We start from the raw sequence: 71,780 nt of genomic DNA on the forward strand, positions 1-71,780 counted from the left end.
TCCACCACCTCCCGCTAACACCATCAGTGACACTTTTGCCACAAGCTCTCTGCCCCGTGAAAAGCTGGGAGGATAACCCTGGACCACAGTTAGGGAAGTCAAAGGCAGGGACAAAAGGTTTGGGGACAGCAAGGAGGCATAGAAGACCCTCACAGGGCAGAAATGGAGAGGGAAGGAAGCTGCGGGTCAGATGTGAGGGACCTGGGGGTCTAGGGCTGGGATTATAGACTGAACTGCCTCTTCATGGAGCCAGGGAGATGGCATGATTGATTGATTGATTGATTGGTTGGCAAAGCACTTGCCTTACAAATGTCAGTACCCAGAACCCACGTAGAAAAGCAAGCTGGGCACAGGAATACATGTCTGCCATCCCAGACATGGTGGCAGTTTGGTTGGATGGTGTGGTAGTTTGAACGTAATCGGATCACATAAGCTCACAGGGAGCGGCACCATTAGGAGGTGTGTCCTTGTTGGAGTAGGTGTGGCCTCCTTGAAGGAAGTGTGTCACTCTGGAGGTGGGCTTTGAGGTCTCATATAAGCTCAAGCCACGCCCCATGCCTCAGTTCACTTCCTGTTGCCTGCACAAGATGCGGAACCCTCAGCTTCCTCTCCAGCACCATGTCTGCCTGCACGCTGCCGAATGGACTGAACCTCTGAAACTGTAAGCCAGCCAATTAAATGTTTTCCTCTATGAGAGTTGTCATGGCCATGGTGTCTCTTCCCAGTAAAAGAAACCCTACTAAGACTTATGGGAATCAGGCAAGCAGTGCCCCAGAGACAGCCGGCCAGCTTGCCTATCTTATTTGGTAGACTTCCGGGTAGAAGGAGGTGACGAGTAAGACCCAAGACTGCCCTCTGACCCCTGCATGTGTGAACAATGTATGCATGTGCACACCTGTTCACACATGTGCCACACACATACAAGAAAGATGCAATTAAAGTTGTATCCCTAGTGCCCATAAATATGACCTTATTGATTTAGAAATGGGCTCTTTTCTGGGTGTGGTGGCAACACACCTTTAGTCCCAGCTCTCTGGGGGCAAAGGCAGATGGATCTCAGTGAGTTTGAGGCCAGCCTGGTCTACATGACAGGCTCCAGGCCAGACAGGCTACATAGTGAAACCCCATAAAAATAAATAAATGGGGGATTGCTATATAGTGAGATCCCATAAAAATAAATAAGTAAACTGGGGGATGTTGTGGATATACTTAAGTAGATATCTTTATGAGGTTTGGAGGACTTCTAGGCCTGTGACACCTTGACCTTTGACCTCTGTGAAGAAGTATGATCTTACTGTATTAAAGGCCAGTTGTCAGCAGGGCAGTGGTGACCTTTAATACCAGCACTCAGGAGGCAGAGTAAGGCAGATCTCTGTGAATTCAAAGTCAGCCTGCTCTACAGAGTGAGTTCCAGGACAGCCAGAGCTGTCACACAGAGAAACTCTGTCTCAGAAAAAGAAAAGAAAAGGAAAGAAAAAAGACCTCATTCCTTCAGCCTCAAGTGGTGGGGAACTGGTAAGAAACTCCACAGGCATCACGGCGAAGCGAGGGCCAGCGCTGCATCAGAAAACACATGAAAGGGGGGGTCTAGCTCCAAGCAGAGCAGTCACCTAGCATGCAGGAGCCACGCCAGTCATGGCAGTGCCCGGGAGTAAAGACCGGAAGGCTGCGAGTTCAAGACCATCCTCGGCTACAAAGTGATGTGAAGCCAGACACAGATCACATCAGAGACAGACTGAGTGACTCCGGCAGGGCACATCCCTCTGCCCCAGTCTCTAGGACAGCCTCCTGGAGCAGCGGGGAGACAGGGGCTGGCAGCTGAGGTGGAGTGGCCGCCGTCTCAGGAGAGGGCTTTCTCACGAGGCAGAAGCACATTGTGGAAACGACACTCAGCCTGGTTGTGTGTGGGTACGTGGCTGTGGTGTGCCGGCTGGAGCTACGCCTCCCGGCTGGCTGAGGACCAGGGAAAGACTGTGACAAAGCAGGACTAACAACAAAAGCCAGCCTGGGAGGGTAAGCATTGTATGACTCCCTCGTGTGAGGGGACATTGCAGGGGGGAGGCTCTCTCAACTCAGAGTTCAAAGGGTAGACAACCTAGATCATTGCCCCCTTCAGACACTGTGGGAGGGACAGGGTGGGGTGGGTCCACTCTGCGGGGCTCCTGGGGTGACTTTCATCGGGGAGGGGGAGGGACCCACACAAGACACAGGACACCACAACTGGTCTTCAATAGAGGAAGAATGCACTTCCTCACAGTTCTAAAGGACGGAGGGCAGAGGTCAAGGAGTCAGCAGGCCTAGGATCCCTCAAAGCCTCATAAATCTTATGAGCTGTGTCCCAGAAGAGGGTGACTTCACTCTCTCCCACACCCCATTGGTGAGAGCTGAGTCATGTGCGGCTCTCCCCGCAGGGAAGGCTGGGAAATGTAGTCCATCTGTTTGCAAGACTGCCAGAGACAGATCTAACGATGGGCAGCTCCACCTGCCATAACAGGCCGGCTGGCAGGAATTTCTCTTTGGGCAGAGGATTCACAAGCATCAAGGACTTTTCATAGTTACATTTCTTTGAATTTTCCAAATGTTTTAAAATAACCACCAGTCCTTTACACGGAGAAAAAAGAAGCAGGATTTTAAAAATTAACAAAATAGCCTTCAAGTGTGTGTGTGTGTGTGTGTGTGTGTGTGTGTGTGTGTGTGTGTGTATGCGCTCATACGTGACCACATGTATGCATGTGTCACAAAGGCCAGAGGTTGAAGCTGAGTGTCTTTGTTTCTTGTCTCTCGTCCTATTTTTTGAGACAAGGTCTCTCACTGAGCCTAGGTCTCACAGATGGCTGGCCAGTGACCCTCTAGGCCCCGTCTGTTTCTGTCCACAAACGGTGGGGTTGCGGGCCTGTACCGTCACACCCTGCTTTTTATGTGGCTGCTGCGAATCCAAATTCCGGTCCTCACACTTGCACAGCAGGGACTTTACCAGCAGGGCCATCTCCCTGGAGTCTAGACAGGGTTCTTAATAGCCTTGCTCTGGGGTCAGACCTGCAGGTCCCATGATGGACAGCAGAAGCTCCTTCCACATCAGTGTGTCCTGGTGACTTCCACAAATGCCGTCGATCACTGAGTTTATAAACAGCCAGAGCAAGACTGGGACTGCAGCTCAGTGGCAAAGTGCTCGCTAGCATGTGGGAGGTTCCAAGTTCAGTTCCTAGCACCAACACAAATGGGGAAAGAAAAAGCACTGAGACTCGCCTCTCGTAGCTGTCCAGACTCCGTGCAGGAGTGGTGAGTTCCACGCCTAGACGGTGTCTTCTCGCTGCGTTCTTGTGGTGATGGAGGGACATGTAAGCTCCAGGCCTCTTTTGGAAGGCCTTTAGGTAAGGCTGGGGTGGAGCTCAGGGCAGAGTACTTGTCTAGCATGGGCAAGGCCCTGGGTACCACCCCCAGCATCGTCAATAAGGACGATAAGGCCATTTGCGGGGCCCCGCCCTCTTCCTTCATCATCTTCCACAGGCTCTGCTTATCAGCAGCATCCTTTAGGGCAGTGGTTCTCAACCTTCCTGATGCCGTGGCCCTTCAATGCAGTTCCTCATGTTGTGGTGACCCCCAACCATGACTGTTTTCATTGCTACTTCATAACTGTAACTTTGCTTCTGTTATAGTCCTGATGTAAATATTGATGCTTTCCGATGGTCTTAGGCCCTGTGAAAGGGCCATTTAACTCCCAAAGGGGTCTCAACACATGTGTTGAGAGTCATTGCTCTAGAGGGAGTAGTTCAGCACTGGGGTGGGGCACACAAGCTTTCAGATTATTGTCATTGTCATTTCATCATCAAGATGAAAACCAGGACCAAGGATGCCGTTGGCAGAGTGTTTGACCAGAGCATGTGAAGCCCTACGTGTAGGAGGCAGGAGGATCAGCAATTCCAGGCCATCTTCAGCTACATAGCAAGTCTGAGGCCAGCCCAGGCCTTATGGGACTGTCTCAAAAATAAATTCAACAAATAAGCAAATAAAATGAAAAATAACAATAAAGCATGGCAAGATGACTCAGTGAATAAAAGCACAGACACAGACACCTCATGACCTGAGTTTGATTCCTCTGTTCCACAGCAGAGGGAGAGAATCAACTTCCCCAAGTCATCTTCTGGCCTCCACACGAATACTGCCCACACACATGCATGTACACACACACACACACAGAGAGAGAGAGACAGACAGACAGACAGACAGAGACAGAGAGACAGAATAAACAAAATAAAAATAAAAGACATCACAGAACCTCCAGAGAACTGAAGAAGAGTAGGTGCTCTCCTGGCCCCGGCTCAGAGCGAGCCTGCTGCCTTGGCCACCCCACTCTTCCTGCCCTGGTCAGCTCCGTCCTGTGCTCTCCCTGGGTGGCCCTTCTGTGCCTCCTCCCAGATCCTCAGACCGGGCCCCACTCCCTCTCCTGAGGTTCCTGCTTCCTGGTTCAGGAGACAAGACAATAAGGAGAACTGCCTCCCATCCCGTTGCTCATGGACCCTTCCTGCCTCTCAGATAGCATCGAGTCACTTCCTCAGAGGTCCAGCTTCCTCCCATCAGCCCAGGTCAGCTTTCTCCTCCAACTGAGCATCATCACGGATGAGAGTGTGTCACAGCTGCCCCCAGTGCCACCATCTTCCAAGCTCTCCTCTCTGTCTCTCTCTGTCTCTGTCTCTCTCTCTCTCTGTCTCTCTGTCTCTCTCTCTCTGTGTCTCTCTCTGTCTCTCTGTCTCTCTCTGTCTCTCTCTGTCTCTCTCTGTCTCTGTCTCTCTCTGTCTCTCTCTCTCTCTGTCTCTCTCTGTCTCTCTGTCTGTCTCTCTCTGTCTCTCTCTGTCTGTCTCTCTCTCTGTCTCTCTCTGTCTCTCTCTTTCTCTCTCTCTGTCTGTCTCTCTCTCTGTCTCTCTCTGTATCTCTGTATCTCTTTCTCTGTCTCTCTCTCTGTATCTCTTTCTCTGTCTCTCTGTATCTCTTTCTCTGTCTCTCTGTATCTCTTTCTCTGTCTCTCTGTCTCTCTGTCTCTGCTCCCTGCATCTCGTTGCACAGCAGTGTTGAGTGTTGGCCACCTGCTGCCTCCGCAGCTTTTCCTCTGACTGTCCAGACACACCACTCCACACAGGCTTCCCCCCTGCCCTCGCCCATGTCACTCATGCCAAGGTCAACAGTGACCCATCAGTTGGGGCCCCAAAATCAGACTCCATCCTCCATGGCCCAGCACCTTGGCAAAGGCCAACACTCCTTTCTCACATCCATAAATGCTCGCCCACTTCACCAACCTCACCCCCTCTTCCACAACCCCCTTCCTCAGCTGCTCCCAGCATCTGTGACCTTACTGCTGGAGTCACCATGGCTTATCCTCAGGCCTTGCTCTGCACTGAATTGTGTCCGTAAAAGAAATAGACTCAGCCTCTATAAAGGACCTTTCATCCCACGCGACATCGTGAATGGACCCTAAGGACATTATGCAAGTAAAATAAGCTAGAGGCACTGAAGGACAGATGTCATGCATGCTTCACAGGGCCAACAGATTCAGACAAAAGCAGACTGGGGGCTTCCAAGAAGTTGGGGAGAATGGGGAGGCCATGTTTAGCAGGTCTTGGGAAAATGACGGCCATGGCTGCTCGCTGCCTCTGACCTACAAGATGAAGAGCTGCTACTCCAGGGAATTCTATTCATTCCTTGGTGTCTTCGTTTATTTTCCTGTTGTTGTGATGAAACACTCTGACATGCCTAAGCATGGTGGCGCACGCCTTCAATCCCAGCATTCAGGAGAGGCAGAGGCAGTGGATCTTTGAATTCCAGGCCAGCCTGGGCTACGCAGTGAGGTCTTGTCTCAAGCAAGCAAACAAAAAATAACTGCCACAGAAGCAACTCAAAGGATCAAGGGTTTATTTTGGCTCACAATTTGGTGTACAGTCCATCATGGCGGGCGGGGGGGGGGGGGGGCAGGGCAGCAGGGGCTCGAAGCAGCTGGTCACATGGAATCTGTAATCAGGAAACACCAGAGATAAACGTATGCGAGTGCTCTCTCCGTTTTATACAGTCGGGATCTCCTGACCTAGAGAGCAGTCCCACCCGCAATCAAGATGGGGCTCAGTTAACATGATCAAGACCATCCCCAGGGGCCAGGCCACAGGCCCGTCTCCCTGGTGAGTCTAGGCTGTCAAGGAGACAGTGCCAACTGTCACAGATGACCTAAGCCCTGGCTGTCAGGGCCTGTCTCACCCCCCCGGGCACCACTGGCTAAGCACTCATGCTGTCCCCATCACTGCCAAGTGAGATTTGACCCTCTGTGCCCAGCAGTAGCCACGTATAAGCAGATTGTTTCTTGCAGGTCCTCCCTCCCTACAGCCATAGCTAGTGGAAGGCCCATCGGGTATAGAAATATCATTATTTATGGGTCACAGTGGCAACACCATCGCCCAGTTTCTGCTTGTGAGGTATCCGAGTGTCTCACACAGCCTCCCGAGAGCTCTTCCTCCAGAACCCAGAGCTTTCATTTCTTCCTTGCTTCCAGTGGCAGCCAAACCTCACCCTAGGATCCCGGGTTCCTGGGAAGTCTGGGCCCAGTCCTGTGGAGACCACAGGAGACATGAGAACATAAGAAGCCTGTTTCTGAGATCCTACAATCTGCATGGCGGGGTGAGCGGCGCAAGTCCAACCACCTGCAGGGGTGAGAAGAGGCCAGAGTGGGGCCTGCCAGAGACCGAGAAAGCTCCAAAGGTTCAGACCCTGGGCGCCAAGAGCTCTACTGGCTTCGTCGTCCTCTGCTTCTTCCTCTTCCGTAGGCACTGGATGACTCTGAGATGAGGAGAAGGTGAGGGTGGACGGTAAGTCACAGACACCGCCCCTCGGCTAGAGACAAGCAGACAGTCCTCACACTGTTCCACCGCCAACTTTACAGAGAAGGGTCTGGGTGCAGCAAGGAGAGCCGGCATCCCTCAGGACACGGGGAAAGTCAGTAGCTGCACCCTTATGGACTCTCCCGGCCTCACATCCAGCCCTTTGTCCACTGAGTACTGTGGGGAGGTAAGAACGGAATGCAGGAGGCTGCAGTGATGACTCAGGGGCGAAGAGCATTTGCTGCGTTTGCAGAGGACCTGGGTTTGGTTCTCAGCACCCACCTGGCAGCTCATAACCACCTGAAACTCCAGAGAATCTAACCCCCTCCCCTGTTCTCCGAGGGCACCAGTTATCTGTGTGGCACACAGACAGAGATGCAGGCACACACTCATAAAATGGAAACAAAACCGTCTCTCGTGACGGAGAGGACATCACTACCAACCCTGGTTGCTTGAAGAGAAAAGTGGGCAATGGGAAGCAACCCATGACTCTCCAGGCTGCGAGCAGTGAGGAGGGACGGCCATCTGAGGCCCAGACTCATAACGTCTCCCCGCCACGTCTCCCTAAAGCCAGGGGGCCCCTGTTCGTCATCTCTCCCTGTGTTGTCTGTTCCGGGGATAAAATGCGATGAGGAGCATGGGAAAATAGTGAATGTTTCATGGTGATGCAGTTTCACAGTGAGTGAATAGAATCGCTTTTCCTTCTTTCTAGAGTTTCCATTTTAAAATGTAGCAATCACTAACGTATTTGGAGGGAGCTCGTGTGCACATCACCGACCCTTTGTGGAGGCAAGAGAACCATGTGAACGGTGGCTCCTCTCCTTCCTCCATGGGATGCGCGTCCCAGAGGCTGAGCTCAGGCCCCCAACTTTGGCAGCAGTCACCTTTAGCCAGCGAAGCATCTCATCGGCCCTCCAACTCTTCTTATTTTGGTAAACTACACATAACACGAAAGCTACTGTTTTAACCTCGTTGAGCCTGCGGTTCAAGGTGTTTAATCCACACTCGACTTTGAAAACTGAGCCTCCTGCCTGCACATCCTGCCTGGGCAGGCCCAGGGAGGGGTGAGGATGAAAACCTCCCGGCTGAACAATGAAGAAAAGGAAACAGGAAGGGTCAGGAAGGAAGCGGTACTGGGGAAGAGCACGCAGGAACCGGCTTCCCAGTGGCCTGCCCAGCCCCACCCAGCGCTGACCCGCCCCAGCCTCCTCCAGGAAGGGCCGCCTTGCCTTACCTCAACAGCAGCCGCGGCCAGCTCCCACCACCCCTCCCTCCAACCAGGAGCCATGAGGAACTTCCCTGGCCTTCAGTTTACTCGAAAGCTGGATGTGCCCAACCTGAAGAGCCCAGGATCCTCATCTGCAAAGGGGGATGAGTGAGAGTTGGACTCCTGAGGCCATTGTGCCAACACTTGGCACCAGGCAGCTTCCGGTGTCAGCGGCTGCCTGGTGCTGTCACCCTTGTTATTCTGACACCGCGTCCTGTCAAGGGGCAGGCTGTCACACCTACACCCTGCAGGCCTGGTGTGTCCCCTCAGCATCCCTAGGCCAAGTCCTTGAGCTTCAGTCCATGTCCACAGGTTTCCGACGGATCTGGGACCAGCTCACGGTGGGCTGAGGCCCAAAAAGCAAGACACCGGCCAGTCCGCAGGACTCTCAAGGACAAGAGGAGACAGGGAAGGCCTCTGTCCAGATCAATAAATAATAAGCACATTATTTATTGGGAAGGACGGTGAAAGAGGGCGAGGTCAGAGCCAGGGAAGGCCCCTGGCTTCCTAGGGGAGAGGAATGAAGGAGGGCCCAGGGCAGAACTGTCAGGCAAGGGCCAGGAGGTGACAAACGTCCTGGGGTGGACAGAAAACAGGAAGTGATTTCGAATTCAGGGGGCAAAGGGTACAAAGTAGAGGAGGGGAGGATCTTGGGGCGCTAAATGGGTGGGACAGATCAAGGTCTGTGTGTGCCCAATGGCACCCTGGCTCTCCTTGCAGGTGACTGGAGTGACCAGAGCTGGGGAAGAGGCTCAATCTATACGATCAAGTGCTGGCCCTGGGGTCTACGGTCAGGGGAGACACCCCACAGGCATCTTGGTAGGAAGGCATAGAGTAGGAAGAGGCTGGGGGATTGGGGGGGCTGCAGAGGGGAATGGTCAGCAGAGCGATGTCCCCGATCTAACTAACTCCTAGAGAACAGAGGGGGCTCCAGAGGCAGCTCCACCCATGAGGTGGAGATCATTCTGGATTATCTGAGCGAGCCAGTGTAATTGGAGGTCTCTAAAATGCGGAAGCAGGCAACAGAAGAGGCAGCACCAGAGTAAGGCTACTGCAGGGCCTGAAGCTGCAAGGGGCCAGTGGGTGGGCTCTCTGCTTAGAAAAAGGCAAGAAAGCTGACCCTTCCAACAAACACACACACACACAGAGAGCAAGAGAGCCTGCAGAAGGAACTCAGTGCTCTCTCTCACACAGTCTGCAGAAAGAGTCCTCTCTCTCTCTCTCTCTCTCACATACACACACACACACACACACATACACACAAAGTCTGCAGAAAGAATCCTCTCTCTCTCTCTCTCTCTCTCTCATACACACACACACATACACACAAAGTCTGCAGAAAGAATCCTCTCTCTCTCACACACACACATACACACACACAGTCTGCCAGTGCTCACACACACAGTCTGCAGAAAGAATCCTCTCTCTCTCTCTCTCTCTCTCACACACACACACACACACACACATACACACAAAGTCTGCAGAAAGAATCCTCTCTCTCTCTCTGTCTCTCTCTCTTTCTCTCTCTCCCCCTCCCTCCCTCCCCCCCCCACAGATTCTGCCAGTGCTCACACACAGAGAGCCTGCAGAAGGAGCTCAGTGCTCACACACACACACACACAAAGTGTGCAAAAGGACCACACACACAGAATCTGCAAAAGAAACACAGTGCTCACACACACACACACACACACACACACACACACGCACGCACGCACGCTTGTGTGCACACACAGCCTGCAGAAGGAACCCAGTGCTGCTGTATAACTTGAATTCAGCCAGGTTTGACCTCTGACCTGCAGAACTCTTTTATGACTCTAAATCTGGGATGATTTGTTGTGGTAGCAATAAGGAACCCATACCACAGCTGAAGAAAGGGAGTCTCTAAGTTGGGGAAAGACATGCCACTAACCATGAGGGGCTGGCAAGAGCCGGAATGGGATCGTAAGAGGACACAAGTTCATGCCCCACAGCGCTGGGGCCGGAGCCCCGGAGCGGGCGTGGGAGAGGACGCTGGCAGGCAGTAAGAGCACAGAGAATGGATGGACCATGGAGGTCTTGGTGAGAGGTTCTCCACAACTGCTTAGATCTCATTTTTCAAGTATCGAAACAACCACACCGGTAAAGCTTTCCTTGCTTAGAACTAGCCAGGCAGAAACAACAGAATTTGAACCTCAAGAGTTGAAGTCAAGATGCTCAGGGCCAGGAGATGCAAGTCGTGATACTGAGTGTTCCCAGATGCTCGCCTATGGGTTTTTACCGGAGGAGACACAGTGGGTGGAGCTGATTCTGATCCTTTTCCACCTCACTCTCCCACTAACTCTTCTTTTTTGTTTAATCCCCCCTTCAACATAAAAAGAGGGAAGTGGGGAGGTGTCCAGCAGGCGGGACGTGTGCGGCTCCCAGCCTCTGCCTGGCTTCGTTTCTTCTCCGAGCTTCGTCCCCCACCGTCTCCCCGGCCTTTGTCTGGCTCCCGCGCTGCCGCGCACATGGTCCCCTGTCAAATTCCGGGCGGCTCCGTGGGACACGTGTCAGGAAGCCAGCAGCGCTGCAGGCCCCGTGTAACCATGGAAACGGAGGCCAATGGGAGGCCCGTGCTGCCCGCGGGGGCGGAGCCTATAGCGGGGTGGGGGCGTGCCTAGGAACTAACGGGCGGGGTTTGGGTGTGGTTTGTGCCTGTGACAGTCCGCAGTGCAGAGGACGCCCACCAGGCTGAGTCCTGTACCACGTGGTTTTGATGACATCTTTTTTTGGTACTGGGAATTGCTTTGCCTATAAACTCTAAGGTTAAGATTCAAGAATTCTTCAGAACCAGGTTCCGTGCCACCAGCCATCCTGGGCCATGGGCATGCGACCAGACCCTCTGGTTCTTCATCTCGGCTGTCTGTAAACCGGCTTGGTGTGAGGTTCCGAAGATCCCCAGCCTAGCACCAGAGGCGACCCATGGCAGGTGCTCTTATGACCGAGGTCCTCTTTCCCCCAGGAAGTAGCTACTCATTCTGGGTCGGGGAACCTATCTCCTCTGGAGGGGGGAAGTCCTGGGACTCTGACTTCTGACTCCATTGCCCAAGAAGGAATCCAGAGCTGGGCTCAGTGTGCCTGTCCACGAAGTGGGAAGAGGAGGACCTGCCAGTCAATCTGTTCCTGTTTCAATGGGCTGGAGGCCTGGAGGTGAACACACAGCTACGTCTCCCAGTGCGTGGGGTGGAAGTCCCAGTGCTCAGAGCTGGGGGACAGGACAGGAGTGTAGGTATCACTGCTCAGCAGAGATCTATGGCAGCATTTTTGCCTCTGGGTCAAAAATGAAACTGGGTCTGAAACAAGGTAATACAGATTCTTTACCGCCAAGATGCCCAGTGGCAGCTGGAGCAGACAACAGACTATACACAAGAGGGAACTGGAGTCTGGAAAGCTAGACCCCCAGAGTCCAGCACAGGACAAACATCCTCTAGGCAGGGACTTCTGATAGCTGGAAGCTGTCACTTCCATGAAGAAGTGGGACGTTCCAGCCGCCCATCCATCCATCCATCCATCCATCCATCCATCCATCCATCCATCCACCGCCCATCCATCCATCCACCCGCCCATCCATCCATCCACCCGCCCATCCATCATCCAGCCAGCCAAGTTTTCTGCAGGTCAGCTGTATGCTGGACTCACTGCTAAGAACTGGGCTGCAGAGGTGGCCAAAGAAATTGCTGTCTGCAAGAGGCCACTCTCTGGCTGGGGAGACAGACCTTAACGAAATAAACATGCAAACAAGTGCACAGACTCAGACATCTATGGACACCCTCGAAGGAAAGAACAGCATCTATTAACAATCAGTAAATAAGACGGAGGCCAGGGAGGGAGGGAGGGAGGCGGGGGGGGGAGGCAGGGAGGGCCTCTCCTGGGAGGCGGAGGAGGTGACACCCATGAAGGGGCACCTACGAAAGGCAGGAGGCTGCAGTGGGGAGGGAGGGTGAAAAGGCTGGAATCTGAAGCCCAGAGCCGTGCATGGTGGGAGAGACTCTGTAGCCCAGAGGCCAGCAAGGACATGAATCAGCAGGCAACAGCCAGCAATCTGGAGTCCAGAAAATGGCCCCGGATTGGCCTGCAGAGAGCTAGGCTAAAATGCTCACCCACAGCCACTTTCTCCCTGCCTTCCCCGGGCTGGGGCAGGTAACTCGGAGTGATCTTACCATCTCCCACCCCTTTCCTTGAAGAGACACAGAATGCCCTGGAATCAGAAATGAGCCTCAGGGCCGGGGAGATGGCTCGGTTGGTAAAGTGCTTGCCTTGCAAGCTTGAAGACGTGAGTTCTCCAGAGCCCATATGTTAGAACGCTAGGCGTGATGGTGCGGGCTCGTAATCCCAGCCCTGGGAAGACAGAGACAGGAGGAAACCTGGAGCTCACTAGCCGTCCTGCCTAGCTGAATCAGCAAGCCCAGGTCAGCGAGAGAGCTGCCTCCAAAACCAAGGTAGACAGCTCCCGAAGAGCAGCACCTGAGTAAGCCCCTTGGACTCCACATGGACCCACACACACTTAAACATGTGTACACATACAAAGACATTTCTCCCCATAAAGGTGTATGGAGTCTAGGGAACAGCACTCAGTGTTGTCCTCTAATCTCCATACATGTACATGTGCATGCACACACACACACACACACACACACACGTGTATTTCACACACAAACCCACAATGAATTTTAGTCATCTCCACTGAGAAAGGTCCAAGATTCACGCACAGATACAGTGCTACCACAGGCTTTTAGAGTTAGTTTGGGAGGCTGGATTAGTTGGTGGTTGCTTTGGTGTTGTTAAGATTGGGGTTCAGGGTCAGAACTGTGCATTTGGATTTTGTTGAATATATCTGTATCCCCAGGACCCCACAGAATATCAGACATGCTATAGGTGTCGATGATTTTTGCCTGCTGCTTTGAGATAGGGTCTTACTATGCAGACTAGGTTGCCTTCAAGCTCTTGGATCCTCCTGCCTCATTCCAAGTGCTACGGTTACAGATGTCTGTACTGCCAACCCAGATTGCTGTGGTTGGTTGGTTGGTTTGGTTTGGTTGGTTTGGTTTTTCAAGACAGGGTTTCTCTGTGTGTAGCTCTGGCTGCCCTGGAAGACCAGGTTGGCCTCGAACTCACAAAGATCTTCCTGACTCTGCCTCCCGAGTGCTGGGATTAAAGCCGTTCGCAGCCACCATCTGGTGATAGTTCTTTTTTCTTTTTTGATTAATGAATTACTATCTCATTGTGTCCCCAACAAGACAAGATGGCCAGTAACCTCAATTCCCTGGGTTTTGTGACTATTTGTATTTTGTTTTCAGAATAAACAAGCTGGTAAAAACTTCCCCATGTACTCATTTTATAGTCTTCTAAGATGAATCTAAAATCAAGGGAGAAAACAAAAATTGGAGGCTGGGGAAATGGGGAGACAGCTTTGGTTGGCAAAGTGCTTGCTGTATAGACACAAGGACCTGGATTTGATCCACAGCACTTGTGACAAAGAAAAAAAAAAACAAGCACAGGGCCATACACCTATAATCTATAATTGCAGCACTAGAGAGGCAGAAACACACATACCCCAGACATATACACCACATACACACAGCACACACAAACACACCACCCCCGCATACACACTATACACACACATATTCACACCATACCACACCACACATACATACCACACATGCACAACCCCCGCATACACACTATACACACATATATTCACACCATACCACAAACATAAACACACCACATACAAATATATCACACTTACCACACACACATACCACATACAAGCATACCACACATACACCACACACACAACCCCCACATACACACCACACATACAACCCCACATATGCACAGCACATACATCACATACCACACATACGCCACACACCACACACATACCACATTACACACACCACAAACAAACATACCACACACACACCACACATGCACAGCCCCCACATACACACTATACACACCATACGCACACCACACCATACACACAACACACACAAACACACCACATACAAATATATCGCACATACCATGTACAAACATACCACACATACACCACACACACAACTCCCATATACACACCACACACATACAATGCCCACATACATACCACACACTACACACACGTAACCCCACATACACACAACACACACATGCACCATATGCACACATCATACACATGTATACAATACACATACACGCCACATACATGATCCCACGTACATATGACACACAAACACCACACACGACATACAGACATACTAGACATACCACACACTTCATACCCCATGCACAAGCAGGAGTAAGCCAGGTGACAAGGACAAAGAGCTGGGAGCTCAGGGAACAAAGCACCTTGGGGACAGCCATCAGGACAGGACAGCAGAGGAGCTGGGACGGGAGATGCAGACGGAAGAACTGAAGACCTCAGGTCAGGACACCCTTGACCATGAACTGGAACCCAGTAAGTCTTGCCTTCCACCAGCTGCCGCTGCAGGGAAGCAGCAGCCAAGAACTCACTATAGAAATTTCCGGTATTTTGTCTTTGTGTCCCTCAAACAGTATTAAGGGGAATCTCTCAAACAGTATTAAGGGGAATCTGAGTTATGTACCCTGGGCAGTCATCTTCAACCCAGGGCTCTGCCCTAGATCACACACATACACACACGCGCACGCACGCATGCACACACACGCACGCATGCGCGCGCACACACACCAGCTTGCTGCCTCTGCACACACGCGCATGCACACACACATACACGCACACCAGCTTGCTGCCTTGCACACACGCACACACGCGCATGCACACACACACACGCACACACACCAGCTTGCTGCCTTGCACACCCCCCCTTTCTGGCCACTCTTTCTACATTCAGTTCCAGGACCTCTGCCACTCTAGCTCATTGCTGCCTTTGTTTCCCCAGAGATACCAGCAGAGCAGAACCTGGAGCTGACCCACCCTGCTTGGGATCCTTCCTCCCTCGGATCCACCCTCAGCAACTGGAAGGTGCTGGCCAGGCAGAGAATAGGCAGACCAAGAAGGCGGCACTGAGATTTGTTGTCTAGAGAAGCTGGGAATGTGTGTCTCCGCTGGGCAGTGGGGAACCATGGGGGGATTTTGAGACAGAACATGAGTGTGTGTGCCTGGAACACAGGGGTCTGTTTTGTTTTGTTTTGTTTTTTGTTGTTTTGGTTTTTTGAGACAGGGTTTCTCTGTAACTTTGGAGCCTATCCTGGAACTTGCTGTGTAGACCAGGCTGGCCTTGAACTCACAGAGATCGGCCTGCCTCTGCCTGACTCTAGGGCTCTGTTTCATAGGTGACTCTCATCCTGGACCTAGACCTGGCAGAGCCCAGCAAGCCCTGGGCCGCTGGACAATACTGTCCTGACTCCAGCCCTTGCCTCCTGGTCCCTGGGAGAGTTCCTTCTTAAATGCCAAGGAGGCTAGGTGCTGGGGCTCCCAAGAGGGCTCGCTGGGTAAAGGTGCTTGCCACCAAGCCTGGCAACCTGAGTTTGATTCTTAGGACCCACGTGGTGGGAGGAAGGAACCAGTTCCTGCCAGTTGTCACCTGACTTTCACACGTGTGCACTGTCAAGTCACCCCCCACACACACACACACACAAAATAGAGAAACACAACTTTTAAAAGGAGGCCTTTAATCCAAGCACTCTGGAAGCAGGAGACAAACTGATCTCTGTAAATTTGAGGCCAGCCTGCTCTGCATAGAGTTTCCAGAGCCACATAGTGAGATGCTGTATAAAAAAATAGGAAAGAAAAAAAAAGGAGGCCAAAGGTGATTGACTGACTGACTGAATGTCCTAGGCACCACGGCCTCCCTGAATCACTGTTTCTCACCTGTGTGCCAATCAGGGGCCTGCCACTGATGCCCTCCCCCACTGACTAGAGCCCCACACTCCCCACCTGCACTGTGGATTCCTGACCTACCTCCGCCTATCATCCCATAAAGGCCCTTGCTCCCCGAGGCAAGACCCAGAGCGCCGTGGAAACCTGTTAGTGCCTCAGCTCTGGCTGTAATTCTGGTTTCCAGCAACATATAAAAATAGCTTCAAGGACATCCAGGGGACAGGAAGGGGAGACCTGGTCCCTTAGCTCCCATCTCTCCCTCTCCTAGGCCCCCCTGCCATTGGTATGTTTCCAGGCTTTAACCAGGTCTGTGTCTCCCTGTAGACTGCAGGCAGAACCACAGACTTAGTCAGCAGCCCATCTCCCTGCTCCAGGCAAAGGGAGGCAGAAGCAGAAGTCCTCGGAGAGACTCCTCCCACCACCAGCACAAGTTCTGGGACCACTGCAGGGCCCTGGTGCAAGGCTGGGGTCCGGAACCATCTGAGGAACTCTCCCAGGGACCAGGGAGCAGACCATGGGCTGGAGCTCGCTGGGCTTTCCAGATCTCCTTTCCCAGATAGTGGTGAGACCTGTGCCTGCTACAGATGGCCTTCCGAGATGAGCTCGTGTGTGTGTGTGTGTGTGTGTGTGTGTGTGTGTGTGTGTGTGTCTGTGTCTGTGTGTGTGTGTGTGTCTGTGTCTGTGTGTGTGTGTGTGAGAGAGACAGAGAGACAGACAGACAGACAGAGAAAGAAGAGACAGAGAGAGACAGACAGACAGACAGACAGAAAGACAGAGAGACAGAGAGAGAGAGCCAGCCTTCAGCAGGAGAGGAAGAGAAGACAGCAGGCACCACATTTGTGTCTAGTGCTGAGAGCTTTGTCTCGGGGTCCCCATTGTACAGATGAGCAGACACAGCTGCCTGGCCCCATGACCCCCTGGGCTCACGGCTAGCATGGGGACTGCAGAGCTGGGTAAAGAGTGAGGTGTGTCGGGTACACACTTCTAACACTTGGAAGACAGAGGTAGCTCTCTGTGATTTCAAAACCAACCTGGTCCACAGAGCAACGCCTAGGACAGCCATGACTACACAAAGAAACCCTGTTTAAAAACAAACAAACAAAAATCAAAAGAGCCGGGTAAAGGCACGGGCTAAGGGTGGAAGATGAAAGCTGGGATTCATTTTCTTCCCTGCCCCCCCTCCCCCCCGGGCCTCAAAACAAGCCTGCCCTCCTGAATCTCTCCTCTCAGCTCCTCAGAAACGCTGTGCCCAGGCTGAGCCCAGGGCGGGGTCCTGGGGAGCTGACCCGAGCAGAGCCTTGCTCTAGCCCCTGCAGGCCCCGCACAAGCAGCCTTCTGGGGCGGCCTCTACCATAGCCTGCAGCTGAGCGGACCCAGCCTGGCCTCCCAGAGTTCCACCGTCAGCTCCCCAAGCCTGGACATCCAATGTGGGGACAGAGGGTGACCTGGGGCACAGGTAGAGAACTGAGTGTGGGCTGTGTGAGGCTGTGGCTGACGCAAGGACAGTGTCCTCCTCTGTGGTCACGAAAGGAGAAGAGACCGCACCTTGGCATGGTATGCTGGGGGGGGGGCTGAGAGCAGGCAGACTCACCCCGGTGCATGCATTGTGCGTGTGCGCGCTCTCTCTCTCTCTCTGTCTCTCTGTCTCTCTCTATCTCTCTCTCTGTCTGTCTCTCTGTCTCTCTGTCTCTCTGTCTCTCTCTGTCTCTCTCTGTCTCTCTGTCTCTCTGTCTCTCTCTGTCTCTCTGTCTCTCTGTCTCTGTCTCTGTCTCTCTCTCACTCTCTCTCTCACACACACACACACACACACTACAGATAAAATAAATGCTATCCCATCCATAGTCATGTTGATTTGCCTTTCCCTAGTGACTAAGGGGCTGGGCAACTCATAGAAATTTATTGTAGAAACTTCCAGTCAAATTCTTGGCCCATTTTTGCATTGTCTTACCCATCTTATAAACATTTCCAAACTTTTACATTTTATTTAGAGGAGAAACACTCACATGCATAGACACTCGCGGCCATCAGAGGACAGGAGTCCCATGCAGGGGTCAGTTATCTCCATCCCTCATGTGGGTCCCGGAAATGAATTCAGGTCTTCAGGCTTGGCACCAGGCGCCTTAACCAGCATGCCCGTCTCTCCAGCCCCTCTCCCAAGAGTGCAATAGTCATGGCCTCTTACGTTTACTACCGTGACCCATTTCACATTTTCAAAGCAACGTCGTCATTTCGCCAGTGTACCCAGGCAGAGATTTAATCCAAATCTAATAGACGCCTAAACCCTATTTTCCTAGCCCTGGGAAGCAAGGGCAGTGTCCTGGTCAGGGGGCTGTGCAGGGAGAAGGTACAGAGAAGCGTCACTCTGGCAATCTAGGGGAGGGATGGAGGTGGCCACGCTAAAGTCTGTAGTGTCACAGCCCGTATCAGGTGCCTTGCCTGTACAGGTTGGTGGAATTCTTTTATTTTTGTTCCCAAGAATCCACTGGATCCCTCCACTACTAGATAGCTTCATGCCACCCTAACAAGGAAAGGCCAGGAAGGGTTTTTTGATGACCGAAAGAATCGGAGGGAAGAAAAAAGAGTTGGTTTCATGCATCTGTCAGCAATTAAAGGATAAAAACAATACAGACGGAGGTAGTGGGTGCTGAGAGACATCTCAGTTGGTAAAGTGCTTGCCACACAAGCATGGAGATTTGGGGACCCTCTGAACCCATGTAAGACAGCCAGAAACCGGTGCGTGCACTTGTAATGTCAGTACCAGGTAGACACAAGAGGCAGGTCCCTGGGCTCAGTGGCCAGCCAGCCTCGCCTACTTGGTGAATTTCAGCTCAGTGAGAGACCTTGTCTCAAAAAAAAATTAAATACACACAGTGCCTGAGGACTATTTGAGTCCACACACACACACACACACACACACACACACACGCTCATGCACACACACACACATGCTCATGCACACACACACATGTTCATGCACACACATGCTCATGCACACACATGCTCATGCACACACACATGCTCATGCACACACACACAAACACACACACATGCTCATGCACACACACATGCTCATGCACACACACACATGCTCATGCACACACACATGCTCATGCACACACATGCTCATGCACACACACATGCTCATGCACACACACACAAACACACACACATGCTCATGCACACACACATGCTCATGCACACACACACATATGCTCATGCACACACACACATGCTCATGCACACACACACATGCTCATGCACACACACACATGCTCATGCACACACACACAAACACACACACATGCTCATGCACACACACACAAACACACACACATGCTCATGCACACACACACATGCTCATGCACACACACACACATGCTCATGCACACACACACTTGCCAAGGCTGAGTCTTGGGTGGTCAGGAAGATCAGGGATAGCATGGATCAACTGAAGGTACCAGAAAAGAGGAGATGCTGGGGACCTCTCCAGATGGGCCAGGAAGCCAGACTAGAAAGGAGACAGCTATAGAGGAATCAGCCCCAAGTTCAAGCACAGAAAACACCCTGGCACCTAAATAAAAGTTTCTGCACACTGAACCACCAGCACTCAGGCAGTAGAGGCAGGAGAATGAGCAGTTCAAGGATAACCTTGGCTATGTAGTGAGTTTGAAGACAGCCTGAGAGAGAAAGAAACAGTAAATGACCCTTTCGAAGCTTTCTTTGTTATGGAATATTTTGTCAGACTCCAGAACAGCCTCGTGTGGGGACAGAGGAATCTCCCACTGCTTGGAAAAGCTACCATGTCTTTCTGAGGCCCAGAAACCACCTCAGCTCCCATGTCCGGAGTCTTGGTTGACCCTCTGGGTCCCAACCACAATGGTCTGTACGCAACAGTAAAGGCGTGTCACATAAAAGTGACAGCCTCGCCTCTTAAGTCACACAGCGAGGGTCAGGCAGCTGAGCTAAGCTAGAATCCCTGGATGCTAGTTGTCCCTGCCACCCCGAGGCCACGGAAGCTTTTTAAAGGAGAAGGGACATGAGGGCCTCCACTCCATGCTCCAAAGGGACAATGAGGACTGAAAGGAAGCAGGAGGTGGGGCATAGCCTGCCACTGCCCTACAGGAGCCACAGGGTGACCTTACAGTTCACCTCCCTGCCACGAGCTTCCCCACCTGTGAAACAGATGGGACAGGGTCACCCCTAGGACCTGTCAAGCATGGCAGGGTGTGTCTGTGTGAAGTGTTCAGTGTGACATAGTGTCCGATTCCCCCTCTCCCTCCTTCCTCTGTCTCTATGAGTGGTGTCGTACTGTGTAGCCCTGGCTGTCCTGGGACTCACTCTGTAGACCAGGCCAGCCTCTCTGTGCCTGGTGACATCTGAGACCTGATGCTGGCTGTATACTTACCCTGGCTTGCTGGGAGGGGAGCCATCTCTGCCAAGGCCAGAACCTTCTCCCAGTGAGGGCTCAGGAGAAGGAGCCATACAGGCCACTCCAGCCTACAAACAAAAGAAAATCTGCTATCCAGCCCACTTTACAGAGGACTTACCGCATGTATTATATGTCCCGCTGACGCTTCTGTGTTAAATAAAATTTCCCGGTGTTTTATTCCTGTTGGTGTTAATGGAATAGAATTTACGTAGTTTTTCTCTTCCTTTTTTTCCCCCTGGTGTCGTAATTTGGTTTCTTTGCTGTGATAAACACCATGACCAAAGACAACTTGGGGAGGGGAGGTTTATTTCATCTTACACATCCCTACTACAGCTCATCATCCAGGGAAGTCAGGGCAGGAGCCTGGGGGCAGGAGCAGATACAGAGCCATGGAGGGTGCTGCTTACTGGCTTGCTCCTCCTGGCTTGCTCAGCCTGCTTCCTTATAGCCCCCAGGACCACCTGCCCAGGGGTGGCCCCACGCTCAGGGAGCTGGGCCCTCCCACATCAAGTATTAATCAAGAAATGCACCATAGGCTGCCTTATGGGCAGACCAATGGGAGGTGGGGCATTTTCTCAGTTGAGGTTGCCTCTTCCCAGATGACCCCAGTTTGTGTCAGGTTGACAAAAACCTCACCAGGACAGCATGCTAAGGCTTGAACCCAGTGCCTCTGAGCACTACAGGCACTCTGACACACCCCTTACCCTCCTTTAAATTTTTAAAATTACATTTTTTTAAAAATGTGTGTGCCAGCACTTGGGAGGCAGAAGCATGCGGATCTCTGTGAGTTCAAGGCCAGCCTGGTCTACAGAGCAAGTCCCAGAACAGGCTCCAAAGATGTACATGGAAACCCTGTCTCAAAAAACAAAAAATAAATAGAAATAAATAAATATATGTGTGTGGATGTATTTGAGAGAGAAAGACAGAGACACAGAGAGAGGATTTGTGCAAGTGAATGCAATTACTCAGAGTTCATAGGCTTTGGATCTCCAAGAGCTGGAGTCACGGTGTCTGGTGGGTTGTGAGCCGCTCAACTTGGGTACTGGGAACTGAATTCAGGTCCTCTACAAAAACTTAAATCTCTTAACTGCTGAAGCACCTTGCCCTGCCAGCCCCTCATTTTGTGAACTACGTTTTATTGTTGTTTTTAACCGGGAGAGGGAGCATGCATGCAATGGTGAATATGGATTTCAGAGGGCAGCTGAAGGTTCTTTCCTTCCACCATGGGGGCCCCTGGGGTGGGTCACCAGGATGGCAGGACCAGGAGTGACTGACGTACCATAGTGGACTCTCAGGGTCCATAGTGCAAACTTGTAATCATCCTGGGACTCCTGTTTTGCACAGCCCTGCGACTAAGGGCTACCTGAGCGGCCCCTCAGCTGCTTCCTACGCTGTGGCTAACGTGGATCCCTGGAAACCACCAGGTGCTCCCAAGTCCTGTGTTTTGCACTTTTGTGGCTTTGGGGCCAAACGGTAGAAAGTAGGGCCTTGTTACTGTGGACTCCTGTAAGTAGTGATTCTCAGAGAAGACTGCCTTAATTCTACCCAGCTGGGGAGCCTAGATGTCCTCCACCTGGGTTGCAGAACCCTGAGAGGCCGGCCTGGTCCCTGCAGAACCTCGTCAGCAGTTACCTCAGAGGACAGGGGCCCCAAGGGACCTGAGACAGGGCTGAGGAGAGCAGTGAACTATTTCTGGGCTTGCAAATACTTGTTAATACCGTGTGCTGCCAAATGGTTTCCAGCACAACACAAACCTGAGTCCTGGGTCCTGCGGTGGGAACTGAGGGGACTAAGATTTCTGTGCCTCTACTTTGTGGCGGGAGCTGGTGCTGGTGACTCAGGCGCCTCCGTGGAGAGAGCCCAAATGGCTTCGTGAGCAAACAATTCAGCCTCCAAGCTTACCCCAAACATCTGAGAAGCACCAGGGCAGACATCACCTCCCCACTCCCTGCCCTTTGGGAAATGAGAGGCATAGAGAGGCAGAAAGCAGAAAGACAGGAGAGACAAAGGGGTTTTTGAGTGCTTGGCATGGGATGAAAATACCAGACAGAGGACTCGACCACAAACAGGCCTGTCCTCTTTAAGGAGGTGACATCTAAAGCGCAGCTTGGGAGACAGTCATCGTGACCCCGCTCAGGATTCTACAATTAAATGTGGGGGGATCACACACACACACACACACACACACACACACACACACCTCGGACACAGTAGACATTTCGGGATGCAGAATGACCAAAAAGGAGCACAAAATTAACAAGTCATGAACTCTAGGGAGGTGTTGGCAGTCGTGGGGCATTGTGTGACGTCACTGCAGCCCAGTTCTGGGCACACAACAGGCACACGGCCTGTGTTTCACTACAGTGGGCCAGTGATCACCGCTTGAAACACCTAAACCCAGATTCAGTAAACTCTGAAGCCGTCAGCCTCGGCCCTTACTATTCTTACCGCGTTTACTGTTCTTACAGGAACATGGTTAATTACAGAAAACAAAAACTTATAGTATTTCTCCTGCCGTCATTTCTCAGCATGCATCAGCATACCTGCATATTGGATTATGTTAGAATGCCTGGTTTTAAGAACAAAACAAAACACCGAGTTGCTGACTTGACTTTCATTTTACAAACCGGTTAAATGAATTTTGACTTGAGATTAGGACCGAATTTCCAGCAGTTTCTGAAATGGCTCCAAGGACACCTCTGCCATTCTGTGCTATGTGTTCACACACTGATTTGCAATGTTCTCCGCACTGAAAGATACAAATTTAAAATGTTGGTCAATGGGAACTAGAGAGATGGCTCAGAAGCGAAGAGCATGCACTGCTCTTCCTGGGGGGGCGGGCAGGGTTCCGTTCCCAGCATGCATGTGTCGTTAGTGGTTTGAATGAGAACATCCCCCATGGGCTCACATGTTTGAATACTTGGCTCCTTGGTACTGTTTGGGATGTCTAGGGGGGTGTGACCTTGTTAGGGAAAGTGTGCCACTGTAGACCGGCTTTGACGTGTCAAATGCTCTCAGTGAACATTCTTAGTTTGCTTCCTCTGTTTCCCTCTGTAACTTGCTTGTTTTATCACAGCAACAGAAAATTACTCAGGCCGGGTGTGGTGGCACACTCAGGAGCCAGAGGCAGGTAGATCTCTGTGGGTCTGAGGCCAGTCTGGTCTACATAGTGAGTTCCAAGACAGCCAGGGCTACACAGAGAAACCCTGTCTCAAAAAAAAAAAAAAAAAAAAGGAAGGAAGGAAGGAAGGAAAATTAGCTAACACAGAAGGATGGCTCACAACTACCTATAACTTCAGCTCCAAGAGAATCTGACACCCTCTTCTGGCCTCCACGGGAATCTGCACTCACATGTGCAGATACACACCCTGCCCGCCCCCACACATATATGCATATAATTAAAAAAATAAATCTATTTAAAATATTGATCAATTCTGAAAAAACGTTAAGGGTACTTTCTGTCCTGCAGTGTCAGTTAGGGAACATTTAACTCTGTGTGAAACAAGCATGCACCATTATCTCATCAAGCAGGACAGGCAGAGAGACTAAGGCAGGTCCTGGCCCCTCACCGCCATGATTGCCTCGTGGAGTGGTCAGCATGAGAATGTGCTGCTTATGACCAGACAGGCAATAGCCACGCCACTATTTTTTCACCTCATGGTGGAAAGTGAAAGAGATAAACGGATGAGGCTATGACCAGTGTCTCTCTAAGTCCCTCCAAGAGGAGAGTCCCCCAAACCCACAGAAGCTGGAGGCTGGGGCGTGTTAGTGGCTACGCGCACCATCACTAGCCTCTAAATCCCAGCCACCTTCATGAAAGCTGAATATATCCACTTGGTTGACCCAGAGACCTTGGCCCAAACTGGAGCTCTGGATGCCAAGCCCTCCGGCACCCCACCAGGCTGGTTTCCCCCCCCCAGACCTCCTTCATCTACAAGAATGCCTTTTCATCCCCTGAGGTGAAGGCAGAGACTCAGCTCCTCCCTGCTCAGCCCCACAGATAAGCCATTGCAATTCTGTCCATCAGCTTCCGACTCACTCCAAAATCTTCCCCCCTACCCCCCACCCCCACCCCGTCTCTGTGTCTACAGCCTCCTCCTGGGCCCAGCCTCACCGCTGTGCCCCACACCAGCTCCCCAGCCTCTCCTCTCCCCAGACTCCACCTCTTCTTCCTGAGCCTCTGCCAGAGGACAGGCCCAGCTGCTCTGGGCTGTGCACTCCCCTTTGCCTCCCCTGAGGTTTGTGATGGAAACTTCTTCCAGGGGGGGCTTCCTGGAGGAGGTGGCTGCCACACCAAGGAGGCGAACAGACCTCAGCCAGGCCGTCTTCTCAGTGCCTGCTTACACCCAGAAACAAGAGCACCTCAGGGGTAAGATGGCTGAGTGTGAAGAACGGTGTTGGGCCTGCAGAGAAGCAGTGAGGCCAGACCTGGAGAGACACTGTGAAGATGTCTTCCTAGACTCACGCGGATGAGGGGCAGCCACACGTCCTGTTCAGGTCACTGCGAGTTCTTGTTACAATTCTGACCAGCCCCGAAGCTCAAGAGTGCCTTACAAGTGGAAACATTGGCCGGGCAGTGGTGGCGCATGCCTTTAATCTCAGCACCCTGGAGGCAGAGGCAGGTGGATCTCTGTGAGTTCGAAGCCAGCCTGGTCTACAAAGGGAGCTCTAGGACTGTCGGGGCTACACAGAGAAACCCTGGTTTTTAAAATATATATTTATTTATTTATTTATTTATTTATTATGTGTATAGTATTCTGCATGTCTGCCTGCAGACCAGATCTTTTTACAGATGGTTGTGAACCACCATGTGGTTGCTGGGAACTGAACTCAAGACCTCTGGAAGAGCAGCCAAAGCTCTTAACCACTGAGCCATCTCTCCAACCCCTGAGCAACCCTGTTTTGAAAAAACAAAAAACAAACAAACTAAGAAAAGAAGAGACTCAGAGGCCAAGGATACAACTCAACGGTAGAGCACTAGTCTAGCACATCTGAGTGGCTGCACTTGACCCCAGAATACAATAATATGTAAATAAACAATCACACTGAGATTGTATTTCTGACCCACTGGTCATGGTGCTGGACACATTTGGATTTTGGTGTTTAATCATTAAACGGTGAATCAGTATGCTTACAATATTCATTCTTTGTAGATGCGTTCATGGGCCTGTGTCTCACCTGCCTTCCAGGATCCCACATCCAGAACCACACACATGGCCACTTTAGTTCTCAGGGACCTCCTGTCAGGATGGAGAGCCCGCAGGGCTCCCTGCAGTCTGCGAAATTGGAGAACCAAAGCTTTGGGAACCACCTGCTCAGCTGCACCAGCGCATCTGTGGGCTGATGCTCCAAATGACTCACATGTCCCTCCCTCCTCTCTCTGAGTAATAGAGATTAAAAGCAAGGGATGGCTGGAGAACGGATTCGATTCAGCCAAAGAAAGAATTAGGTTAAAAGAAGATGGGTGAAAGGGAAATTTGAGGGTCCAGCGAGATGGCCCATACCATAAAGGTGCTTGCCACCAAGCTTGGAGACCTGAGTTCAATCCCTGAAACTCACACAGCGAGAAGAGAGAACTGACCCCCACGATGCCCTCTGACCTCCACGTGCACAGTAAGCATGGCCCCCCTAAAATGTTTTAAAATTTTTATGAGCTGGGGAGTTGTCTCATCTGTTAAGAGCAATTGCTGCTCGTGCAGAAGACCCAGGTTCAGTTCCCAGCACCTATACGGAAGCTCAAAACCATCTATAATTCCAGCTCTAAGTGATCTGATGCCCTCTTCCGATCTCTGTGCGCACCAGGCACACATAGGGTAGACACATATACATGCATTCAGACATAAATCTTCCAAAATAAAATGTAAGGCCTGTGAAACGGAGCCACCGCCACCGCCGCTGCCACTGCAGGGGAGGAAAGCATGACAGGCCACCACACACAGGTCCTGGCCCTGGACACACTGCTCCCTGTGACTCTGGGCAACAGCAGGATATCTGAGATGAGTTTCAGTGATATTCCAGTATTTGTGGTGCTTCAGAAACCTTGAACCAGATCAGTGATTTGTTGCAATAAATATTTGCATGTAAAGCTGTTTGGGAAAAATAATACACTGTGTGACACGCAACAGATTGCAGTGCCACCTTAATAAATGAATGTGCGATGGAGAAATGGGAAAGATGGTGGAATGGAGGGCATGTGTAGTGGCGAGAAGCAGAAGTAGAGGCATGGTGGAGGACCAAGGAGCACGCTGTGGCTGGGCTGCAGACTCACGCCCGAGGACACTCGCAGGGCGGCCAGTGAAGAGGGCAGGGTAGTGTACAGCAGCCTGGAGTTTGCATCGGTCCTGCCCATCACCACCACCCGAGACACGATCCCAACCAACGCCCAACCTCACAATCATCCTGACTCTGAGCAACAACTTAAGAGGAAGAGTGGTCCGCTTTCTGGATTAAATCTCCACAAAAGGCTTCCATGGTCCATGCTGCCACTGGAGACCATGTTGATGGCCATGGTCAGTGCTGATGTCTGTGGTCCGTGCTGCCACCGGAAACCATGTAGAAGTCCATGATCCGTGCTGCCGCTGGCCGTTATGGGCAAGGGAGCTTCTTTTGCAGTGGTATCGATGACTGAGGACATTACTGAGAATGAGAGACATTGAACACTTCTGTGACAACCTCCCCTCTAAAAAACAGAAGAGAAAAGAAGCAGTCCACAGGGGGAACCATCCAAAGGAGTCCTTAAAAACTGTGATAAAGATGCTGAAGTGTAGCTCTTCACAGTTGATGGTTTCTGGGGGCGGGGTGAGGACTGTTTTCTCTAGGGGGCTGGCCACTGGGAGTTTGACCATGCTCCAGTGATTATATGGGCAGCACAGACTGGACTTGGAGTTTTGTTTTGGGGCGGGGGGGGGGGGGGGAGTCACAAAGGTGGGAGGCTGGGCCTGGGAAGAATGGGAAGCAAGTCTTATCAGGATGCATTGTCTGTAACTCCCCCCAAAAATTAAAAAAAAATATTATTAAGCTGGGGGGAAAATAAAACTTAAAACAAAATATCCAAAATGCATCTCAGAGAAGCATAAAATGGAGAGGTTGCATAGGAGACAGGCTAGAAAAGATGGAGTTTAATTGGACCTCAGAGAGAAGGGAAGCAGACAGGAACGTTTAAGAGATGATTCTGTGGCTGTGGGTGTAACTCTCAGGGACAGCACTTGCTTACCATGTATGAGGTCCTGGGTTCTAGCCCCTGCCCCCACAAAAAGAGAGAGGCCCTAGAACAACAAACTGTGGGCTTAAGAGAAATGAAAATAATCCAGACCTGTTTGTCACACACACAGACTCTGTGCAGAGCACCATGGGTAAGCAGAGACAGGCCCCAAAAACAGACAGCAGCCACACCAGCTCCAAAGGAAGCAGGTTGGATGGGCAGCAGACTTCACAGAAATCCAGAAGCCTAGAGCTACCAAAAGAACTGTCCTTTCTCCTGGACAGTCATCACCAAGATGGTCCTCTGGCCTCTGAGCAGAGAACAGAATCTATAGAGGCCAAGAGCACAGCCTGGGTACAGTGACAGGAGCCTGGCGCTGGGCAGGGGCCACAGGAGAGAACAAGGCTGGGGTGTAAGATGCTGAAGGGCACAGCCAGGCACGCTCAGTGTGGACTACTCTTGGAGAGGCTGCATGAGGGAGGGGCTGGGAAAGGCCAGGCTCTAGTGTCACAGGCTCTGAGACTGGTAGCACAGAGACTATGAGATCAGATGAAGGTTTGGGGGGATTGGATGTGTTTAGTGTTGGATTGTGAAAACTGAAAAGCAAACAAACAAAAGTGGCCTCTGTTACCCAGAAGAAGTCTCCCTAGGGGAGTCAGGACAGCCAATCCTAAGAAAGGGGTAAGCTGCAGCCTGGCAGCCAGGAGAGACGCACCCCAGGCAGGAAGAACAAAAGCCACGAGGAGGAACCAGGCTGGACAGGAGCAGACTTGGTGGCCACTCTTGGTGAGTGCATGGAGAGGACTTCCTCGGCTGTGGCAGGTGACCAAAATTAAGGGTAGCAAGGGGTGCTACCCCGAGTTTCCAGAGAACAAGGCCTACTGACTGTGGCCTTCACCTGGGTCTGCAGGTCCCCTGGTGTCACCATGCCTCCTGCAGATGCTAATGCAAGCGCACTAAGCAGGGAAACAGGAGCAGAAATGGTTGAGCAGGGGTTTTTGGAGGAGGAAGGAAGAGCCCCATCCCACCTGCCTGTCTCCCCTTCAGCTCACTTCCTCTCACTTACAAGGTGATCTGAGATTAAAAGAAAAAAATTAGAGAAGGGGAGGGAGGGAGAGGGAGATGAAGGAAGGGAAGGAAGGAAAGGACAGGGGGAGGGAGAAGGGGAGCGAGTAGGAGGGGAAGACTCAGTCCCGCACTAAATGCCATCGGCTCTGTCCCACCCTCATCCAGGGCTCCCACCCCCAAAGCCATAAAAAGACCCAGTGACCCCTGGTGTGGAGCACCCCCAGGACTCCCTGGGCTCCGCTAAACCAGATCAGAGGCTTGCTGGTTCCCCCTGCCCTCCTCCCTGCCTCTCTCCACCGCTCAGCTCCTTCTGCAGAACCTGTGGGCTGAGGCTCCTCCGCTCTGTGACTCACCTCCTCCCTCCCCCCCCTCTGAGTAAATGTCAAGTCGCATCAGTTACCCCCACCTCCCTCAGCACCCCCCCCAATTTTGGCAGTGCTGTTTACCTCGCCTAGATCAATCGGTATTCTGGGAGAAAATAGAAACCCTCATAGACCCAATTAATGAAAACCAGGCAACTGCATCCCTGCTTCAAATCCCCAGGCAGGCAAGAGCAGCACTGCCCTTGCTTTGGGAAGGGTGTGTGTGTGTGTGTGTGTGTGTGTGTGTGTGTGTGTGCGCGCGCGCGCGCGCCCCCCCCAGCCTGGGCCCAAGTCAAGCTGTCCGTGGGAACCTGCAGGCATGAAACTGGTCCCCCGGGATGGGGGTCCATGATGGGGCAATGAAGGATTGGAGATGAGTCAGGACGGATGAGTGGAAGCCAGGAAATCAGAGAGAGGCACCTTCCCCAGTGAGACTCAAGGTCCAGCCACCACTTAAATGACTCATGGTATGCACAGGGGTGCTGGACAGGTCCCTGATCCCAGTGAGGGACTGCTCTGTTCACCAGGAACCAAGCTGGGACCAGGGTACTCACTTTGAGGAGAGATTCATAGCTCCGCCTGCCATTGACAGTCAAGAGTAGGCAGATCTGACTGTCACCCCGGTAGGACTTAGACTATCTATGTGACCAAGTGGCTGACCCTACTGTTTATCTGTAATGGGACCGCCACATGTGTGCCTGGTCAGACACAAATGGATGGGCTGAGAGAGATGCAGGAGCCTGGGGCGGTCTGCCCTTGCCACTGGCAGTCTTGGGTCTCAGCAATGGGATATTCACCTACAGGCACATGACTCCACTGGCACACCTGCTGGGAAGCCCCTTGCTCAGCTTGAAGAGTCTGTGCTCTGCCTCCTGGGACCATGCCTGACAGGTCTGGGTGGTGAGGGCCATGGCTTCCCCTTTATGAAAGGGACCTGACTCAGCAAGGCAAAAGGCTCCCACAGTGGCCACCCCATGCCAGGATGGGACCTGGTCCTGCCTGACCCTTTCATCTGGAACTGTGGCCTTGGTGTTGTGAGCATTCAACAGACCAAGGCAGGCACAGGATTTTAAAAAGAAGAAAGCATTTGTTCCCAGTCTTGAAAATGTCTGCAAAGCAACCTATCAAACCTATCATATTCTGAGTGTGTGTGGTGAGCTTGTGTGTGTGTATGTGTTCTGTCTCTCTGTCTCTGTTTCTCTACATGTCTCTGTCCCTGTCTCTATCTCTCTCTGTCTCTGTCATCTCTCTCTGTCTGTCTCTGTCTCTCTCTGTCTCTGTCTCTCTGTCTCTTTCTGTGTCTATCTCTCTGTCTCTCTGTCTCTCTGTCTCTTTCTGTGTCTATCTCTCTGTCTCTCTGTCTCTGTCTCTCTGTGTCTGTCTCTATCTCTCTGTGTCTGTCTCTGTCTCTCTGTGTCTCTGTCTCTCTGTGTCTGTGTCTGTCTCCATCTCTCTGTGTCTGTCTCTGTCTCTCTCTGTGTCTGTCTCTCTGTCTCTCTGTGTATCTCTGTCTCTCTGTGTCTGTCTCTCTCTGTCTATCTCTCTCTGTCTCTCTGTCTCTGTCTCTTTCTGTGTCCATCTCTCTGTCTCTCTGTCTCTGTCTCTCTGTGTCTGTCTCTGTCTCTCTGTCTCTGTCTCTCTGTCTCTGTCTCTTTCTGTGTCCATCTCTCTGTCTCTCTGTGTCTATCTCTCTCTGTCTCTCTGTCTCTGTCTCTCTATCTCTGTCTCTCTGTCCCCCCAGGAGGACTGTGCGCATGCTGGGAAAGCATTCTCCCCCCCCCCAGCTCCATCCCCAGCTGTTGACTGACCTCTGGGCTTAGGGCTTCCGCTTGCTTCTTTGTCAAATGGGAGCCTGCTGGATACTTCCCTATTTGCCTCCAGGAAGGGGACTGTGCCGGCTAATGTTTTATCAACTTGACACAAGCTAGGGTCATCTGGGAAGAGAGAACCTCAACTGAGAAAATGCCTCTATCAGACTGTCGTCCTGTGGGCAAATGTGGGGTACCTTTTCTTGGTTAATGAACGTTGTGGGGGAGCCAAGCCCACGGTAGACGCTGGGCAGGTTGTATAAGAAGTCAGGCTGAGCAAGCCATAAGGGGAAGGCTGGTCAGCTCAGCGGCTCCCTCCATGGCCTCTGCTTCAGTTCCTGCCTCCGGGTTCCTGCCGTTCGAGGTCTTGCTGTGACTTCCCTTGATGATGGACTGTGATTAGCACACGCAAACCAAATAAACCTTTTCCTCCCCAAGCTGCTTTTGGTCATGCTCCTTATCACAGTGGGAAGCAAACTAGGGCAGGGACACACCCAAGCCGGCTCCTCCTCCGAGTGTGGCCCCAAACAACAAGGAGCCTTTCCCAGTGGCTGGCTTTCCCAGTGGACTTTCTCCTGGCCACCGTAGAGGTTGGGGTAATAGAAGGGGTGGGGCTTGAATGGTCTCTGGCTGCCCTTGAGGAACTCCCAGCTTGGATGGAGCCCCGTCACCCACTGACAGCCTCTTGCCCAGGTTTCTCTCCCTTCTTGCTCCCTCAAAACACACACACACACACACACACACACACACGCAACCCCACAGAGTCTTCCCAGCCATCCACCCAGACCTCATTTCCAGCTCTAAGTGTGTGTGATGTCCATGTGAGCTCAGGATGGCCTCAGAGGAGCCTGAGCATAGCAGGTGTGTGGCGGGTCCAGGACAGAGGGGGAGCAGACAGACAGTTTCAGAAGAATGGGCCCCGCTGAGCCCATGCACCAACCAGAAAGCAGCCCTCTTGTGCTAAGCCAGGTCCTGGCTCCATCCTTGTCCATGAAGGCTGCATTTTTACAGGAGAAGTTAACCATGGGATACACAAGCAAGTGGCCAGGGTCATGCTAAGGTGGCAGAATGTGCAGGGATATAGCACAGGTGTGGCTTGCTTTCCTAGTGTGGCAGCTGCTACTAATTGTCATTCAGACAGCACCCCAAGTCACCCAGGAGACAAGCTTCTGGATGAGTTGGTGGGGGAGCTTCTAGATTGGTTAACCGAGGCGGAAAGACCCCCCATAAAGTGAATAGCACCATCCCATGGGCTGGGACCAAACGGAATGAAAGGGAGCTAGAGAGCTCATCCCAGCATCCAACTCTCCATGGATGCTGTGTGACCAGCCACCTCCAGGTCCTGTCATCAATCTTCCTCATCATGATGGACTGCACCCTAAAACTGTGAGCCAGAGTAAGTCCTCCCTTCCCCTCAGCAACAGGATGCAACTGATATGTCTAGCGTGTGTGAGGGCCAGTCCCCAGCAGCGTAAGAAAGAAAAGAAAGGGCAAAAAAAGAAAAGGAGGGAGTTGGGGAGAGACGGAGGAGGAGGTGGAAGAGGAAACCCTAAGCCAGGCACGATGGCTCACGCCTGAATTCCCGGCGCTTGGAAGGATTGCCAAGAGTTCCTTGCCTGGTCTATATACTGAGTTCTGGCCTAGCCTGGGCTGCACAATGAAACCCTGCTTCAAGAACAGAATGCTAAATATACACACACTCACACAGACACACACACACACACACACACACACGACAGAATCCAACAGGAAAAAGGAAGAGGGTGATTGAAGACGTACCTCAAGCCCCTGCGGATGTAGTCAGATGTGAGGATGCAGACAGCATTCACTGGGTAGGTGGGCAGGAAGGCACTCCAGCTGGAGCTGGCACCGAGACAGAATGAAATCTGGTGGGAGAAGACAAGCATGGGCGGGGAGGCCCAGAGCCGTGAGTGCCCACACACCAAGTTGCAGCTAGCCAGACCTTCCTTGGCCCAAGGGCGTCACCTGGCCTCTGAGCTGGCAGAAACACCTGAGAGAGAAGCACAGATGTCCCTCCATCCTGCCAGCAGCAGCTGGGCTCCTGTGGCTGTGACTAGCTCCAGAGGGTGCTCACTCGGAGGACCTCAGCTGTGCCCAGGCTCCATGTGGCTCTGCCAGGCTTAGAAAACCTCCACAGGGAAGCGGGCTGCCCCACATCAGCCCAGAGCTCAGACACAGCCAAAGACCAGGCTTGGACGAGACGTGTCGTCTCTGAGGCACCGTGTTGCTGCAGCTGTGCAGCTCAGCATGCGTAACTCAAGCCGTTCCAGAAGGAAGCAAAGCAGTCAGGGGCTCCCCACAGGTTGTTATTGCTTACCCAACTTTCCATGCAAGGGTGGTGCCCTGACAATGGGAGAAAGTGGGGCTAGCTGTTAGGCTGGCCTCTGCTGTGGGGCCAGAGAGCCCCCAACCTCGGGAGCTCAGCACAGGAGAAGTGAGTCACTCACTAAAGCCGTGTGGCCATTGCTCAATGCCACACAGCCACTTGGGACCCAAGCCAGGACAGACTGCAGGTCCTCATTGGAACAGACGCACAGGCAAAGGGGCTTTCAGGGAAGCTATCCCTGGCTCCTTTCTGCTTCAGTCAAGAAGACACACCTCTGGGGTCACCAGGCTCTGACGGCCCCTTTGGTGAACGTAAGTCCAACAGGAACATGGGGTATCCCCAGACCTGGTAGCCTTGGCCAAGGGATTTAACCTCTTAGAGTCTCAGTAAGGGAGGGAATGAAAAGGCGCTTCCCGCCTTGCAGGCCCTGGAGCAGTTGGCCTTTAGAGCTCCCTCAGCCTCTTTGGTCCTTGACTGCACCGCTGTTGTCAGGGGAACAGCTTTCCTCTTACCCATCAAATAAGGAAGAGGCAGGGCTGCTGAAGCAGCTGAGGTGGGAGAGTGTCTGCCTGGTGTGAGCGCCAGACAGGAGTCAACTGAGAGACAAACATCTGGACAGCTCAGTGGGGAAGTCTAGGCTGAGCCGAGACAGGAAGTCTCCCACTTAACAAGGGAGGTACCATTCCGTGGGCGGAGGTCCCCGTCTGAATAAAAAGAAGCGAGCTAAGCCCAAGCGTTCAGCTGTCCACTTCCCGTGACAGATGCCTCAAGCTCTGGCGGCTGGGCCTTCCCTTCCATGACAGACTGTATCAAATAAAGCCTTCCTCGAGTCGCCTTTGTTGGAGATTCAGTCATGGCAACAGGACAAGTAACTGATACACCCACACATGACCAAAGCACCGCAGGAAACCAATGGCTAGGTGTGGTAGTGTGCACCTGTAATTCCAGCACTTTGGAGGTGGAGGCAGTAGGGCCATGAAGGGCCGCGTTCGAGGTCAACCTTGGCTACATAGCACGTTCAAAGCCAGATGGTGCTATAGGAGATCCTGTACTAAAAACAAACTCACAGAAGGAATGGGAGAGGGAGGGAGGGGCAAAAGAAGATGGAAGAAATGGAAGAGCTTGGAGATTGCTGGGTTGGGAAGATGTTTACCACACAAGCATGAGGGCTTGAGTTCAAATCTCCAGCACCCATGTAAAAGCTGTGCCCGTCTGCAGTCTATCTGATAGGAGAAACACAGAGACCCTGACCCAAACAAGGGGAAAGATAAACGCCAACACTCAAGGCTGCCTTCTGACTTCACATGCACGCACGTGAGAGGGGGTGGGGGTGGAGAAGTGATTAAACGAGGTGTAAGGCCTTGACCCTGGCCTCTGTGTGCGTGTGTACACAAGTGCACATGCACACACACATGCAAGCGCACACACATGCACGCACACACGCACGCACACACATGCACACACACGCACACACAGGCACACACGTGTGCGCACACGCACACATACACAGGATGAAGAGGAGGCGGAACTGTGGTGACAGGGCCCATGGAGCTCCTTGATGCAATGTGACCAAGGGTGGCCATCACAGGCCCTACCAAGGGCTGGCAGCAGACCCTCCCGGACCCTGGCTTGGGAGCAGTAAAGTGAGACAGCAGATACTGGCTGTGTACACTGAGAGAGACACCATGAGAAAGACCCAGATATAACACTTATCGGGGAGGCAGAGACTCAGCAACGCCCCTCACAACCCAAAGCTGTGGGCAGGTGTAACGTCTGCCATTTTCCTCTACCCTGCACTCCCAGCCCAGTGGACAGGGCCCCCCCCACCCCCAGCCCAGTGGACAGGGCCCTCCCCCCGTCCCTCAAGCAGCCTAGTCACCATCAGCGCTTCCACAGATGACTCTTCCACTAGACTGAGCGGCTGGAGGGGGGATCAGGATTGGCTCATAACTGTATACCCCACTTCCAGTTCATGACTCAGCATAGAGAAGACCTCAACAGCCCTTAGTTAAAGAAAAAGAGACAGATGAAGGGATGACTGAATGGGCGGATGGGTGGACGGACGGACAGGTGGACTGATGGGTAGATGGGTAGATAGATGGCTGTGTAGGTGAGTGAGTAGAAATGGGAGCAGATGGACGCATGGGTTTATGGATAGGTAAACAGATGATACATGGGTAGACGGAGGGTGCGTGGATGAGGGAAGGATGGTGGATGAATTAGTGGATAGATAATGAATCAACAAGTGGGTGCGTGAATAAATGGGCAGATACATGAAGAGTTAAATAAGATAGGGAAGTACAATGATGGGTATGCGTGGTTAGATGGTAGAGAGACGAACAGTTGGACAGGACAGGGATGTAAATGGATGGATCGGTGGGTGGGTGTACGGGTAGACAGATGGATAATTGAGTTGACTAGGGGAATAGATGAGTGCATGGATGATTGACGCATATATACATGCACACATACATAGATGGACAGATAGGTAAGTGAATAGAGAGGGGGTCTGAATGAGAAATGTCCTCCACAGGCCCAGGTATTTCAATACTTTGTCCCCATTGGTGATGCCTTTTGCAGAGATGACACAGTCTTATTGGAGGAAGTACGTCACTGAGGGGGTTGAGAGTTCATAACCCCGTCTCACGTCTAGTCTGCCCTCTGACTCATGTTTGTGGTAGGAGATATGATCTCTCCGCTTCCTGCTCCTGCCACCACGCCTGCTGTTTGCTGCCTTGCCTCCCTGCCAAGGACTCTTAGTCTGGAACCGTAAGCTGAAATAAACGTCTCTTCCATAAGTTGCTATGACGGGTGGGGGAGCAGACCCATGCACAGCTGGGTGGATAAATGGGTGAATGTCAGACACATGAATGTGTGGATGGAAGCAAAGATGGCTGAGTGGGCAGAGGTGGATGAGTGCACGTGTGTTTGCATGAAAGTGTGCATGCATGCATGGGTATACAGATGCGTGGATGGATGAGCAGATGAGAAATCAGAAGCCAGATGTGTTAATAGATGGGTGTCTGATCGGAGTGGGTAAAAAGATCAAAGGTGAGTCAGAGGACAGGTAGTTAGGTGTGCCATTGGATGGCATGGTGGACAGATGGATGCGTATGCGCATGCTGGATGAGGAGGTGGCTGGGTGGATAACGGATGGATGACTGGATGATTGGTGGGTGATGAATGGGGACAGGTGGGTAGCAGGATGGTAGGTATCACTGACTCTACACCAAGTTTGAGGGAGGCAAACACGGGCCACCGGCCTTTTGTGATACGACGCAGGTTGTCCCTCCCTCTGGTGGTGCTCTGTCATGTGGGCAGGGAAGGGCAGAACACGGAGGAATTCCGTCTACTCTTTGCACCTTCCTCGGCCCATTCTCATCTAACTCACTGACTACCCACACACTCCACATTGTATAGAACCATCTGGAAGCTCCTAAGAGCTGAGACACTGCGGCCCTCCTGAGATCAGTCCAGTTGGAACTTTTGAGGAGCCCAGGCACTCGGGAGTGCCAGTGAGCAGCCAGGACCTACTAGGCTTGATCATGCCAAGGAGGCAAGGTGAGGCAGGGACAGAGCAGGGCGGGGCGTCCACGCTGGATCCTCTGCCAGCCCAGGCTGCCTCACATGAAGGAAGGAGGTCAGTCCTAAACATCCCCCACAAGACAGGACCGCCAGGACCTCCGACAGGCTCTGCCTCACTTGCTGGGGCCGACCATGTGTCCCTCTGTCTTAACCCTGGGCTTTGGTCTCTGTAAAGCGGAAGAACCTTGTGACATAACAAAGTCAGGGTAGGAATACAGCAAGTCACAAGGTGAAGTCCTAACTCGTGGTGTCAACTTGACTACCTCTGGGATTAAATAAAATCCAAAAATGGAGGACACGGCTCTGGGGGATGTTCGCTTTTGAAGTAGAAAGATCTACTTCTAATCCAGATCTTGAGGCAGGAAGACAACCTTTAATCTGTGTGGTGGTATCTTGTTATACTCTAACAAATAAAGCTTGCCTGAATGAAGATCAGAGGGTGGAGATAGCCACTCGCCAACCATAGAGGTCTGGAGGTCTGTACAGACAGACAGGAAGTGAGTGATTAGGTGGGAGGAGACAGGAGCTCAGTCTCTTGTGGGCTGGGAAGTAGAGTAAGTAAGGGGGCTGTGGTTTTGTCCTTCATCTCTCTGATCTCTCAGCATTTCCCCCTGACTCTGGGCTTTTATTATTAAGACCAATTAGAACTTGTTCTACAAATCTGGGCCACACCCTCTGCTGGAAGAAGGAAGCTGTACTCTACACCTTGCTAGTGTGTACATTCCTTCCCGGGTCCTAGAGCCTACTTCTCTGGGGTTCCAGTGTCTACTGAAGAACAGCTGAGGCATCCAACCCCATGGACTGAGAAACTTCTGAGTTCTTGGACTTTCTATCCATGGGCAGCCATTGTCAGACTAGCTGAACCACAGCCTGTAAGTTGCGGCGCCCGTGCCATAAGCTAGTCCAAGGTATCAGGAAAAGAAAGACCATACGTACAAACTGTTTGTACTAAGAAAATGCATGTGCTGCCTTTATTGCCAGGAGAATGTGTGTGAATGCATCTTCATTACAAATGCTAAGAGGTCTCTCTTGTAGGAGGGAGGAGCTTTATATACAGGTTTACAGCACAGTGGAAAAACCCCAGGTAGAAGAGAGCATGTTTTCCTCCTGCGGAATATTGATGTCAGAGGGTCAAGGCTGGGGCAGTAAGCCAGGACTAGAAAACAGGAAGCACTTGGACTGGAAAACAAGTTGCCCTTGTAGGCTGACCAGCAACTCACAGAGACCCCGTGGAGTTGGGGCCCAACATCTCCCCCCTTCTTTATATATAAATTAGCACCTATCTCAGGTGACTAGGACGTTAATGCCAATCTTAGTATACAAACATTTATAAACAATATTTGGGAATGTGGGCATCGTTCTTTCCAAACTACTTCCTGCTGTTAAGGGGCGCTGAAATACCATGGGGATTATGACAAAAGAAAAAACCCAGAAACCTGTTGAAGTTCTTGTTTTTGTGGTCTGTAAGGCTGCATCATCTCAGCTATTTTAGATGTTGGATCACCTGGGCCACTGCTTCAGGTGGTCTTGCTTCATCAAACCATACTAGTCTGGAAGGAACCCACAGCTTTTTATGTTCTGTGGAAACAAAAGCAGAAATTCTTTTCCCAAGTAACCTGTCCTTATATTTAAATTTAGAAGTCAAAGCATTTTCAAAATTGGATTAATTTTGCAGCTTTAATAATCAAATGTCTTTTAGCAGTTTTTGTTCCTAAGAAATTAAACAATTTAAAGACAACACAACTGTACACAGTATCCAGACTCTATGTGTATTTTCCATTCCATATACTTTTATCTTTTCCTTTTCTTTTACTTAATACCAGTACCTCATTTACTAACTGTTACCAATTTTCAATTCACCCACTTTTAATCCATCCTCCAGCTGAGGGTGATTTCTCGGGCAAAAGCCTGAAGATTTACTCAATCTACCCTCCAACTGAGGGCGATCTCTCAGGTTCCCCTTACTTTCCCAAACTCAGTGGATCGGGCGAAGGCTGGAGATTAATTCAATATACCTTCTCCTTAGAATGTGATCTCTCAGGCAAAAGCCTGGAGATTTGACCATTCAATTTTACTGTTAGAAGTTGAGGTACCTGATTTTAAATCTTTTCTTTTTCCAGTCTCTCCTCTTCTGAGTCTCCTTTTTAGCCAATCTTTCCCAGTCTTTCCAAGTCTCTCTGGATTTTGGTGGAACCTCCAATTGTGGAGCCTGCGCCACAAGCAGGTCCGAGGTATCCGGAAAAGAGAGACAAGACGTCCAGCTGTTTGTACTAAGAAAATGCATGTGCTGCCTTTATTGCCAGGAGAGAGAGAGAGAGAGAGAGAGAGAGAGAGAGAGAGAGAGAGAGAGAGAGAGAGAGAGAGAGAGAGAGAGAGAGAGAGAGAGAGAGAGAGAGTGTGTCTTCATTGAAAGTGCCAAGAGGTCTCTCTCTTGTAGGAGGGAGGAGCTTTATATACAGGTTTACAGCACAGTAGAAAACCCCAGGTAGAAGCAAGAATGTTTTCCTCCTGTTGAATGTTGATGTCAGAGGATCAAGGCCAGGGCAGTAGCCAGGACTAGAAAACAGGAAGCACTTGGACTGGAAAACAGGTTGCACTTGTAGGCTGACCAGTAACTCACAGAGACCCCGTGGGATTGGGGCCCAACAGTAAGTCATTCTAATAAATTATTCACACACACACACACACACACACACACACACAGAGAAAGAGAGGGGGAGGGAGAGAGAGTCATTCTATAAGCTCTGTTACTCTGGAGAACCCTGACTAATCCAAGACTAGACCCACACATGGTATTCATAGGACTACACCATGAATGTATCTTCCAAAAGAGAGGGAGCTCTGCCTGCCGATGACGGCCTTTGGAGAATCTACCTTTACTGATGTGTGTCCAGCTGCTGGGATTGGGAAGGAGGCAGAATTGGCCCTACAGAGAGCCCTTCTCAATTTCTCCCTCCATGAAGCCCATTTTGGAGGACAGGCTATGGGGAGGTAAAGGCCCCCAAGCCAGGGAAGAAATGCTGTGAGGAGACCTTCCCTACAACTGCGCTGGAGGATTACTGGGTGCTCAGCAATCATTTAGGGTTTGCAGAAGTCGGCTCCGGGGAGATGCTCGGTGGCAGGAGCACTTGCCCTGAGTTCGAATCCCAAGCACTCACTAGGAAGCTGTCGTGACTGTGCATGTCCATAATGCCAGCACTGAGCAGAGGAGGAGAGTGGATCCCCGGAGCCCTCTGGACAGCAGCCGAAACTCTCAAGGAGGAGAACAACAAACAGGGTCCTCACTTTATGTCCTGTTCAAACCTCCTTGCACACATGCAACTCCCACACTTCTGTGAATACACCCACAGGCATATACCACAAACCATACACACTTATACACATATACACAGCACACACCATACACATGCGTAATACACATACACCCATGCCATATACACGCTGCACACAAGCCATACCACACACATAAACACACATACACATACACCACATACACACACACATATATATACATACACATACACACCACACACACATACACTCACCTCACACCATACACATACATAACATATACATAGCACACACGTACACAGGACACATATATACCACACCACACATATGCACACTACACATACCATGCACTTTCCATACCACATATGCATATACACACAAACACCACATACATACAGACCACTTACTACATATCTACACACACACACACACCACACATATACAAACCACACATGTCAAACACTATACACACATGACAAATAAATATAAAAAATTGCTGGGCAGTAGTGGCGCACGCCTTTAATCCCAGCATTTGGAAGGCAGAGGCAGGTGGATCTCTGTGAGTTTGAGACCAGCCTGGTCTACAAGAGCTAGTTCCAGGACAGCCTTCAAAGCCACAGAGAAACCCTGTCTTGAAAAAAAAATTAAGATTAATCATAACAGACACCTAGTCACATTTGAAATTGGGATAAACATCAAACCAATTTTAGTGCAATACTAAAATATTTCATATATGTGAAAAGCATTTATTCACTGTTTAGCTGAGACCGCAGTTTAACTGTGTGTCTTGTGTTTTATGTGGCAAGCCTAATCCCATTGCAAGAAAAGGAATTCCTTATGTCATATCCTCCTCTAAGATCCATCTATAGCTCCCAGTGCTATAGCCAAAGCCTAGGACTCCATGGTGTGGGTCCTGCCTCTAGGCCCTCTTCAGGAAGATGGATGAGACTACACTGAGGGACTTGTGCTGTGTTCTGGTGGCAGTACGGAGCCATGAAGAGTAAATTTCCAGCTTGGACCCTCTGCTCTCCAGTGAGTGTGTGCGTGCCTGTGTGTGTGTGTGCGCGCGTGTGCATGCATGTGTGTGCGTGCGTGCATGCCTGCGTGTGTGCGTTCCTGCCTTGTGTGCGCGCGCGTGTGTGCGTGTGTGTGCGCGCGCATGCGTGCATGCATGCATGCGTGTGTGCGTCCATGCCTGTGTGCACGTGTGTGTGTGCGTGTCAGGGGTTGGTGCGCACACCCTGCCACAGTGCATGTGTGGAGGTCAGATCGTAATTTGCAAGGGTTGGCTCTCTCCTTCCATTGTGTGGGTCCCAAGACCAGGTCATGCCTTTCCCGATGGCGCTTGCCTCTGCCTCCTCCCTCCCCCTCCTCTCTGCAAGTGGGAAACCTTTGACTTCCGATCAAAAGTACCTCTACATCTACAGGGTGCTTCTAGTTGAACTGTCACCAAGCTCTAGAGTTTGCTGGGACCCACCTTTGGCTCCCAGGACAAATGACAAAGGGAAGAGACCTCTCTCTGGCTGCAGGCTGACGTGGACTCTGCTGTCTGTGTGCCCACGCTCACTATCAGTGACTCAAAGCTTGCCTCAAAGGAGTGGGGCTCAGCTGGCGGTGGACTAGCTTAGCCTGCTCCAAGTCCTGGGTTCTCGCTCCAGTGTCTCAAAGACTGGGTGCAGAGGCATCCAACAGTGAGGAGGTAGAGGCTCTGAAGCCAGGCTGGCACACGTGAGGTGCTGAAGAGAGGTGGGTGGAGACTGATGGCTAAGACTCCCTCACCCATATCTGAGGACACAGCAGGTCCCCAAAGTGACAATGTCCATGGCAGTTACTTATCTTCAAAGCTATGCACTCAAGTCACCTTCCCCCATGGACTGGGGTCTGGCATTGAGGGAAAGCCAATTCTACGTGAGAACTTCATCGTGCCCGGCTCCCAGAGACCAGCGCCTGGCACCTTGCCTGGCACAGAGTGGCCATTCTCGTGGAGAGAGGAAGAAGACGGTGAACTCCCAGGCGCAGAGCCCTGGCCTGCACGACTTGGCCGCATCTCTGGGCAGGGCGCACCCAGGATGCCGGTGGTGTTGCTGCGGAAGGAAGGATGAAAGTTCTCACCAGCCCTGAGAGAGAACCTCAGAACCTTCCCTATCGCTCCCTCTCCTGCCCTCAACCTCTCGCTCGGGCTGGGGGAGGAGCTCCGCTCCGGCACCTGCACCTTTCTCAGCTGATTGAGTAGAGAGGGACGGAAGTGAACAAGACTCCGGCTCATTCCTGTCTCACCTTACAGGTGCCAGAGCACTAAGGTCGCTCAGGTGACGCTCTGCAGCACACGCCCCTCCGAGAGCCAGCAACTGAGCATCCTTGCCCCGTAGGACCAGAGATGAAGGAAGCAGCTGCTTCTCCGTGAAGTTGAAGCACTGAGAGCCAGATCCCCGAGTTGGAACCCCAGCTCTGCTACCCTCCAGCTGTAAGCATGAGCTGAGCGGGTCTGCGGAGCTCGCTGCGCCTCCGTTTTACCAACTAAAATGGGAGGAGTGTTGATGGCGCTGGAGAGATGACTCAGCAGTTAAGAGCGTGTACTGCTCTTGCCGAGGACTGGAGTTCAGGTCCCAGCACCCATGGCAAACAACTCACAGTCATATGTAACTCTAGCTCCAGGGGATCCGATGCTCTGGCCTCCACAGACATCTGTACTCATGTGTAGCTGTCCCCACCACACACACACACACACACACACACACACACACACACACACACACACACTTAAAATAATAAAAGTAAAAAATTTTAGTACAGGAACAATGGATCAGCAGGTATGCCGCCAAGCCTGGCAGCCTGAGCTCGATCCCCAGAGCTCGTGTGGTGCTAAGAGAGAATCCACTGTCACATGCTGTCCTCTGATCTCCCCAGGTGCACTGTGGCATGTGGACCCACCCCACACAAATCTGAGCTATTGGCCGAGCATTTAAAATTAACATTAAGCCTCTATGTGGTTACTTGAAAGTGGCTTGCTGGACAGAGACTTTGCCATCATCTGTCTGTGCCCCAGAGACACTCTCCCTATAAAACCCACACTGACCCCCATGCCCTACTGGAATGACACCCCACCCCAATCGGGACACACTGTGGGAGTGATATTCTGTCTACTTTTCTTCTTCTTCTTCCTCTTCCTCTTCCTCCTCTTCCTCTTCCTCTTCTTCTTCTTCTTCTTCTTCTTCTTCTTCTTCTTCTTCTTCGGTTTTTTTGTTTGTGTGTTTGCTTGTTTGTTTGTTTTTTTTAAGACAGGGTTTCTCTGTGTAAGAGACCTGGCTATCTTGGAACTCGCTCTGTAGACCAGGCTGGCCTCTAATTCACAGAGACTCACCTGCCTCTGCCTCCCAAGTGCTGGGATTTAAGGCGTGCGCCACCACCAGGCTCTATCTGCTTTTCCACGGGTCTGCAGGAGAGAAATTACCAGCATGAAGCCAAAGTGAGGCTCCAGTCAGCCTCCATCACAGCCTAAGCTGCAAGGCCTTGCAAGCTGGAGCCATGTGATCCTCCCTGACTGACTCAGCAGGGTCCAGGGGTGGCTGCTATGGCTATGACACACAGTGCCACTTGTCCAAAGCAGACACCCTGTCTCTAACCAAGACAGCCACCCCCAGCTCCCGCTCTGCCGCCAGGATGGGTCTAGCTGCCTGTCAAATATCACAAGCCCCTCGGCCACTGTGACAGCCTACCTGAGACCCCATGGCCACAAGCAACAAGCCAAGGAAGATTGTTCCAAGACAGGAACGGCATAGCCAATGGCCCTGGGCCAGTCGCGAGCCTGATCTATTACAGATGTAATAATCCCTTGAGGAAGAGAAGGGAGATAGGCAGTGAGATTCTCAGATAAGATCTTCAGGGGCACAGGAGCACAAAAGCTGGTGGCTCTGTGAGGACATCAGGCCCGACTCCTCCCTTCTGTAAGCACCTCCTAGGAGGCTGGCTAACACCCCTTCACCCCACTTTGTTCTCTGAACAGAGCTCTGTCTCCTTGTCTTTCTTCCTGTCTCTCCTCGGTCACACAAACGCCTCACCAGAGGAGGCCATCAGAGCTCTGTGCTCATGCGTGTGCACACGCACACATACACCATACCCCACACACATACACAACACACATGCACACACCTCACACACACACTACACCATACACAGACACATACCCCACACACACACAACACATCACACACAACACATCACCCACACACACACCACATCACACACACCACACACATACCACACACACACACCACATCACACACACACATACCACACACACACACCCCACACACACACAACACATCACACACAACACATCACACACAACACATCACCCACACACACACCACATCACACACACCACACACATACCACACACACACCACATCACACACACACATACCACACACACACACACACACACACACACCACACACACACACACACACACACACACACACACACACACACACTGGCTGACAGAGCAGAACCTGCCACTGGCAGAACCAGCAGCCTAGAAGCTTCTTTCACAGAGTTCCCACCACCACATCCCTCTTCCCAGAACATCCCAGAGGCCTGAGACTTCCTGCGATGGTCTAGGGCTATGAGCAGAGTGGACAGGCCTGGCTTTTGTCACACACTGCCCAGCCTGAGACCACAAACTGTGGAGGAAGGGAGGAGGAGGAGGAGGAAGATGCCAGAGGGATGGAATTCTCCAGATGTTCTCCCCTGACCCATGAAAAGTCCTCTGGAGATATTACATAATACCCCCTCCTTTTTTGGGGGGAGTCTGAGACAGGGTTTCTCTGTGGCTTTGGAGGTTGTCCTGGAACTCGCTCTTGTAGACCAGGCTGGCCTCGAACTCACAGAGATCCTCCTATCTCTGCCTCCCCAGTGCTGGGATTAAAGGCGTGCGCCACCAGGGCCCGTCTAAGACCCCCTTTTTGAATGTAGAAAGAGTCCAGGAGTGGTGGTTGGTGTAGTTGAGACCAACCTGGGCTATGTGAGACCCTGCCTCACAAGAGGAAGGAAGGAAGGAAGGAAGGAAGGAAGGAAGGAAGGAAGGGAAAGAAGAAAAAATAATGTAAAAAGGTCTTTTGCAAATATGAACTATTGAGAAGTCACACCCAGAAGGGTTTAGGGGTGCACACCTTTAACCCCCCACTTGGGATGCGGATCTCTGTGAGTTACATAGCAAGGTCCAGGCTAGCCAGGGCTACATAGTGAGCTACGGAATCTAAAAGAAAAAGAAAAAGAAAACAAAGAAGTTGTACCCAGAGGGGCAGATAGCTCTGAGGTTAAATACTTGCCACTCCAACATGAGGACCAAGTTCTGAGTCAGATACTCAGAGGCCCTGCAAGTGCCAGGTGGGCATAACAGCCCACCTCTAATTCCAGCTTCGGAAGATGGCATGGGGCACCCCGTCTCCTAGGAGCAGGCCGGCCAGCCAGACAGGCCATATCAGTGAGCTCTGGTTTGACTGACAGAGCCTGTAGGTCTATGGCCATAGCACCCTGATCTGGCAGATCTAAACAGGGCCAGGCCTCCTTAGTGGCTAGGAGAGACCCTGCCAAGTGGCTAAGGTGGAAGAATTATCTAGAATGACTCCTGACGTCAACCTCAGGCTTCCTCTTGGCAAGTGCAGACATGTGCACCCCACACACACACACACACACACACGCACACACACGCACACACATGCACAACTCTACTACACACATACAAAACCTGAGTAAACAAGAGAGCAGGGGCATGAGGGGTCCTGACTGGGACATCTCACCGCCGTGTCCCCAAGCCAAGTTCACGAGTTCCGGCAGGATGAAGCTCCCAGCAAATATGTGCAGATTTAATGAATGAAATTAAGAAGGAGGCTGGATGGAGGCAAAGCGGTCGGGTCAGGGTGAGGGGCCGCCCACTGCAAAGGACGCAGAGGCTGGCGGCTGGCGGACACCGCTCCAGCTTGGAGGGCAGAAGTACTGAGCCAACCCTGCTCAGAAAGAGCCCGGTTACCCAGTAAGTCCTCATCTCAGCCATTCCGGTTTAAGCAGATACGGATATTTGAAATGAGCCCTTTATCCCGGTGAAGAGAACCTGATTTGGATTCTGCCTCATTTGTTTGGGGATTTAGGGGAGCACCAGGAGGGGAGCTGTTGGCCCTCAGGCACCCCGAACTTTTCCTACGCTACACTCTGGGTGTCTACCCAAGTTCCACAGCCAGGGAGGGGAGCGTAGCCTGGGTCCCAGGCAGACATAGGCATGCTTGGCCCTAAGGCAGAAGGCTCCCCTCTATCCCCTCTTACCCCACTGTCCCTACCAGCACCAGGGGGCCACAGGTCCTCACCAACTCTGGCCTCTCCACCACTCTGATCCGCACCAACCCTGCCTGATCCCTCCCTCCTCACACAGCTTCCGTGACTCCCTAGGGCTCTCAGACATATCCTGAACCCCTCCGTTTACTCCCTGCCTCACCTCCTCCAGAGATTCCTCCTCCACTCGCCCAAACCAGCACAGCCCAGGCCCAGGCACCTTTACGAAGCAAATGCCAGGCACCGGGTCACCCTGTCCTTGCTGCCAGGCTTGAATCCAATGTCATCTCCTCTACAAAGAAAGGTGAGGGACACTGGGGCTACCCGACCCAGCTGTGGCCCTGTCCTGTCTGGCCACTGCTTTGCCTAACCAGCTTTGAGACCAGGGCTCTCTCCAGAGCATTGTTTTCGTGCTCAGTGTGGGCCCTGCACATGAGGTCGGGGACATTGGGATGGGAACTTGTAACACAACAGCAGGAGTGATAACTGACACTTAAGGCAGTCACAGGTTAACTTGGAGCTCCCTGAAAAGACCGAGGCTCCGCCTCTACCTGACCCCACCCCCACCTGGGCATAGGCAACCCTGGGCAGGAGAGGGTGACCTCCCTCTATTTCCTATACCTGTGACTGACACCACATCTGTGATTCCACAGGTGAGACACAAAAGGGCAGAGAGGAGACGTGTTCAACTAATGAATTCAAGAAGAGAACACCGGGGCGTGAGTGTCCTGAACTACCAGGAAGATCCAACCTTGGGGATACTCCAGCCCCAAGGACTGCCTGAGACCAACCACACCCCATCTGTGACATTCCTGCAGAGTTGGGGAGAAGGAGGGCTCAGGAGAGCAGCCCCTGACAGTGGACAGGAGTGGATTTGGAGACCTAGAGACAGGACAGAGACCCCAGCATGTGCGAGAGTGTGTGTGCTTTTTAGAGCTGGAACAAGAAGCTAGGCTGAGGTGACAGGGTGTCCTGTGGCACCTGCTGTGCTTACCAGACACAGAAAGGAAAGGGGTATGTGGTAGGTGACAATGGCTGAGACAGCTCCTGGTGACACACAGTGCAGTGCACTTCTACAGAGGCCAGGGAGGCTGGGCTCCTGCAGGGGACACCGGCCCACCCTCCAGAGCCCTGTGCTGGGAAGAGAAAGCCCATCCAAACAATTCACACCTTAAGGGTCTTCCAAGACCTCAGCAAGGCAGAGCTGGGCCTCAGCACCAAGGGAGATTACACCAGTGAGTAGGTGGCTCTCATTCCTGTCATCTTGGAATCCCATGTTCCAGGGTGGGAGGCAGTAGGGTTAGTATGTGGATCTCTTGGTTTAAATATGGGTCCCCAGGCCCCTCCTACAGAGGCTCTGCCTGGGTCTAGGAATCTGCATTTGTTTGAATGACCTCACACCTGGTGTGAGACATACTTCTGGGTGGGTAACTCCAGCTTGGAGTGTACAACTATAGTGACAGGTCCTGCTCCACCCCTTCCCTGCTGTGTGGCCTAGGAAATGCCTGCCTGCCTTCCATCCTTCCTTCCTTTCTTTTGTTCTTTGTTGTTGTTGTTGTTGTTGTTTTGTTTTGTACTTTGTTTTCTGAAATGGAGTTTCTCTATGTAGTTCTGGCTGTCCTGGAACTCACTCTGTAGACCAGGCTGGCCTCAAACTCATAAAGATCCGCCTGCCTCTGCCTCTCCAGTGCTGAGAGACTAAAGGTGTGTGCCACCAACACCCAGCTTCAGCCTGCTTTCTTAAAGTACCCAGGACCACCAGCCCCAGGGGACACCGCCCACAGTGGGCCGGGCCCTCCCAGATCATCCTCAATCAAGAAAAAGCACTAAAGGCTGCCCACTGTCCAGTCTGGTGTGGGCACCTTCTCAGCTGAGACTCCCTCTTCCCAAATGACGCTGGCTTGTTTCAAGTTGACATTAAACTAGCCAGCACAGGCCCCAAACTAAAGCCCCCAGGCAGGCCCCTGAAATTCTCTCCCACCTCTGCAGCTGCTGCCTGTGCGAACTTTTGTGCTTAACATATGTGCTGGTTCCTGCACCACACCTGGGGCCACCCAATGGTGTTGCAAGGACACGGTAACCGCCTGATCCTGCCCCACTTCAGCAGCCAAGCGGACCCTGTGACAGTCTGGTCTCTGTCTCATCAGTCCATCTGACCCCTGCTCACCTGGCTCTCAGCCCTGCCCATCCCGAGTGCCGGGCCCACCCACACTCTGTCTCACTACCTGGCGTGTTTCCCCCTCCCCTGCCAGGCCTCGGTGCACAGGTGAGCACCTAGTGTGTGCCACCCTCCTATAAGTGGAACATTTACAGTTGGCGTGTCCATACCAAGAAAGGTTCCAGAAGCTTCTAGAACAGTGATGACAGTATCGGGGGCTTGCATAAGAGACTGCAGAAGAGGCACTGCTGCATGGCATCACGTGAATGCACCAAAAATGCAGAGATAAATAAATGTCGCTGGGCATGGCAGTGCACACCTGGAATCCCAGCTCTCAGAAAGCCAACACAGGAGCATTGCGAGTTTCAGGGAAGCCTGGGCCACCTCCACCTGCTGCATAAGTCTGGGGATCTGAGTTCAAATTCCAGTACCAAATAGCATGCCTGGTGTGACGTCACACACCCCCAGAGCCCCATCGCTGCGGCAGCAGAGGCAGGGAGATCCCTGGAGGCTACTGAGCAGCGGACCTAAATGAATGGAGTCAGATGAGTTTCAGGGTTAGCCAGAGACCCTGTCTGAAGAGATAGGGTAGAGAGTGACTGAAGACACCTCTGACCTCCGCATGCACATGTAAGCATGTGCACACACAAACGCATGTGTGTACACAAGAACACACAGGAAAGAGAAATAAAGGAAAAAAGTAAAAATAAAGGAAAGGAGATGAAGAGGGGGAGGGGGGAAGAGAGGAGTCATTTTTGAAGCTACCTCCAAGGAGAGCCCTGGGTGCCAAGCCTAGTGATTCAGCGTTGTTCTCTCGTCTAGTCCCGCCCCACCTGCCCTCGCAGGAAGCGAGCTTAACCCAGCCGAGTGTGCTCCCACCATCACAAGACTGCGCTGAGCACTGCATCCTGCCAGAGCCTGGACCCTGAGGGAAGAGAGGAATCCAGCACCTTCTGTCCACCTGGCCTCTCTGGTGCTGGACTCCCTAAGTGTCTGCCGGGTGAACAAAGAAATGGTGTTAAGACCTTTGACCCCATGGATGAGCTCCTCTGAGGAGCCAAAGCCCCCAGCCAGGAACAACCAGCAGACAGTAGGTGCTCAGTGTCAGTAGCCAGCCAAGCAGTCACATCACTGAGGACAATGTCCCTGGACCCCATGGACGTGTGTGTGTGTGTGTGTGTGTGTGTGTGTGTGCATACATGTGAAGTCTAGAGGTGTCTTCCTCTATCACTCTCCACATTTGTTTCTGTTCGAGGGTCCCTCACTAAGCCTGAAGTTTATTAATTCAAGACTCACGGTTCGGCGAGCCCATGGATTGTACCTACCTCGGTCTTACCAGTGCTAGGATTTCAGTTTTTTTGTCTTACATGTATGAGTGTACACACAAATATAGCAGTTCCCTCAGAAGCCAAAAGAGGGAATCTGATCTCCTGGGGTTACAAACAGTTGTGAGCCACCATGTGGTGCTGGGAACTGAATCAGTGTCTGAGCCATCTCTCCAGACCTCCTGTGCCCAGCTTTTACACGGTGCTGGGTCGGGTCACAGGTCCTAGCAGTTTATGGACTGAGCCGTGCCCCCAGGCCACGTGCTTACTGTCTCAGACGCCACGCATAGGATGAAGTCTGCCTTTGCACCCTGAGCTGTCACTGGCGGGTCTGAGCGGCCAACACTGCCCTGGTACTGCGGGGCATCAGGAAGTCAAATAAGGGGCACTTGAACTCAAGTACGGGGACGCTGAAGCAGAGGAGCTACTGTTGGAGAGTCCCAGGGGCCAGCAGAGAGGCCACACACACAGCCTGGAGAGACTAGGCACTGGGTGACTCCAGTCCTGGGAGATAGGAGGAGGAGATCGAATCCCGCAGAGGGCTTGGCAAGTTCAAATTCACAGATTGTTTCCTGGACTTTTCAACTTGTATTTCCAGACCAAATTTAACCAGGTAGGGTGGGAATTGCTGGATATTATTACTCAAGTGTAGATGACTTTTCAGGGCCTCTTTCTACAAAAGCAAAGAAAGCAATGGGGCCCAAGAGAAGAGAAGGAGCAAATTTTGGGGGTTGTTTTTTTATTATTATTTGTTTTGTTTTTAGAAAAGTTCTCACTGTGTAGCCCTGTCTGATCTAGACCAGATCAGCCTCTGACTTGCAGCAATCCTCCTGCCTCTGCCTCTTAAATGCTTGGATTGCAGGCATGAGCCACCACACCTGGCTGCACGTGATTCTAGAGACACCGAATCCCTCCTTGTGACTCCTGCATTGATTACATAACTGCCTTCTTCATTTCCAGAAGACTGTCCGTGTGTGTGTGTGTGTGTGTGTGTGTGTGTCCGTGTGTGTGTCCCCGTGTGTGTGTGTCCGTGTGTGTGTGTCCGTGTGTGTGTCCGTGTGTCCGTGTGTGTGTGAGTGTGTCCGTGTGTGTGTGAGTGTGTCCGTGTGTGTGTCCGTGTGTGTGTCCGTGAGTGTGTGTGAGTGTGAGTGTGTGTGTGTGTGTGTGTGTGTGTTCTTGCCTGCCCTCCAAATCTGAAAAGTTCCCAACAGTTCGGGGCCAGGAAGCCCACATCCCCCAGGGGTCCCACTCACCAACAGCTTGGCTGGGGTGGGGGCGGGGAGAGCGGGCCCCTCCTCTCCCTTCCCCGGAGTTCTCCAGAGCCCGCTCCCTGCCACCCTGAGAAGCCTGTGAGCCTGGCAAGCTCAGTTCTCCCCTAGCTCTGGGCTTTCTAGCACATTTTCCCGTTCCCTTCCCGTCTGCTTCCTGTGCCTGGGGCTGGGTCATGCTGGCTCCTCAGGGCATCCTGTGACTGACCATTTCCCAGCCCAGGAAGGCGAGGCTGAAATCACCTGCTCCCAGAGTCAGTGAGTGTGAGGCATCAGGCTTGGCACTCCTTCTGTTTAGGCCACCCCGCCCCCACTATCAGCCACAGTTTCCCTGTCTGTGAGGTGAGGGTGGGGAGCCCTCCTTTAAACTGGTTTTCCCCATGATGCCTTCCTGCCCAGGAGGCCCTGTGTCCACCCCTGACTGGGAAAGCAGCCTGAATCTGAGACCAGGGAAATCCCCTCCTCTGGTCCCCCCAGAAGAGGGGGCGTAGAGTTGGGAGGCAGAGGCCAGCAGGGTTACTGGGTGCTGTTCTGCCCACCACAGGGCCCAGCAGCCACCGCTAAAGGAAGAAGGCAGCTCCCTCCCTCTTCAGGCTCGGTTTCCTTTCCAGTCCTGTCATGTGCTCGTGCATGTGTGTGTGTGAGTGTGTGCACCTATGTGTGTGTGCGCACCTGTGGTGTACACCTGTGTGTCAGTGTGTGTGTCCGTGTGTGTGTCTGTGTGTGTGAGTGCATCTGTGTATGTTTCTGTATATGTGTGCACCTGTGGTATGTGCCTGTGTGTGTATGTCTGTGTGTGTGCCTGTGTGTGCATGTGTATCTGTGTGTGTCTGTGTGTGCCTATGTGTGTGTGTTCATGTGTATCTGTGTGTGTCTCTGTGTGTGTGCCTGTGTGTGTGAATGTGTGTCTGTGTGTGTGCATGTGTATCTGTGTGTGTCTGTGTGTATTTGTATGTGTGCCTGTGTGTGTGTCTGTGTGTGTGTCTGTGTGTGCGCTTGTGTCCATTTCTGTCTGTGTGTCTGTCTGTATGAATGTCTGTGCATGTATGTCTGTGTGTGTGCCTATGTGCATTTGTGTATCTGTGTCATTGTCCATGTGTGTGTCATTGAGTGTCCCTGTGTGTGTCTACGTTCATGCATGTGTGTGTGCCCGTGTGTGTGCGTGCACTCGCGCTCTGGTGTGTTTATTTTTCTAATTCCATCCACAGAGCCCTGCATTCCCATCCGGGCCTCCTGCCTCCTCCCACCTCCTCACTGGTGGCTGTCTCACGACAGACATTTTTAGTGGTGACAGCTGGCCTTGTGGAACTCGGCTGAGTACGGGAATGATTTTTTTTTTTAAAGAACGAGGCAAACCACGGCCACTTTAAATAGCTGCACTAGGAGGAAAGGCGAGGTGGGAAGGCGCGCGCCTGAGCTCCTCAGTGGAGGGGAAACCGAGGCCCGGATTGAGGGGGCAGATGACCCTGCTGGGCCACAGCTTCTGAGTGGCAGGGCTGGGACTCTAACCGGGCGTGAGCAGATCCCCTTGGGCCACCTTCCGGCTGAGCTCCCCTCCTCCTTCGCACAGCGGACTGATGCGGGGTCCCCAGGGCGGGGCTGCACTGTGGTCCTTTGCAGGACCAGGACGAGCCTAGACCCCAGGTGCCCGCCCGCCCTCGTGGCTGTTCCTCCCCCTCCCACAGACTCAGGTCCTGTCACTTCGGTCCCCTTTGACGCTGGGAGTGGTGACAGCTCCCCTCGCAGATGGTAACTCCGCATCCGCCTCGTTCCTTGGCAACAGAGGTAGACTCCAGCTTCTAGTGGAGCTACTCAGACCCGGGTTCAAGTCCTTCCTCTTCCACCTCGGAGCCTCCATCACTGCTCTGTGGAGCGGGAATCCGAGATGGGTGGGCGGGGCTGCAGGACGCACATGCTCAGTGCTGGAGTCACTTTGCTCTTGCTCGAGGCAAAAGCAGCAGGGGTGAGGGGGCGCCCCCGCCCCAGCCAGGCTACGTCTCTGGACCTGAGTCCCTTTGCCTGTGCCATTCCTTAAGAGGACCAGCACAAAGACGTGGAGCCAGTTAGGAGGGGTGGGGCACGGGAGGTCGGAGTAGGGGAGATGGGGGAGTGGTTCCTTGTTCTAGTGTCCTATGGGTCGCCACACTCCTACCCCCCACTGTGATTTAAGCACAAGTACCCCCAGCGTCCATCTCCCCCATGTGGTGCATCGTGGGTGTGGAATTAGGGAACTCACCCGCAACTGAGCATGATCTTCCATCTAGAGAAAAAGCAGTAGGAGCCCACCAGGAAGTGTGCACATAGCAAGACTTTCCCCATCCTGGATTACCCTCGTATAGCATGCACCTCTGTGTGCCTCCCGGGCAAGACCCCCCCCCCCCCGCGTGTCTCTAATCTTTGGAACATCCTAGGAACAGTATTCTTTTTTTAACTATCTCCCCATCTCAGCATAGATGATACCGAGGCTCAGAGAGGTAAATACACTTGCCCAAGGCCACATAGCAGTGAGTGTAGGATCCAGAATTCTGACCCAACTCTGACTCCAATCTGTACCCTGTTGTTAAGAGCTCCTGGGCCCTAGGGAAATGACTCAGTGTTTAAAGTGCTTGCCATGCAAGATCAAAGTTCAGATTCCCAAAATCCATGTAGATGCTGGGTAGGCCTAGCAGCCTGCCTGCTATTCCAGTGTCCAAAGATGGAGACAGGATTCCAAGAGCTCTGGGTTTGATTGAGAGACCCTCCCTCAATGAATAAAGTATGAAAGCCATCAACCTTGGGCCTCCAAATGTGCATGTGCACACACATGTGTGCCCACACACACGCAAACACATGTCTAACACACATACATTAAAATGAAAATTAAAAAAAGAAACCATAGCCCCACTCAAGAGACCCCATCTTCACTGGGCCAGAGAGAGCCTTCTTCACCGTGGGGAAGATTCTAGAGCTAAACAAGCTAGCATGTGCAGCAGAGAGCTCCCCGTGATCAGAGGAAGCCCAGGATGGCAGGAAGGGACTTTGAAGTCTCAGTGCTGAGGACTCTCCACCCTGTAATTCATACTCCAGGCTGGGCTGTGTACTCAGACAAGCTTGTGTGGTGAGCACTGTTAGCCAGGTCTAAGCTGCTATGCCAACACTGTGGAACCAACAGCCCGGCCAACCCATGGGCTCACTGCACTCTCCTCTTCCCAGAGGTCTGCAGCTACCTGGCATGACACTGCTCTATTCTGTGAGGTGCTCTACTAACTCCAGATCCCTTAATCGGGTGGAGGCCAGCCCCAGGAGCCTCCCCTTTGGGCCCCATCAGCTATCTGGGAGCATGTGACAGAAGCTCAGTCTATTCCTTAACCCAGCCAGGAGTGCTCTGAGCTGTGATGACACCTACCCATGATGCAGTGGGGCAAGGACAGGGTCTACCTGCTCCAACAGGACCCTGGGCTCATGTCTGTCATTCCAACACTCAGGAAATGAGGCTGGAGAGAGGGTATGCAGACCCAAAACCAGCTGGTGCACCCATAGCAAGACTGTTTAAATACAAGGGAGGGGGAGGGAGGACTCATTAATAACTACCCATATATCCACAAGAGGTCACAGTTGAGAGTCTGGGGCCCTGCACGGGGACACAGGTGGCTCAGAGTCTAATAGTTGCTCAGGGGGGCTGTTACTGAGGTTCTCGCCCAGTCACTTGACACAAAGCAGCTTTTTCCACAGTTATTACTGGGTGGTGGTGGGCACGCCTTTAATCCCAACACTATACTCGGGAGGCAGAGGCAGATAGATCTCTGTGAGTTCGAGGCCAGCCTGAAAACAAGAAAAGAAAAGTTCATTAAATGCACAGTTGGAATCCGCTGTCTGTCAACTATACCTCAAGGAAATTTATGTCCAAAAGAGAACTTCAGAGAAAAAAAAACAAAAAACAACAATAACAACAACAACAAAAAAACCCAATGTGTTGAAGGAATAAAGTAACACCTGGGCTGGCAGACTGCACTATCAGTCACAAAAGCATGGGGACCCGAGTTTGGGTTCCCAGCACGCACATAAAAAGCAGGGTGTAGTTAGTTAGTTAATTTGTCTTGCTGGGCACACACCAGCCACAGAGCACTTGTAGAGGCGAAAGGACAAGTCTCCAGGGTCGGTCCCCTCCTTCCATCAGTCCCTTGCACACCACGCCGTGTCACCACCCGTGAAAGACACAAGGCAGAGCAGCAGAGGACTTCAACCGGGTCCACAACCAAGGGCACAGGGCTGGGCTGGAGAGGACGCCCAGTCCACCAAGGATGCTGCCACTGGAGGCAAAGTCAAGGAAGAGCCTGACTTTCCCAACAAGCCCGTCTGGGAGAAAGCTGGGGAAGAAACAGTTGAAATGAGGAGAGAATGCCCTTAGTGGGATGATGTGTCCCCACCTGAGCCAAGATGGAGACAAGAGCAAACTTGTGCCCGGGGCGAGGCAGTCTGCAGGACTCGGAGGGTCAAGCCTGCCCCTCAGTATCAGCTCCAGTCTGTTACCTGCTCTTTGTCCCCCAGACTGCAGGACTCACCCTGTAAGCATCATGGTTGTAGCTCTTTCCAGCAAGGACCTTCCTGGGCCTTAGGTTTGTAACCCAGAACTCAAGTCACACATGGCCTGAGAAACTCAGCTTCCTCCCCAGCTGGAAAAGCAGCAAGATGATCAGGAAAGATCTTCCAGCCACATGGCCTGGACAGGTGACTCCTTTCTGGAGTATTCCAGCCAGTCAATGGAGGGACGACAGCACTGGAGTATCTCCATGCTGCAGCCAATCAGGTTTCAGTGGGTCCAGGTGAGGAATCACTTGGGCTCTAGCCTTCCTGAAAAGAGAAGCCCACAGTAGGGGGTTCTAGCTTCATTTCTGGTGTTGTGATAAAATACCCAGATAAGAAGCCAGCTTCAAACAACTGCTTACCTCACGTCCACAGTCAAGAGCAGAGAGAAATGCATGGATGCTACTTGCTCCATTCAGCTGGGTTTCTCTACTTTCATATAGTTCAGGATCCTCTGTCTAGGGAATGGTGCTGCCGGCAGTGGACAGTCCAGGCTAGGAGTGGTGGCACACACCTTTAATTCCAGCACTTGGGAGGTAGAATCAGACAGAGCTCAGTGAGTTCAAGGTCAGTCTGGGCTGTGTTCAGAGATGCTGTCTCAAGAAAAGAAAAAACTCTAAAGGAAAAAAATCCCCCACGGACACACCTATGGGCCAACCAATTGTCTTAAGTGTCTATTGCTGTGATGAAACACCATGACCAAAAGCTACTTCGGGAGGAAAGGGTTTATTTCGGCTTACAGTTCCACATTACAGCCCATCTCTGAGGGAAGCCAGGGCAGGAACCTGGAGGCAGAGACTGCAGCAGAGGCCATGGAGGGTGCTGCTTGCAGGCCTGCTCCTGACTTGCTCAGCCTGCTTTCTTACAGAACCCAGAACCCCTAGTCCAGAGATGGCCCCGCCCACAGTGGCCCCTTCCACCTCAATCATTAGTCACAAAAATGGTCAACAGACTTGCCCACAGGCACGGCTTATGGAGGCATTTTCTCAATTGAGAGCCCCTTCCCAAATGACTTGTGTGTGTCAAGCTGACGTAAATTAAACAGCGCGCCTCCAATGACCCACTTCCTCGTGTTTCCCCATCCCCAGCATCCCACAGAGCTAAGGATCCCTCGCATGGATTAACCCTTTATTAAGGTCACAGCCCCCATGATCCAGTAACCACTCAGGGACTCCATCTCTGAACACTGTTGCCGCACTGGGGACTAAGCCTCCAACACAGGAGCTTTTCTTGTGGGGACACTTCTAATCCCAGTGTGACAGTTTGTGTATGACAGTGGGTGCCTGAATGCTTTCATGTCTCCACTCCGGTGAACAGCCTGCCGTGGCCGTGGTCTGCCTACAAGCTGCTGCAGTGGCCATTTTTTCCAAGTGAGAACCTGAGCTGGGAATCCCTGTGCTTATTCAGGCAGCATCTGAAATTAACACCCACTGACCTCCCCCAGACCACCTGGGGGCAGGGCGCTGGGTATCAGGTGGAAGGTGAAGGTATTTGCCCAATAAAACCGAGTTTCCCGGGCAATCCCTCAATGTCAGCCCAGCCTCCACCAGGAAGCCAGCCTCTGCCCCCTCTTCCTCCTGCAGTTTCCTCTGAGTCCTGCAGCCTCCCCTGACAGCCCTAGGTAGCCCACCAGGACCCAGAGAGCCATCTCTGTCTTGATAAGGGAGCCACAGGCAAATTCCTGGGATGTCTCTTTCTCTTTGTTGTTTTCTAACCAGTGCCCAGGAAAAAAAGGCTGTGTCTGCAGTGGGGAGGGCACCTCGAGGTCAGGAAGAGATCTAGGCATATCCCCCAAGAAACTGCAGGGGGGAAAGCGTCGTGAGATGGCCAGGTGCAGGGTGGGCCTGCGAGGGAGCCTGGCTACACACACTGTTGGACGAAAAAGGACTCCTGAAAGCAGGCTCTGCTTCCAGAGACCCAGAGAACAGGAAGGTATGGGCCCACAGACTAAGAGCAAGATGGAGCCACTGAAGACTGTCCAGCCACAGCGGCACCTAGGCGGACATAACCCTCCAAAGTCCCGTGGCTCCGGCAGCTGCTGCTAAGGCTGAAGGCAGGAGACAGCAGATAGGAGAAGAAAGAGAGACAGGAGCCGCCTTAGGGGCTGTCACTCCAGATCCACACGGCTTGCCTGCAATCTCTCCTTGCAACTCCCGGCCTTGGCATGCCAGACACATCCAGGGCTCCTTTAGCAGCTCCCTACTGCTCCCAAGGTGAAGATACAGGGCTGTCCTGGAACCTGCATGTGCCTAAGAGGCTGAGATCTGAGTGGTGGTCAGGATGAGTGTTGGGCTACTCAGCATCAACAAAACCTTGGCAGGTGGGCCAGCAAGAAAAAGGCACTTGCTGTCAAGCATGACAACCTGAAAGAGAACAACTCGCACGGGATGTCCTCTGGTGTCCCCACACTGTGCCTGACCATATACATACACATACATATAGACATAGACATACACATACACATAGGCAAGCACAAATGTGTAGATCAATAAAGCCTCGACAAAGACATCTCCTCTCTGGGCCTCAGTTTTCATCTTCTACAAAGGGAGGTGATACCCACGCATGCCCTGCAAAGAATTGAACCCGGGTCCTTTGGAAGAACAGCCACTGCTCTTAACCACTGAGCCAACTCTCTAGCCCTGGAACCAGCTATTGTAGACCAGGCTGGTCTTGAACTCACAGAGATCCACCTGCCTCTGCCTCCCAAGTGCTGGGATTAAAGGCGTGCGCCACCACCGCCTGGCAGAAATATGATTTCTATGTTAGTCAGAAATATAGAACCCTAAATCTAAACTGTCCCAAGTCAAAAGGGGTGGACTGCCCTAGGCAAGGCTGGACCCAGGAGGACATACACGGAAGAGCGTCCATGCCATTGGCCTGCCTGGGGGCAGAGCACTGGCTCTTAAGCCTCTTTGACCACAGTGGCCAGACCAGGATGTCCTGCTCATTCCTAAAGGAAGATAGAAACCAAGAGCCAGAGCCTGGGGGCACAGGAGGATGCTGGCCTGGCAGGTCTGGAGGCCAGCACCCCCCACTGCTTTGCCCAGAGGGGAAAACTAGACATAGACCTCTTCCAGGAATCCAGCCTGAGAGGAAACAGGCAGGCACACATCCCCATAGAGCCAGGCCTGCAGGGTGTTCAGCCTTTGGCCATTCCAGGGTGGAGAGCTTCAGGAGAAGCAGGACCTTCGCAGAAGTACCAAGGGCCTGTTTGTCCCTACTGGCCACACAGCCCTGATCTGAGAAGAGAGTCTACCGTTTGTCCTGCACCCCAAGTCACATCACAGACCCTGGCTCTCTGCATGGACGGGCACTACAGCTCTTGACCAGTACCAACCAGTCAAAGCAGCTGTCCCTATGCATGTGTGCCCTGTGCATGCCACACACAGCCCATAGCAGAGGGTACTTCAGCCCTGCTTAACCACAAGGGTCAGAGAAAGGACTCTGCCAATGTCCCACGGAGAATTGGGCTGGGACCTGGGACAGGAGCCTGCTTTGACTCTGGACACAAAATGACTTCAGAGTCAGTGCTCCTGGCTTTTCCCGACTCCTTGTATGAGGTCAGGGGCAGGAGTCTGCATCTCACCAGCCTCCCAAGACTGAGCAGCCAGCTCCTGGGCAATCATTTGGTTTCTAGAACGTTGGTTCTGAAACCCAAGCAAAATGGGAGACAGTAGAGATGGTGCCATGTCCTCAGGAGCTGGCTCCTGTGGGGAAGAAATGTCAACAAACACTAGCATTTTCCTACCCTCCCCTGGGTCACCCACCCCTCTCTCCTGTCCCTGCCAAGCATGCCATAACCTCCCATGGGACAGAGGCATCTCCAGGATCCACCTTTTGTGTGACTCGTCATCTTCATGCAGAAGTGACACCCCACCTTGCTGAAGTGCGACCTGCATTTTAATGAAAGGGCGTTTGATTTCTTTGATATGTTCATTTTTTTTCTTAATCAAAGACAAACCATCATGGGGGCCAGGTCTACCATCCAGGGAATGACATCACACCAATATGGAAGACCTTCCTTTCTGCTGGGCTTTCCCAAAGAGTGTGGAAAGCGGAGCCAGAAAGATGGTTCAGGGGTTAAGAGCATTTGAAGCTCTTTCTCTCTCTCTAATAAAAATAAATCTTTTAAAAAATGACTGGGCAATGGTGGCACATACCTTTAATCCCAGCACTTTGGAGGCAGAGGCAGGTGGATCTCTGTGAGTTCAAGGCCAGCCTGGGATCCACAGTGAGTTCCAGGACAGCCAAGACCACTACATAGAAAAATCATCTGTCTTAAACAAAAACCAAGAAGCCAGAACATGAGAGGACAGAGCCCGTAGGTCCCAGGCAGAGTCAGGAGACCTGTGGAAGATTTGCCAAGCCTTGAGGCCCAGGCTTCTTGCCTCTGGGGGTGAGGAGAGCCAGGCAGCATGTCTTTGTGGATCTGCAGCCTGCAGGGCCAGAGCGGGAACACCCAACCCATCAGAGCCCAGCTTTCAACCTAACAGCTCCCGCTTGGAGGCCTCCAGCATGATCGCCTGTCTTTGCCATATCTGGGGGTGAGGCAGGTTGGAGACCGACCCTCCCCCACTTTCCTTGCACGTCAAGTTCCTGACAGCTGGGGTCTGTCTGGGAGAGTCTCCCTTACAGACTCAGCAGAAATTCACGAGGGTCTCAGTTTCCCCGGCAAGGGGTAGGAACGCTGATCCCACTCCTCATCGACTACTTCTTGCCGCCTGGCTCCCAGACAGCCCCAGGGTGGCGGGTGGCAGCATCCTTGCCCTGGGAAGTGCCTGCCCTAGTGACAAGCCAGACTGAAGCATTATACCGGACCAGATTCTGAGGGCACTGATTCCTTGTCAAGAGGACCTCCCTCGGTCACAGCTCAGTGGCCCTGCCCAGTCGTCTCCAACCTGGCAAGAGTCTTCTCACTTCCTTCTCCTGCTCCTGACCTTGCCCGCCCAGCCCGGTCTGCATGCCTGACATACACTCAGCCTCAGGCAGGCCCCGCCACCACCGCTCTGTTCCACTGGGGTCAGCTACACCCCTGTGGACCCCTCCTGCCAGCCCCATTTCAAGCCCTGCGCCCCAAAGGACCAGATGCACAGAGGACAAGCAATGCTGGAGGAGGGGGAGTCCTAGACAAGAAGTGTCTCAGAGTGACAGGGGATTCAAAGCGCCACGTGGGACACGCCCTGAGGTGGAACACTGAAAGGTTGGGGCATTCCCAGCCTCGCCCCTTAAAGGGACCGCAGCCCCAAACCCGGAGTAGTAGTAGTCGAGTTGCCCAGGATCCCCAAGTCACGAAGGTTAATTCATAGGGACTGCGGTGGTGAGCATCCCTCCCCCGCTACCCCACCCATACCGACTCCTCGGGACCTGGCCTCTCCGCCCCCAGCCCAGTCGCGACCAAGCGCCCCACCATCACCACCACGCCCATCCCAGTGGTGTAGAACTACAGCTCCCAAGTCGCTGCGCTCTGCACCCTCAGGGACTTCTGGGGACTGTAGTTCCAGGGACCGGGGCGCAGCCCGGGCTCTGTGGCTGTTTCACTGGGCAGCCTCTCCCAGCATCACTCCCCAGGGACAGGGAAAAGAAAAAGCAGCACTCAGGTTTACTGAGCACCTGCTGTGTCAGGCCAGGAGCTGCTCTCTGGAAAGAGAAGGAAAGTCTTTCTGCTAGCCAACACAGATCTGGCTTAGACAGAAGGCTTGGAACTCATGAAGGTCAGAAGACAACTCACTGGAGTTCTCTTCTTCTACCATGTGGGTTCCTGGGATGGAAGTCAGGGAGTCAGGCTCCACAGCAAAGCAATTGACTTTACCTGTTGGGTCATCTTGCCAGCCCTAAGAGTGAGTGTGAGTGTGTGTGTGTGTGTGTGTGTGTGTGTGTGTGTGTGATGTATAGTGTGGTGTGTGTGTGTGGTGTGTAGGCACAATTGCCATGGTACCACATATGAAGGCTGGAAGACACTCTCTGGAATTGGTTCTCTCCTCCTACCTTTCTGTGGGCTCCAGGGATGGAACTCTGGCCCTTAATCAATTTTGTTGGCCATCCCACAAAGTTTTACAGGTTTTGGTCCAAGGTTCTTTGGCCCTACAAGAAGGTTATACTATACGCCTTGTAACAGGCAGGAAGCAAAGAAAGAAGAAGAGGAAGAGTCCCCATAATCCCTCTCACAGACACACCCCCAGGGACCTGGACTCCCGTCCATTAGGTCTACCTCCTATAAAGGTCCCAGAACCTCCCAATAGTGCCAGGGGCGGAGATGATGCTATTGACGTGTGGAACTCTGAGAGATACTCAGAACTGTTGCAGAATAATTGTTTGACTATGTAAAATCTGTTACATTTGTTTATGCTGCATTTGTTTCACTGTGTAAAGATGTGTTGCTGTTTCACCTTGCCTGCTGAAGGCACCTGATTGGTCTAATAAAAAGCTGAACAACCAATAGTGAGGCAGAGGAGGGATAAGCAGGACTGACAGGCAAAGAAATAAGGGGAGCCGGCCAGCCAACGGGGGTCAGACAGACAGACACAGAGGAAGCAGAAAAGCAGGCTGGACAGGACGTAGGTGAGGTAAACAAGCCTTGGGGCAAAGCATAGACTAGTAGAAATGGGTTAATTTAAGTTTTAAAAAGATGAGCACAGGGGTCAAGACCATGCTGGTGAAACCCACAGAAACAGCTGATCTGAGCAAGTGGGAGCTCACAGACCCCAGTCTGACAGCTGGGGAACCAGAATAAAACCAAACCAGGCCCCCTGAACGTGGGTGTCAGTTGGGGGCCCTGGGAAGTTTATGGGGCCTCCTGCAATAAAACCAGTATTTATCTCTAGTGCACCAATGGGCTTTAGGAATCCATTCCCTATGGAGGGATACTCTCTCAGCCCAGATACATGGGGGAGGGCCTAGGTCCTGCTCCAAATGATGTGACAGACTTTTATGATCCCCCATTGGAGGCCTCACCATCCTTGAGGAGTGGATGAGGGGTGGGATGGAGGGGTGGGGAGGATGAGACGGAGAGGGAACTGAGATTGGTGTGTAAAATAAGATTTTTTAATTTAAATAAAAATTAATTTTTAAAAAGCTAGCTACAAGCCAGGTGGTGGTGGTGCATGCCTTTAATTCCAACACTTGGGAGGCAGAGGCAGGCAGATCTCTGTGAGTTCGAGACCAGCCTGGTCTACAAGAGCTAGTTCTAGGTTAGCCTCCAAAGCCACAGAGAAACCCTGTCTGAAAAAAAGAAAAAAAAACTAGCTAAAAACAAGTCTAAGCTAAGGCCGAGCATTCATGATTAATAATAAGTCTCTGTGTTGTGGTTTGGGGGCTGATGGTCCAAAAAAGCCTACTACACAGAATCCCAACTAGGGCTGAGAAGATTGTGGGTCAGTAAAGAACCTGCCAAGCGACCATGAGGATCTAAGTTTAGATCTCCAGAATCCATGTAAAAAGCCAAGTACTTTCTTCCCAAAGCAAAACGCTGCAGCAAGTGAAAGCACCTGTCGCCAAGACCTGAGTTCAGCCCTGGGGTCCACATGGTAGAAGGAGTGAACTGATTCCCGTAAGTGACCTCTGACCTCCACACGTGTTTCATGACATGCACATGTAAAAACATAATTATAAAAGTGCTAGCACACTGATGCTTGTCACTCCAGTGGGGGAAGGTGGAAACAGGATCCCCAAAGCTCATGAGCCAAAGCCTCTCCCAACAGATGAGTTTCAGATCCCATGAGAGACTCTGCCTCAAAAATTAAAGGCAGGAAGGGGCCGGAGAGACGGCTCAGCAGTTACAAGCACGCACCGCTCCCCATGGTATGGAGGTTTGGTTCCCACATAGTGGTTCAGAGCAGCCTATAACTCCAGCTCCAGCGGACCTAACACACTTATCTCAACTCCATCAGCTCCTACAGTCACCTGACGCACATAAATTTACACAAACTCCACATTTTTAAAAAATTAATAAATACTTTAAAAGTAATAAACAAAGGTGGAGAGTGGTTGAGGAAAGACATCTTCCTATGGTCTCCTCCTGAACATGTTACAGACTTACAAGAAGATAACACTCACACACACACACACACACACACACACACACACAATCAAAACTATAGCAGAGTACAGGCTTCTAATCCCAGAACTCAGGAAGCCACGGCAGGAGAGCCACAGATTGAAGCCAGCTTGGGCTGCAGAGCAAGACCTTGTCTCAAGAATGAGAGAGGCAGGGTGGTGGCGGCACACGCCTTTAATCCCAGCACTCCGGAGGCAGAGGCAGGCGGATCTCTGTGAGTTCAAGGCCAGCCTGGTCTCCAGGACAGCCTCCAAAGCAATACAGAGAAACCCTGCCTCGAAAAACAAACAAACAAAAAAATGAGAGATGAAAGACCTTGATGGTAAATGACTACTCAGCATGTATGAAGCCCTTGGTTGAATCTCAAGTATTATAAAACAGAAAAGAAATTGACAAATCTGTACCTGACCATGTCATACTCCTATAAAAGCCATCCACATGTCCCTATGCTCCCCGACACCCAAGGAAGCCCACTTTTATAGCCAAAGCCTTCCAACTCCTTATCTTTCTGGCCCCTGACATCACCAAAGCCTTCTCTCCAAGCCCACAACTGACACTGTGGATAACAAAGTTATCCCAGGCCCTTCCTTCCTTCCTTCCTTCTTCTTCTCTAGAGGCCGGCTCTGCAGTATCTTCTGTAGCCTGTGGTAGCCATGGAACCCACTTGCAGCCAGTGAGATAAGCCAACAGCCTCTAGGAAGCAGTTCCCATTTTGAATAAAGATATGCTGTCTGGCAAAGAAAAAGCCATGAAGCCGGGCGTTGGTAGCACACGCCTTTAATCCCAGCACTTGGGAGGCAGAGGCAGGCGGATCTCTGTGAGTTCGAGACCAGCCTGGTCTACAGAGCGAGTTCCAGGACAGCCTCCAAAACAATACAGAGAAATCCTGTCTCAAAAGGCCAGAAAGAAAGAAAGAAAGAAAGAAAGAAAGGAAGAAAGGAAGGAAGGAAGGAAGGAAGGAAGGAAGGAAGGAAGGAAGGAAGGAAGGAAGGAAGGAAGGAAGAGAGAAAGAGATAAAAAGCCATGAAACCTTTGCTCTCTCGCCTTTTACTTTTGCCTGGGTGCGGGCCCCGAAGGAGCACCAGCTGTATTGAGACCAGGAGGCAGCCGATTGAAGGGGTGCGGCCTCCTCCACACAGAGCCAAGACGCCTGGCAACACCAGCAAACCATCCCCAGATGTGGGCTACATGGAGGATGAAAACCCTCACCTGGATTCCATCTCTGTAGCCCTGGCCCAGGGCACACAGTAGGTACTCAACAGAGATTTGCTGAGTTTGTTAGTGTGTGGACTGGTCACTATCATTCTCCTGGGATCGAGCTGTCACTCTCCCCGTGCTTCGGAGCTGGAAACCTTTTCAGGAGAGTGACCCTCACATTCTACATGTGGGGGACAGCCATGGGCAGCACCCTTGATTCCAGGAGCCTGTCCTTCATGTGTCACTCCTACTTGCTGGGTGACTGAGGGCTTCCTCTCCTCCAGGATGGACTTTGAGAGCAAGGGCTGTCTTCCTGTTCCTTGTTCCACAGACAGCACCTGGCACCATCGATGTGCCTGAGGAATGTATGAATGATGGAGTTACTACAATGATTGGTCCATTTCCCCAACCCCGAAGATCTTAGCGTGGATCTGGGAAAGCGCATGTCCGGCAAGCATGAGGGCCTGAGATGGATTTGCAGCACCCACATAACAAGCTGAGGGTGCTGGCGTGAATCTGTAAACCCCAGCACTGGCAGGGTGGAGACAGGTGGATCCCTGGGGCTCCTTGGATAGCCTTCCAAGGTAAATAGATGAACTCCGAGTTTAGTGGGTTCTTGTCTCAAAGCATAAGCTTGGGCAGCAAGATGACTCAGCAGATAACAGTGGCTTTGATTCCCAGAACCTACAGTGGAAGGTGAGAACAGTCCCCTGAAAGTTGTCTGCCAATCACAGTACATGTACCATGGCACATGTGTGTCCATGCTCACACACATCATTTATACATACTAATAGAAATAAAAATACAGGTTTTTTATTACAAGTTTTTTTTAATTAAAAAATAAGCTGGGTGGTGGTGGCACATGCCTTTAATCCCAGCACTTGGGAGGCAGAGACAGGCAGATCTCTATGAGTTTGAGGCCAGCCTGGTCTACAGAGTGAGTTCTAGGACAGCCAGATCCATTACACAGAGAAACCTTGTCTCTAAAAAATAATTAATTAATTAAAGAATAAGGTAGTGAGCAACTGAGGAATAAATCCCTGGCATAGATCCCTGGCCCCGACATGCACGAGGGTGTATTACCTCTACAATACATATATGTCAGGCCAGGAAAAACTATTTTGTGAGACTCTGTCTCAAAACAAAACAAACAAAACAAAATCAAATTCAATCAAAAAGGGGTACAACCCCCACTCCCATCCTGTCTCCAGCCCCTTGCTACAAAATCCAATCAGTCAGAGAAGTGTGTCCCCTCGGGGAAGCCCTCCCCCAGCAAAGAGGAGGGGCTGCAGCCCCAGCTCAGGATGCCCATTGCCCTCCTGTCCATCACTTGCCTCCTCCCCCAACCCTATCCCCTCTCCCTCTCCCAGGATCCACTGCAGCCCCAGGCCATGGAGGTCCTTTGCCTCATAGCACTTCACAAAGGTGGGCTCCTTGCCAGGGCAGGCAACTGACCCCAGGAGTCACTCCCCAAGGTGTCTTGAGTCACTCTGGCAGAACTGACCCACAGAGAGTGTTGGCTGTGCTCTCTGTTTCACGAAGGAGGAGGAGGAGGAGGAGGGAGGAGGAGGAGGAGGGGGAGGGAGGAGGAGGAGGGGGAGGGAGAAGAAGGAGGAGGAGGAAGAGGAGGAGGGAAAAGAAGGAGGAAGAGGGGGAGGAGGGGGAGGGAGAAGAAAAAGGAGGAGGAGGAGGGAGAAGGAGGAGGAGGAGGAGGAGGAGGAGGAGGAGGAGGAGGAGGAAGAGGAAGTAGAAGAAATACTGGACCAGGCTGGTTTCAAGCACCAGAGGAGTCGGGGGCTCCAGGCAGACTCACCATTGTCCTCAGGTCTGAGCCAGGCTGTTGTCTTCTGCCTGCTAAAGATGCTGGGTGCCACCTGCCTCCTGCCTCTCCCCAGCCACTCTGCCTCTGTACCTCTGAGTTCTCCAGATCTGAGCACAGCCAGAAGCCCAGTGTGTGATCGACCACTAACCTGCAGAGGACATGTGGTATCCACTGACCTGTGCGAATGGCCATTATTATGGAAACGGACAAGCAAGGCTTCAAGCCCAGGATCTGCCACTTGAAAACTCTGGGTCCTTAGGCAAATGATGCAGACTGTTTGTCTGTTGACTATGGGTTAGACCAACTGTCCCCGGGGCTGTCAGGCAGTCTATTAGCAGCCAGGACATGGAGAGAATGCACAGGGCACTGGAGAGCGGACAGGTCCTCAGCAAGGCAGCATCAACATCTCAGCAGAGGGGCGGCAAGGGACTGGAAATGCAAGGAGGGACTAAGCTGTGTGCATCTATGAACCTCTACAGGACAGAAAGAGGCTTGTAACCCCTGAGGAGGACCTACTAATCATTGTCATCCAAACCCAGCTACTACTGAGAGTCCTATGTAAGCCACCAGAAGCTCCATGGGTTTCTGGTAAGTACCTTGGAAATGCTAAGACTTAGAGACACCTCCCAAATCCCCACAGATACTGAGCATCCTATGTATCCCAGGCCCTGTGCAGTGTACAGACACTGACTCTAAGCCATTGCAAAACAGCAAGGCACTGACCAGGGGCTTCCCACTTTATATCCCAGCTAGAAGACCCCAAGGCAAGTAGCCAAGACCAATGACACAGGGGTAGGAACACTGCTCTGTCACTGAACTTTCATTCCATCCCCAACTTCCTTCCCCAGATAATGTGCCCAGATAAAAATATTCACCTCCCAGACTCCTCTGCAGCTAGCCAGACCTCTTGGTGAAATTCTGACCATGAGATGAAAACCATTGTTGTGAATGTTCAGACATCAAATGTTTTCCTGATTAAAAAAAGACTTGACTCACTGGGTGGTGGTGGTACATGCCTTTAATCCCTGCACCTGGGAACTCTGTGAGTTCAAGGCCAGCCTGGTCAACAAAGCGAGTACCAACACAGCCAGGGCTACACAGTGAAACCATGTCTTCCAAAACAAAAACAAACAACAAAAAACCCACCAAAAACAAAGCCCACCTTGCCTGGAAGGTTGCCCTCCCCCAGTTTTTCGTGTCTAGTGGGGGTGAGGCAGCCACTCTGTGCTGTAAGAATGAGAGCCACATGAGCATCTGGAGAGGCTGCCCAGCTCTGCCTGCCTCCTGCAAGGCTCTGTGCTTCCTGCTTAAGCCATCATGGTTGGGTTTCTGTGGCTTGCAGCTAACTGCAAATCCTGACTCATCACCAGGCCAGCTTGGGGACCATCGGCATGCTTAGCAGTGCATCAGCCAGGACAGCTGTCTTCTAAACACTGGGCAAGGGAGGGGACAGCTGGATGAGTCAGTCCTGAGCCAACACACACACACACACACACACACACACACACACACACACACACACACAGTTTCCTTTACAGTATGGGACTGGTGGCTTTGGGGAGAGTCTGGTGGGGAAACGGCTATTCCTTTTACCTCCATATTCAGGGAGGATGTATCTGCTTGGCAGGGAGGGTCTAGGAAGGGCTGGCATTGGTTCAGCTGAGGTGCCAAGAGTGATGTGTCAGGAGGGTGAGGAGATGGCTGTGGTCATCTTGCTGTGCAAGCCTGAAGCCTGGCATTCAGATCCTTCCTGCCCAGGTACATGCCAGGCGGGTATGACAGAGGCAAGGGACCCTGCTGGCCGCAGGACGAGCCAGCCCTGGAGCACTGGGTTTTCTTTCTTTTTTTTTTTTTTTTTTTTTTTGGTTTTTATGAGACAGGGTTTCTCTGTATTGTTTTGGAGGCTATCGGTCCAGCCCGGCCTCGAACTCACAGAGATCCGCCTGCCTCTGCCTCCCGAGTGCTGGGATTAAAGGCATGAGCCACCACGGCCCGGCGAGCACTGGGTTTTCATGAGACCCTTCTGCGATGAATAAGGTAGACAGTGACCAAGGAAGACGTCATCCTTGGGCCTCTACATGCACACATATGCACACATGTGTGCACCCACACACATTCCAACATACATACCCATCTCTCTCTCTCTCTCTCTCTCACACACACACACACACACACACACACACACACACACACACACACACACACGAGTAGGAAGGGCCAGCAAGATGGTTTAGTGGATAAAGTCTTGTCACATGAGCCAGCCTAACAATCTGAGTTCAAGACCCAGAACCTACAGTGGTAGAAGGCAGCCAAATTCTGAGAGCTGCTCTCAGCCCTTCACATGCACGCCACGGCAGGCGCACCCAAACTCACATGCAGATGCAACAACAAAAGATGAAATGAAGCCGGGCGGTGGTGACTCACACCTTTAGTCCCAGCACTTGGGAGGCAGAGGCAGGCAGATCTCTGTGAGTTCGAGACCAGCCTGGTCTACAAGAGCGAGTTCCAGAACAGCCTCCAAAGCCACAGAGAAACCCTGTCTTGAAAAAGAAAAAAAAAAAAAGAGGAAATGAAAAAGTGTGTCATTATGTAATCAACAAGGGGTTTGGAGAGTAAAACAGCTTAGCCTAATGCTTAGGCTGTGCCCACACAGAACTATAGATCTGGAATACTAGGAACGGGCTTTTCTGTCTTTCTGGAGAGACCCAGGGAGGTGGAGACGTTGCCCTCCAAGTCCTATGGAAAACACAAAGACAGTCCCAGCGTGGGGCCAGTCCTGGAGGACATTTGGGAAGATGGTGCTATGCAGAGAGAGCCACTAGAACACAGCAGGAAATGGTTCTAGTTGGGACGTTGGGAAGACTTCTTGGAGGAGGTGATGGCATTGGCAGGAGACATTAGGAAGTAGTGGGAACAGGAGGGCTGACTTCCTGGCACAAGGAGCCCACAGGAAGGCTGTATCCTCCCGGGTGGGGGATGACAAAAGCAGCTTGCCCTTAACTGCCTCCCCCATCAGACTCTGTACTCCTCTGGAGTCTTCTGTGCTTGGCAAATGCCGAGGGGAGAGGGAGCTGGGGTATCCGGGACACACTAGCTGTGACTCTGGATGTGACAGAGATATTGAGAGGCCAAGAAACAGGAGGTGAGGGCTAGAAGCCGCTGAGGGCAGAGCATTCCCTCCCTCTCCCTCTTTCTCTAACCTGTGTGTCTCTCCTGGTAGGTCCCTCCCCAGATTCCTCCAACACACACACACACACACACACACACACACACACACACACACACACACACACACAAAACCTTTGCGATCAGTTCCTAGATGTGGCTATGGAGAGGGAAGGGGAATTTTTGTGTTTTTTTTAGGTGTCGATTATTTATCCCACCAATGCTGGCAGGACTGGGATTCAGTCAGGAGTCCCCAACCACCAAACTGTGACTGTGGATTTGATCTCCATAGAGACCAGGGAAAGGTCTGGATGCACAGGAGCCAGGGAATGGCTTCATTCCTGAGCCATTTCTCCTGACCAAAAAGGCTCAGTATTCCCCGAATTAATTCTAAAATGCAAAATTTTCAGGCTGGGAAGATGGCTCAGTTTTTAAGAACCCAGATACCTGGGTTTTATTCCCAACATCCACAACTATCTGAACTCCAGTCCCAAGGGATCTGATACCCCTTTCTGGTCTCCACAGGCATGCAAACGACGAACAGACAAACAGACACTTAGACAAAACACCTATAATCATAAAAATGAGAAATAAATGCACATCTTCTCAACAAAGAAGAGAGGGCAAAAAGAAAATAAACCCCAAACTCATCCTCACTCACACACTCACCCACCCCCAAAAAGGTTCAACTGGAGTCAGTGAACCACTTCCTCGTTTTGGAGCCCACGTATGTTGTTATAACAGGGGGCTAGCTCTTCACAAGAGCTCAAAGTCGCCGGTGGAAACAGACCCAGGAAGAGTTAGACCTTGGGGGTTTCTCTTCAAATAAATGCACCCCAATTTTCAGTCCTTTGTACTGTATGTGTCTTAGGGTTTTATTGCTGTGAGGAGATATCTTGACCATAGCAGCTCTTATAACGGAAAACATTTAATTAGGGCTGTCTTACAGTTTCAGAGGTTCAGTCCATTATCATGGCAGGAAGCATGACAGTATGCAGGCAGACATGATACTAGAGAAGGAGCCAAGAGTTCTACAACTGGATCCACAGGCAGCAGGAAGAGACTGAGACACATTGGCCAGGCTTGAGCATCTGAGACCTCAAAGCCCACCCCCAGTGACACACTTCCTCCAACAAGGCCACGCCTCCTAATAGTGCCCTCCCTATGGGCCTATGGGGACCATTTTTATTCAGACCATTACAGTATGCAATACAGTGACGGTAACAGGGACCAAATTGGAGTACTGACTTTGAGTGAATGTGTCTGCAGCTAGTTGAAGGTGTCAAACTCTTGCCCAGCCTGGTAGCATTGGCTTCTAATCCCAACTACTCATCCTGTTGAGGCAGAGGTTCAAGGTCAATACCCAAAGGAGTTTGTGTATACTTCTGGGGGAGAAATGTCATCAGCAGTTTTAGCATGGCCTTGAACCCTGAGAGCCACAACACCAACGTGCCAGGCAAAATGAGCCCTCTGGTAAAACAGTGGCTTGAGTGTTGTGGGGGCAACCAGCTGCTTTCTGATAAGGATTTGACACTACATAGTGGTCAAAAGCCCACGACTGGGGCACTCAGATGCCCTAGGGAAACCCATGACTGCTGTTTTGCTAAATGGACACAGTGTCAAGCCACCTTCTGAATATTAATGTTTGCATCCATGCATCTGTGCTGCACTCAGCCCTGGTCAGAGAATCGGGTTTGCAGAGGGTAGTGATTAACGCAGAGGCTCGGGACCAGTCAAAGTGCTGAGCATAAAGCGATTTCAAGTACACAGCTCTAAACAGGACGGCTAAACCACCCTCT

At 52.0% G+C, this 71,780-nt stretch overlaps 3 long non-coding RNA genes across 3 annotated transcripts; all 3 read right to left on the minus strand.

Annotated features, from left to right (window-relative positions):
- Positions 1-5,931: 5,931 nt before the first annotated feature.
- LOC121140155 lies at positions 5,932-8,778 on the minus strand. Its single transcript, XR_005876962.1, has 3 exons — positions 8,092-8,778; positions 6,681-6,816; positions 5,932-6,587 (listed from the first exon to the last, which is right to left on the minus strand). It is a non-coding gene; the product is annotated as an uncharacterized LOC121140155 (long non-coding RNA).
- A 16,555-nt stretch (positions 8,779-25,333) lies between these two features.
- Positions 25,334-33,304, minus strand: LOC121140156. Its single transcript, XR_005876963.1, has 4 exons — positions 33,219-33,304; positions 32,660-32,766; positions 30,881-31,006; positions 25,334-27,077 (listed from the first exon to the last, which is right to left on the minus strand). It is a non-coding gene; the product is annotated as an uncharacterized LOC121140156 (long non-coding RNA).
- Positions 33,305-54,712: 21,408 nt separating this feature from the next.
- Positions 54,713-58,393, minus strand: LOC121140306. Its single transcript, XR_005877081.1, has 3 exons — positions 56,107-58,393; positions 55,723-56,011; positions 54,713-55,527 (listed from the first exon to the last, which is right to left on the minus strand). It is a non-coding gene; the product is annotated as an uncharacterized LOC121140306 (long non-coding RNA).
- Positions 58,394-71,780: the final 13,387 nt, after the last annotated feature.

This window comes from Mesocricetus auratus, unplaced genomic scaffold (assembly GCF_017639785.1).
Source record: "Mesocricetus auratus isolate SY011 unplaced genomic scaffold, BCM_Maur_2.0 Super-Scaffold_100004, whole genome shotgun sequence".
Lineage (NCBI taxonomy): Eukaryota > Metazoa > Chordata > Mammalia > Rodentia > Cricetidae > Mesocricetus > Mesocricetus auratus.